The sequence below is a fragment of the Protopterus annectens genome, chromosome 11.part0 (genome assembly GCF_019279795.1).
Source record: "Protopterus annectens isolate FY-2018-M chromosome 11.part0, PAN1.0, whole genome shotgun sequence".
NCBI lineage: Eukaryota > Metazoa > Chordata > Ceratodontiformes > Protopteridae > Protopterus > Protopterus annectens.
In genome coordinates, this window is record NC_056745.1 from 1,240,829,020 (window position 1) to 1,240,901,108 (window position 72,089).

Genomic DNA, 72,089 nt, shown 5'->3' on the forward strand with positions numbered 1-72,089 from the left:
TTGGTGGGACATTTGAAACCTTCCACCCCTGAGAGAGGTGTCAGGACAACATTAATATTTGTTGTAAAGTCAATTGTAATTAACAGTTTCAATGTCTAGCGGACATGTGTGCGACATGGACAGCTATGTATGGGGCGTAATTTTTTTGTGGGTACAGAGTGCCCTTTTTTTTTTCAGGTGAGAGTGGTATGTCAGGTGAAGGAAGTCAGTATAGCTGGGGAGGTAGGCTGGGTAGGTTAACAGACAAGACAGACAAGACGCATACAGGGGCGGTGTATGACACAAGTGGGGGGGGTTACACAATTGACGGGGACGGAGGTTGGGATATCCAAGGCGCATGAGCCCACAGATGGCAACAGTGGAACTGATATCCCCACCCATAGGCAGTTGCCACTGTTCCTTCACAGCCCAGGATGGGGCTGTGCAGGCGGGACAATGGCTGTGGCCATAAGCTGTGCCACCTGAGCCTCGAGCTGGGGTAGGGGCCCAAGAACAGAGTCTTGGATTTCCCTTCGCACCACAGACCGGACACCTTGGAGGGTGAGTGGATGTACTCCTCCGGCCACGCTTGCAGAGGGGGGACGGGCCCCATCCCCTGCAGTGCTTCCACCCAAAGATGGCACAGGGCCACCGGAGAGGGTCCAGCCTGGGCACTAGTGCCAGGTGCAGTCGCCAGCTGAGGTGGGAGAGGTGGGTCCGCTGGGACCTGCCTTCCCAAGCGTTCTATGTTTGTGGGTATGTTATGTTAGTTTGGGTTAGTGGCATATTATTCCATTCCAATTAGTTGCAACAGCATGCATTGGTATTCCCATTAAACAAACACCCAGATATTAACACCATTGAACAACGGGCATATCAATATCACATGCATTATTTGAATGGAAATACACAATCAAACAACATGCAGGGTTGATTAATGGCAACAGGCCATCAGGTTTGCAGGTATGAACAGGGCACATGCACAAACAGACATGCATATATTTGTGAAAAGGACAAATGTCCATGGTTAATGAAATGTTCACATACCAATATGTAGTGCGTGTTTTAATATGCAATTATAGGGTCGGGTGGAGAAAGAAAATGGTGACACATTCATAAGTTACACATTGATATACATTTGTAATAGGTACACAATTAACTTGAGGCTGATGTTTCAAAATGAGTTTTATTTGACTGTCATGCTAGACCTGTTACAGTTACATCACTATCCTAGTTATTGTGAATTTGATCAGATACATCATCCTGCTACACTTCGATGACAGGACAGGGGACAACTATGGCTGTTTAGTTTGTCAGACAATCATTCATTCTATCTGCAAATTGTTTACTGTCATCACCATATACAGATTTTGGCTTAAACATTCAAGATTCAGACACACTGAAATCAGTTTGGGATGTTAATTTGTAATTCCCACATGCATTTAGTTCTGTGGAGACACACTCAGGCTTATATATTTGGGGGTTATTACTACTTTATTTATTGATACATGACCCTTTCTGTCACTCTCAGACATCCTGCAATTTCACAGTTCAGGTTGGTACTTCTAGGCTTTGTTCACATATTAGACCTGTGGTGATTCAAACACTTTCCAGCAGCCTCACTTCTGTCATGATTCAGCATTTCAACAGCGGATAAACCTCACATGTGATTACCTCAGATTCTGAAGCTGTACTCTTGAGACTACTGCAGGTTATACTATATTTAATTAATGGTGGGACATCTGTATTACAGCACTATTTATTTATATCAATTATATTTCAAGTTACACTTGCATACTGCTGAACTTGTTGCAGCCATACCTGCAGACTTTCACTTCTTGCTTGCACATTATATTTCTTTTGATCAATACAGTGCAGTGTTCTGATACATGCTACACTATAATATTTATTTACAAGTACTATGTGGGGTTACTAACCTGCATGGTGGCACAGCCGCACTAGCCTGTGGTCATGCGCCCTTCGGTTCGCAGAGCGGACACCTGCAGCTGTAATACAAAACAAGTAATATTGGAATACACATCTCCATAGTATCAGCTAGTTTAATTCCTGACATACATAAGTAAAATGTAACTTACTCAGTAGTGGGGCGTTGGGCGTATCCCGGGCCTCCTGGATCCATTGGGTCAACTGGTCTTGCTTATGCCGCTTTAGGTCCACATGGTGGTGACGGACCTGCTCACCAGTGCGTGGAATGCCAGTAGCACTGGTCAGATCATGAGCCAACTGGTCCCATGCCTCCGCCCTGTACTCTCCCCATGAGATCTGGCCCTGCATGAGTTGGGCCTCATGATGGTGAACTAGGAGCCAGACCATGTATCTGGACTCCTCAACGCCCCACCGCTGTGCTCGAAAGCAACGTCCCTCCCCTACTCCACTCATTCTGCCTGCAGGTCTGTTCTACAATCGGTTCTGCTGTGTATTCCCGCCTATGGGGCTTATATATGCCGATTTTCCTGCACATTTCTATGATTGGCCGTTTTGGAATTGTATCTACTTCACAGAAACTGCTTTATCATGCTCCATTCTGGATTATATCCTATATGTATGCTATTTCTGCATTTCTAAGTACTGCTGTCATGGTTTAGTACCTTGACTCTAGTGCATGGTATCCTGGGTTCGAATCTGACCACTGATTTTTAATTTTCAAGACTGCCTAGAAAGGAATTGAGGACCTGTCAATCAAACATGCCAAAAGCACTTTTAAGCACTTAAAACCAGGTCTGCGCTCGTTTGCGCGGAGCTAACGCATGCGCACTGGCAGTTAGCTTGTGGGAGCGGAGCGCAAACGGTGTGCGCTGGGATAAACCTTAATTGGCTCGTGACACACATGTTAAGCTAAGCACAGCTAGTTGCACACAGTTTGAGCCTGTTAAACCAGTGCTTAGCTACGGGCAAGCAATTTGCAGCTTTTTAAACACTACTCAGCTACAAGCACTCTGTCTCACTGCAGCTTAGCTATCAGTACATTTCTAATTATTTTCATTATTGTGTTACTTCAAAATATATGCTCCATTTCATTCCATTTTACAAAAGGGTATACTTTTACATTTGTACAATATTGTCAGGGGCCTTTTTAGTGCTTATTTACAAAAAAAAAAAAAGGTTGTTGTGTGGGCTCGAAGCCTGCCTGCCTACTTTTAAGCCGGCAGCTCTACCACTAAACTATTTCTTCTTGACTTACTTTGCATATTTAGTTCTCATATCCTTCTCCAATGCCTGCTAACTGCAATTGCGCTAGTAGCACACCCAGCACCGAGCACACAGTAGCACACATTTACGGGGTTTAAAAAAAATAAAACAGTTTTTATTTTCATTTTATAGCCTCTGTTCACTTTGTACACTGATGGTCTGTGGGGGAATGTGTTGTGTAGTGTGTTTATTTACATTTCCATGGCCTCTCTCGTGGCTGTCTACTTTCAGCCATTCTACACTTCCGGGGGCGTGTCCGCATGCAGGGCTTAGCCTATGGACACGCCCCCTACTCTCTTACACGGACCGTGTAAGAGTTACAGTGTGATTCAGCATGCCTCATGCACCTCATGCATATGCATGACATGCTGACATCACACCGTTTAACTGCAGCCTCCGTGTAAGAGTTATAACTCTTACACGGAGGCTTCCTGAATCTGGCCCAGTATGTTTTCCCACTAATTGCACTTACTGAGAGTGTGCACTATATACATCTTGATACATTTAAAAAAGGTGCACTCCTCTTAGCATTATGCACACATGGTAAAACAAGTGCATTACTTTGCATGATGCTAAGTGATGCACATGTTTTTTAAATGAATCCAAAAATAACTTACAACCAATGCTATTCCATGGTGATTCCTTGCACTAACACTTTATTTGTATAAGCTGCAATGTCTCAACAGTATAAATAAAGTTTGCATACCCTGGATTAGGACCCCTGACCATCTGCATTACAGTCTAATGCTCTACACATCACCAGAAGTTATGTCACTGGCAGTGTGGATTTTACCATACAGAGTTAATTAGAAGGCATGCATGTAGTGCAGCTCCACTTACCTGGTTTGCTCTATGTACAACAGCACCGAGCAATAGCAATTGAAAGCATCCGATTTCTAGTTTTGGCTGCTAAGCAACATGTTCAAATATTGCAAAGTCCAATAGTGTGATTTCTCAGTATCTGTCATAACTGGAATTGGTGGGAAACATCATACATTGGTGTTCATCTGCATCAGACATGTCTGATGTTCAGAGAGAGGTTCTGCGATTTTGGTCTCAAAGGTGGGGTATGGAGGAGTCCAAAGTGTTTGTTGGACTCCTAGTGAATGATTATGGTTCCTGGCTGTTGCAGGAGCACTATCATGGATCACATTAGAAATCAGATAAATTGGAATAATCTAGCTCGGAATCTGTCCAGTGTTACAAGTATCCCCCATACTGGAGAACAGTGTAGGAATCACTACTGATACTGTCAGGTCATCTGTAATACACAAGGCTTCATCCACAATATCTGTGTTGACAACCCAGGCAGTTTTCACAACTCACATATATGACACACTTGTCAGCTGTAAACAAAGTTTGCTAGGGGTGACTTTCCACAAGGGCATATAGTGGGAGATGCAGGCTATGCACTTGGAATCCTGGCTCATGACACCCATGAGAAACCTACACAACCACACTGAGCAAGGATACAACAATTCCCATGCCCACACTCAATCAAGAAATTTCATAGAGCATGTATCTGGCATACTCATGTCAAGGTTCCATTGTACAGGCACTTCAAGAAGTGCCTTGTAGTCTGACCCGGGTACCTGTGCTGAAATACTCATAGTCTGTGGCATGTTGCCCAATATAATTATCAGGAAACAGCTTTAACAAGGACAGCAAGGGCCATGACCACAGTTTCCAGGACCACAGGTAGGGCCATCAGCTCCACCACATGCAGAAGAGGACACTGAAAGAGAGCCAACAGCTGCTGATAGAGTTTGCAGACCTAGGCATGTACAATATGCCCTGGCTCTGGATAAGAAACAAATACTGACTACCTAAGGGAAAACCTAAGAACCTAAGCACATACAAATATTAAAACCGATGCCTGACAAAGTCCACAACCATTACTTCGCCACGTAATCATTGTGTACTGATAGCATCAGGCAATGACAACCCCCCCAAGGACACAATGTGTACTTGCAGTAATGACAGGGTAGGTGTGTAACCTGTATCATAAAAAAAAAAAAAAAGACATTATCTAAGGTGTACAGTAATGTCAGTAATAGGCTCCCTATTAAAATGTCAGCACTCAAAATACTGAGTGCTGACAAGCCAGAAAAAAGACTGAGCAAGACCCCTGCACCCACCCAACCCCCAAACTTATATATACCAACTCTGAGATTGCCATACCTTGGAGAAAAGAGGATATTCTGAGAAATGGCATCTCAGACTTAGTATATATAAGTCCAATCTTTCAATTATCTAGTATCCATATTTTGACACTCGCTCTAGTGGGTCTTGACATTTCAAAATGTTACCTCAGTAATAGCTTCTATGACAGATGCTTGCAATATACAGCTATGGATCTTACCTCATAATGCACATCAAGCTTTTCAGTTGGCCACTGTGTATAAACCAATGAACAGGTCAATGGTACCACCATCTGTACAAGCATAGCAATAAGTATGACTGAAATACTACTTTGACTGCATTACTTACAATGCTAACTGAAATACAATGAGGGCTAGCAATAACAAGCAATAATTATGAAGTGACTATGAAGCAGTAATTAAACATTTCTTCTCCAATACATATTCAGAAAAGCAAGCTTGTCAGTAAGCAAGATTTAGCTATCCAGTCTGTGCATCAGACAAATATGCAACCCTAAGGCGCAAAGAAGTGTGCAAAGGGCAGGGCACAGTCATCATCATTTGTATGGCTGGGGGCAGGAGGGCATGGTTGACACTAAAGAAGTGAGTATGTGTGAATAAGAAACACCTGTATTTATTAAAGTATAACAGTTATCAGGGCCAGTAACAAGAGGTGTATAGCAGTCAACACTATTGTTTAGATAGCTTCCATGTGTGTGAGGCATTATTGGCAATTATTTTTAGTGTGTGTGTGTGTGTGTGTGTGTGTGTGTGTGTGTGTGTGTGTGTGTGTGTGTGAACACAATCAAGCACTGTGCTAGCACTACTTCATGGCATCTCAGGCAGGTGTGAACCATGCATGGTAGAGTAGTCAGTCCAGCATTATCACCCCAACCATGAGAACTACCTCTGCCAGGAGTTGCACTGCTATTTCCATGGAAACCAGGTTGCTGCCTGAATGTGAGTGATGTCTGCTGGACAAGCTCTCTTCATGACTATGTCCAGGACCATGAAGGCTTGGCTTACCATGTCTTTGTGTGCACACCACAATCACTGATGAAGCCATTGAAGTAGTACCACTACAAGAGTGGGATTTGGCACAGCCACATCGGCTAACAACAGATGATGTAGCGGCTCTTACAGCCATGTGAATGCAGACCCTCCCCAAGCAGACATTCCATCAAAGACACTGCCCAGTCTAGTGTGTCATTCATTCTGTCCAAGGGATCATCCACATGGTTCAGGCAGTCATGCATGTCAGAATGCATGACATTTAGTACTCACAGTATCTTTTCTGAGGCTCTGGTGTAGCATAGTTGTGCCTCCATGACAGTCCTATACATACATCTGGTGGCATCTAATGACACGCCAGTGGACAGCAGACCTCCTTTGAGCACCTCTAACAACCCCTCCTGTGTGGCACCTCATCCTCATGATAGGTACAAACAGAATCTATCAGCTCTGCAACTGGAGTAACCACACTCTCCTGATCAACTGTACCACCCTCAACCTGTCCTGTATTTGAGGGCTGTGTGTCATGGGTATGTGTAGGAATACTGGCTGTATCCAAGATATAGGGATGGGATGTGGGAGCCACAACTCAGTATCAGACTGAATTTCTGCAACTCCAAACTGTGTCTCTGTATCACAACCATCATCATCAGAGGTGCCTAATACTCTGACATCAGGTAGTAGGAGTTCTACAGTGCTACTATCAGGATTGCCCAAGATAACAAACAATAAACAAAAAGAGATAAATAGGGAATAAAACTGCTAAAATATTGTTTATACAAAATGTATGTAAAGCAATAATAGATGATAAAGCAATACAAATATTACTGTGCATGAGATAGATATAGGTCTAAGCAAAATTAATAACAAAAAAAGGTGTGCTTACCATGTGCAGGTGGTCTTATAGACTGTAACCCATATGTACCTGCATGTAAGGAAGGGTAAGGAAACAAGGTTAATAAGCATCACAATGCAAATGACACAAGAAACAGAACAATCACCTGTACATCTGCAGGTTAAGAAACATTAAAAAAAAATCAGTGTCCATTTGTCCCCATCCTCTTCTACCTCTGTCATACTGTGTCTTCTAACCCACACTTATTACTGTCTCTAGATATATGAGACATACAAGTATATGCATATAAAGATAACTGGAATATCAGTTTATTATTTACATATTTGCATACCTGGCAGTTGTTCTTGAATCAGTCCTGGCCTGTCATCCACATCAACACCAACAATCAGTGATTCTGTGTGAATCATCTAATGAACTGTCTGGATCTCTGATGTGGACAAGACCTTCTCTTCAATCAGTGGTGCTTCAGTAGCAAGACCACTCCCCATAGACATCTGTTCCCAGACAACTGCAGCTTCCTTATGGAATGCTGATGAAATCATGTCACTTGCTTTATGACATATTTGGGAGTAAATACCCGTTTACCCTCCAATGGCTTTGATGTCATCCATCACCTGTTGCCAAATCCTATCTCAGGTAACCTTTTCACCTCTGCCTTCCTAAAGCAGGAAAGAGCTATAATGATGGAATGTCTGGATAATGACCTCATTCTTTGTATCACTGTATGGTGGCTTGCATGGTATAGATGTCCTGGCCACCATGTCCCTGTATGACATGAAAAAGAGAACAGACACAAAACAAACTTTATAAGATACAAGTGATTGTTGTCAACTCAAATATGCATGAATGTATGCATCCATCAAGCAAACAACAATTAAAAGATAATGCTTCTTATGAGTGCACATAAGTTGTTATTAAAATTAATAACAATTAGCTAAGAGCTCTGTAATGAGGACAACAGTTGTATAACTGTATAATACATCACAGCATTATCAATAATAATTCACAAAGTACAAGTATAAATGGAGAGCACTTTTTCATTGAGATCTCTACTGGTGGGGAGGGCAGGCATGTAGCTATCACACATTTTTGGCTACACTTGTGAACCCCCCTAACTTTGCTAAGAATTGATACTGCACTGTTCTGCAAAATCTGGTCAAATTCACAGAAAAAAAATCATCATAATGTCAGATAGTATTCTTTACAAAAATGTGTAATGCAGAAAAATAAATGGTATACATGGTCTATGCCTTCAGTAAATGAGAAAAAATGATAACAGATAAACCAATGAATGCATTGGGCATTGCTATCCATGCTGGATGTTAAATTAAAAACATTTTTTGAAAAGCAGCAACATGCCTTTACAAGAAATCAGTTAGTAAATAAATGTCCTCAAAACAAATTTAGTAGTGAGCTGTTTGTATCCAGTCTCCCCCACTGCAATGCAAGTTCATTAGCTACATGAATACCTTTATATACTGTAAATTCAGCTCTCTAAGTACTGTGGTTTTGCAAATTAGGTGTTTTACTCATTAGCATTCTGGAATACTACAATCTGCACCATGTACATAGAAGTTAAACATGGTGTAAGGAATTACACAATTGCATGCATATGCCATAGCACTACAGGGAACAGCACTGAGAACTGTTTACCTGCTGAGGGCTTGCAAGTGTGAATGATTAGTCTAACTGCAGGAACCAATCAGTGTTTCACATTCTCTCCTCTTTGGTGTTGGTGTATCAGGGAGAAAAGACATTGACAGTGTGGGAGTACATTAAATGACTTAGGAAAGTAACATTCCTAAAATGTATATGACTGTTATAAAAAACACACTTTTCTGCCACTGAGTAAAAAATGTTCTGCAATTGTAAGGAATTACATCATTTATTGAGACAGAGATCAAAAACACTACGCATGAGATTGCATTTTTGTTAGAAAAGAAGACATAAGGAAATCATGCTAAAAAAGAAAAGAGCTGTAGTGCTAAATAATCTCCTTCATCTACACACATACTGGCAAATGAGAAAGGATAATTTCTGAACTTGTTGCAACTGTAATGTGAATTGCTATAATGTCACATCTAATTATATGCTCTATGTGTTTTTAATTGCTAGTGTAAGAATGTCTATGGCAAATAGGGGATATTAATTTGAAAATGTATATTATTAGCTCCCTTGTTTGAGGGTTCATATCTTGACAAAGTGTTGTTTGTATGAGACTGGGGTCTTTAAGAAGCTCATGTTCATGTTGCAAGAAAGAAGAGTTGAAGAAATATCACAAAAGTACATTTTAATTACTTGTATCAGTATGTTTCTTTTAAATCTTCATTCTTTGTGCACTGTTTAGCATAGTGCCCTCTAGACTAGCAGCAGTCCCTAGCAGTGAACAAGAGTTCACTCTCTAAGGTAAAAAACTGACAAAGGAATGCCTTCAGCAGTGCAGTATAGACTGCTATTGGTGCCCATCTGTCAGCACTCTGGACAGTACTAAGTGAAGAAATTCAACCTGTTTCCTAAGTATCACTATGGCAAAATATGTAAATCTATTTAGCTAAAGAAAGGAGAGGTAATGCAGAGTTCAAATCCAGTTTGCAGATATATATTTCTAAACTGGATATAGAATTAAATATTGGCACTCAGTGTTGTATGGGAAATGACTAGGCTAACGTCTGTGATGGATGTTAAAAAAAAATCTTACCTGTAGTCCGTGTGAATTGGTGTTACAAATGTGTTGCTGTTGTAAAGTCACCTGTTCTCATTAGTAATAGCAATAGTTGCTATGGATGTTGTGACATATAACATCTGGTAAAGTGTGATAACACAAAATCATTTACATGAGTAATGTGAACATATGTGTCATATATGCTGGAAAACTTATCCATATCTCACAACTATTCATCTTAAAAGTAATACATTTTAGTATAAACATTTATGTCATGAATTATCATATATACTGTGCTCAGCATAACCTTCTGTCATTATCTGTTATGTCCCCTTTTTGAAAAATTCCAGTGCATGAAATCCTAATGATTTATAAAGTAAATGCTACATGTGGTGCTGTAAGCAGGTGTGAAAAGGATGAATGTTTCTTGTTAATGCTGTAAGTGATGTGTTCCTTGCTGCATGTATCCTTTAACTGTGTTCTTTTTAAATACAAGCTATTTGCTTAATTTTAACTCTTTTTTTCCTTTTTCTTTTGCATACTGCTTGCAGAGCACAAACATGGTTCTTGGCAGAGGGAAATAAGTGAACATTTTAATTTAGGTAGCCTTTAGTAGTAAGAAACAAACTTGGCACTAGTATATGGCCACCAGCACTCTGGATAGTACTGAGTGTAGACATTTAACCTGCTGCTTAACTTTGTCTGTCTCATATGAGGTAGGACCAGTGAGTTTAAAGAAAGGGCCCAGGTGATGCAGTGCTGAAGTCCAGATTCTAGATATTTTTATTGAGGGGCTCAGACTGAATATTGGCACACATTTTATATTTTATATAAATGTGCTTTGGTTGGAAATTCAACTTTTCCCAGTATTAATACCAGCATGTAATGTGTATGAGCTGAAACATGAAGCATTCTACATTTTGATTAAAGAAAAGCATTAACATGACATGTTGACAAATGAAATATGATGGAGTAGCTCAAACTATTTTCCAAGTAGTATTCCTGACAGACAGTTTAATTTCACTGGAAATTATGTCACTATTGATTATGTCTGTTGTTTTGATGTTATGTCAGCTGACGTCTGTCCCCTTTGCCATTAGCTGGCATTACATACAGTCCTGATAATGTGTCACAGCTGTTAAAGTTCTGATGTGGCAAGGAAATATGAAAAGGATGAATGTGTCATAGTAATGCTCTACTTGCTCGGATAATTGCTAGATATACATTTTCATTAATTTGCTTATTATTTAAATTGTTTTAAATTTATTTATGTATTCATTTATTGATTTTCTTTATATTGCCTTTTGCATTTGTGTGCTGTTCTGCTGCATACAAGTAAGATTCACTATGAAAAAAGTGAAAATTTTAATTTAGGTAGCCCTCATAGGTTCATAGGTAGGTACTAGGCTATTGGCCCAAGTGCCTAAGTAAGCCTAGCCAGCAAGGTTCCCTGGCTTATACCACCCAAGAAAGTTAATTTCCTGTGCCCCTGTTGAGTAGAACCACAGAAGTGATCCCCGGGGTGTATTTCCTATATCCCATCCACTCATCAAGATTTTTCTTGAAGAGTGCTAATGAGGAACTTTGCTTGACATAGATGGGTAGCTTGTTCCAGAGTATAGGAAGTCCCTGGGACAAGAATATATCCCTCCAGCATGTCCTGTTTATTGTGGTGACAAGGTTTAGGTCCCTAGAGCATGTAGCTCGGAGGGATTGGGATTTCTTAAGGTATAGCATGTCCAACAGCTCTGGGTTTAACATAGCTTTATATGTTAGGCAGAGATCTCCTCGGAGTAGGCGATATGCTACAGAGTAAAGCTGGAGTTTTTTGAGACGGTCGGTGTAGGGCATCTGTTTGAGGCCAGTAATCCACTTTGTGAGGTACTTCTGTGGCCTTTCCAGCTGCTGCAGATGTCTTGTGAGGTACATTCCACAAGGGGTATTGTACTCTATAATGGGTCTAATGAGTGCTGAGTAGAGGGGAATAATGACCTCTTTTTCCTGGATGAGAACCCTTTTGTGATGAGGTGTGCCACATAGAAGGATTTCTATGTGGCGCAGACTAGTATTGTGCCAGTACAGCCATCAGCACTCTGGACATTACCAAGTGAAGAACTTCCACCTGTCAGCTACTACTCTCTCTGCCACAAGGTGTAAGTGCAATGAGTTTAGGTAGGGAGGACAGGGGATGCAGGGTTTGCCAGTTTACAGAAACTTCTACAGAGCATGTCAGAATGCCACTTGTCACAACATTTTGCTTAAGAATGTCACACTACATACAAATAAGTATCATAAATATGTTTCTTGCAAAACATGTATCATTGATGCTTACTATACAAGTCCAATATAATGTCTGTAAATTATGTTAAACATGACAATGATGATGTTTAATTTAAAAGACACTTCCATATGTAAAAATTACAGCCATACATAGCATTTGCATCAGGAAACATGATGTAATGTATTCAGATACCCGCATACCTCACAACTGCAGGAGCAATTCTACTGTGGCACATTCATTATCCACAATATCATGAAGATTCTGTTGTCACATAGTCAGTTGTTCAAAACCCACACTGAGTGACCATAAGCATTTGTATCCTTATACCATTATGCATTAATGACAACCATCTCAGTTATAATGTGTACAGTGACAGTGGGAGAGGCCTTCCCCATCCCTTTTATGTCATACCAGTTTGAGAAACACAATCATATTATATAATGACTTCACATTAGTGGAGTCTCACAGCTGTATTAAGGCTTCACTGTGGCACATGTGATTCATACACATATTGTTACTTGGTGGACTAATTTAGCTTCCAGCAATGGGCAACATTATCAAAAAGTACTGATATTACATGAACACCATTACATGAAGTAAGTATTATCCATTTTTATGTTGGCCAAACACATATACCCATATTTTCTGATTTCAGGGTAGTAAAACAGTTGTTCTGGAAATGTCATGGTGTAAGTGCTCCTCCTGCACATGCATTCAGTAATGACATGTATAGCATACCTACACAGATAGAGTCTGGTTCACGTCTGGGACAGTGTGTGCACAGAACAACAGAAAACGCTTCCTTGGCCAAGCAACATTGATATTGGACTGCTCACAGTTGTGTGAACATTAACACAGGTATCTCCTTTTCATCATTCTAACAAATTAATGTAAAAATTGTAGTCAGAAATCCTATCTTACTTCACACATTAATTTCAGTTGTTTGTGATAAGATCCATTGTCATCTCTTGTGGCAGATGGAGGAAACACACAGCTCTGTGGAATACCTAGCATCATAGTCTGGAGTTTGAACCTGCTATTATCTGTTTGTCAGATAACTGTGTCAGGCAGAAGTGCCTTAGGCAAGAGAATTACTTATGACACAGTTTGTGGCCACATTTATAAGGACAAATGCTACTAGGTAGGGAATCCATACCCATTACAATAAGAAAGTGCTGTCATACCTTCAAGGGTGTTCTTTATGACACAGGTGGCATCATTGTAAATATGCAACTATCTGATATCTGCTGTAGTATGGGTTCAAGTCTGGTAAGAAGCAAATATAGAATATGTCACTGCTTCATCATAGGCATTACTTATTTTTGAATACATCATATTCAATAACTGATGTCTATGCAAATATCCCCCAGTGTATCAGCTATCCTTGCTAACTGTTATCTCAGCTCAGCGTGTTATTAACATTTATATCACATTTTCTCCCCTTTGTTACACTATTCTTTTGGGTCCCTCTCTCATCCTTTGTTAGCATGTCTGTTTTTATTTATGTGTGTTGGTCAAGAATTCTGCACAGTATTAATTATTAAGACATTCATATGGATGTACTTATTGATTAAAAAGTTTATTTGTGACATGAACACATTTGACTTCATTATATCTGAGTAAAAATTCCTTGTTTACCCTATGTATTCTGTATTCTGTATACATTTTCTGCATTTAACTTCCCCTGCATCTTAATTCTTTCTCTGCAGTTTCCATTGCTTACTTTCATTACTATCCGTGCATGCTCACGTAACAGATTTGCCTACAGGCAAGCTGTTTTGTTTACTATGTATATCATGCTTTCTAGCACTTTTTCATGGCTGCAAGCATTGTTATTGGCCACAAAAAGATGTTTTTGTTCATGTAGGCATGATGGGTAGCATGCATATGCAATTAGTGCTGATGCTCATCTCGGTAACATGAAAACATCAGGTAGGCTTCAGGAAAAGCCAACTCAATGATTAATGAATCCCAGGGATGATATATCATAAATATACAACTGAAAAAAGAGCAACCACCAAGTCAGCAAACACCAAAGAGTGACTACATAATGAACCGACTACAACTAATACCAAAGCACAGAACACTGACTACCAGTAATAATACATCATTGCTACTTTATAACATATATAAAGAAATCCATTTCCAGCATTTATCAGGAGAAAGGACACCCCCATGCTGCCCACATCCCTTCAATGTTATATATACCATCCCTGAGACTAGGATTGAGACTAGGACATATTCCCAATCTCTGCTTTACAACAATCTTGCACAATTCCCGGTATATCAATGTCTCCCTGTTTGCTTCATTCATTCCAGTAATACTTGACCTCTTTCATCTGGTTCCTTAGCACTCTGGAGTCAGTTGCATAGTCACCCCTTTGACACTCACACATTTGTGTGGGCACTCTAATATGTATTTACTCTCTCACTTCACAAGTTTCCAGTTGACCAAATGTTCATAGGTTCATAGGTTCATAGGTTCATACTAGGCTATCTGCCCTAGGGCATTTATAAGCCTAGCCAGAGTGTGTGTGGCTTTCACCACCCCTTAGGATGAGAATACTATACCCATTAGTTTGCTGTGCCTCTGTCCAGCAGTGACACAGAGATGATTCCCGGGTTAAACGTACGATCTCCCATCCACTCGTCAAGATTTCTCTTGAACAGAGTCAGTGAGGGGCTCTGCCTCACATGGACTGGGATTCTGTTCCATAGTGTAGGGAGTCTCTGGGTGATGAATCTGTCCCTCCAGCACGTCCTATTTATATCCGTGTTGAGGTTTAAGTCTCTTGCTCTCGTGGCTCTGGTGGATTTGGATTTTTTGAGGTGGAGCATGTCCATTAATTCCGGGTTGGACATGGCCTTGTATGTCAGGCACAGATCACCTCTGAGCAGACGGTATGCGACTGAATAGAGCTGGAGTTTCTTCAGTTGGGCATCGTATGACATATGTTTGAGCCCCTTTATCCTTTTGGTGAGGAACTTTTGGGATCTTTCCAACTGCTGCAGGTGTCGGGCAAGGTACATTCTGAATGGGGCATTGTACTCAATCATTGGTCTGATAAGTGAAGAGTACAGGGGTACAATGACCTCTCCTGATCTGGATGTGAATCCTTCATGATCAGGTGGGCAATGTAGAAGGTCTTCCTAACCACTTTGGCAATGTGAGTGTCAAAAGAGAGGTTACTGTCAACTTGGGTCCCCAGGTCCCTGATAACTTCTTCCGTGTTTAATGGATTACCACCTATGTGGTAATTAGGGGTTACCTTGTTTTTCCCAAAGGTTATGACTATACATTTTTTGGCATTTAGCTTAAGGCCATGGCTCTGGCACCAGTTATCCATTTCTATGAGACCTCTCTGGAGGATGTCTGTGTCTGATGGAGTGTCAATTATGGTGCCCAGTTTGCAGTCATCTACAAATTTTGTCAGCCACAATCCCCCTATGTTTGCCTGCACTTCAGAAAAATAAATGCCGAACAAGAGGGGGCCCAGGACTGAGCCCTGTGGGACACCGACCGCTTAGAGTCTAACATGGCACCAGCAACTCTAACCCTGTGTGTTCTGTCCTTGAGCCAGTTTGCAACCCATCTTGTGACATATGGGTTTACATCTAAGCTGGTGAGCTTTTCTATGATGCCCGAGTGGGGTATTGTGTTGAACGCTTTTGCTAGGTCAAGGTAGGCTGTGTGAACTGCCTTACCCTCATCAATGGCCTTAATGACTGCTTCGAAAAAGTTGACCAAGTTCAAGAGGCAGGATCTGACCTTGACAAACCAAATTGGGTAGGATCCAGTGTCTGTAGGTCCCCAATGTCTTTATTTATGAGTTCCATTATGATCCTCTCCATAGCTTTTCAGACAAGGCTCGTCAAGCTTATGAGGCGGTAATGTCCAGGGTCCATAGAAGCACCGCCTTTGTGGAGTGGGACCACAGTTGCCATACGCCATTCTTTGGGTATGTATCCTGTAGTAAGGCTAAGATTAAACAGCAGCCTTATGTGTGGGTTTAGTTCCTCATTGAGTTCGTGTAGCATACAGCCGGGGACACCGTCCAGTCCCACTGATGCTGTGTTTTTTGCTTTAGAGAGAGCAGCTCTCACCTGGGCATCTGAGATGTTTGGGAGGCTAGACTCTGGTGGGATAGATATTTCTCCTTTTGGGGAGGGAGGGAGAAATTTGCACTGAACCTGTCTGCCAGTATGTTGGCAATGTCTGTGGGTTCAGTGATTTTTTTATCATTTTGGACTAATTCTGAGCATATCTGGGAGATTCCACCCAGGTTTTTAACATAGCTAAAGAAGGCCTTATGATTGTCTTTTGTGTCATTAGCGATTTTTCTCTCAAAGTTGGCCTTGGATGATTTTATGAGTGATCGTAGCTTTTTGCTAGTATTGATCAGAGATGCCTTCCCTTTTAGGGATTTTGCTCTGTCATGTAGTAGCTTTCTCCTCTTGTTGTAGAGTTTGTTTATGGCTGGGGTCCACCAGACCGGGCGCCTGCCTTTGTTGGAAAGGGTCTTGATTTTATTAGGGATTGCTTGATCCATACATTCCTGGAGGTGCTCGTAGAAGGCATTTGTAAGGGTTTCAGCAGCGTGGGTTGTGGTTTCCACTGGCTGGGGGCCTTGAAGGATACCACTCCAGTCTTAAGAAGTGTGAAGTTTGCTTTTGAGAAGTTCTTCACTGTGGTCTTTTTTGCTGGGGGTGGGGGCGGGATGTGGATCTCCAGTGAGATTAATTTATGGTCTGATCTCACCAATGAGGGATATTCTTCTGGTGTGGAGCATTTTGTCCCCATGTTTGTGATGATCAGGTCTAGTATATTTTCTCCTCTTGTGGGAATGGTGACTAGTTGTTCCATAGCATTTGAGTTTATGAACTCCAGGAACCTTTGGGCTAGGGTGTTGGGGCTTGAGTAATGTTCCCAGTCTATGTTTGGGTAGTTGAAGTCACCCAATATGGTGGTGTTTGGAGAGACATTCATACTCTCCAGTGTCTTCAGGAAGGCTGTGTGGGTTTCCTGAGTTTGAGAAGGTGGTCTGTAGCATGCTACAAACTGTAGGGCAGTTTTACCTATGGTTAATTGCACCTGGATGGTCTCCGATGCTTCGTGCGTTGCCACTAACCTGGAGGTGTGGGTATCCTTTATGAATATGGATACTCCCCCTCCTTTTGTGGTTCGATCCGGATTTTGGGGCTGGAATGCATGATATGAGGTATAACCTGATAGTGCTGGGGTGCTCTCAGGAGCCTTGAACCAGGTTTCAGTCACAGCACAGACATCGATGTTCTCCATACTGAGGAGGGCTTCGAGGGCATGCATCTTGAGGTTTAGACTTCTGGCATTGAGCAGTATTACCCTTAGTTTTTCTCCATTTTTGTTTTCTAGGGCGGTAGGTTTATCATTTGAGCCTTGCCTAAAAAGGCACTATGGGGTGGCAAGAGCCTTTGCCAATATCCGAAGCCCAGGGTGACAGGTGCAAGCCGTCCCTTGCGAAGCAGCGTGGCTTGTCGAGCATGTCATCCCAGGCAGACAGACATTGGATCCCCTTAGAATGACACCAGTAATTAAGCCAATTATTAAAGCTGATCATTTTGTCTCTGTATTGTGGCATCATTCTTGGTGAGGGTAGGATACTGCTCAGGGTCAGGGTCATACCGGCCTGGGCTACATAATCTGAGAGCTCCACTATGTCTCTTTTCATGTAGTCCAGGGAGGTACATCTCAGGTCATTCACACCGGCATGGACAATGACTGAGTCATACTTGTACTTGCTGTGGAGTGACCTGAGTGCTTGTGTTATGTGGCGAATTCTAGCGCCTGACAAGCAGCTTACTGTGATCTTTTCCTTGTTCAGTCTGGTGAGTGGGACATCAGTGTGTCTGACTATGGAGTCACCTATAACAAGTGTGTCTGGCATTGTGTTTGGCCTTAAGGGCTGTGACTCAGTTGCTGTTCTGCTGATATAGCCACTGCTTAAATGAATGTTTTGAGATGTTAGCAAATTCAGCAGGGAATTAGAATGACCTGCTTTCTAATTATTATTTTATTTATTTATGTATTTATTTATTGTCAGCTTACAGGAGGATTTTTTTTCTTTTATTTTGTATTGAAGAAGGTTCCAGAGTTGTAACTGTCCAGGGTGTCACATAACCCAAGTATGGACTGTACTACAAAGACTCCATTTAGCCAAAGAAATAGCCACACATAACAGCTGTTGTTAGCGATGTTTAATAAATAATCATTCCCTGTTTTTTTTTTTGTTTTGTTCTGCTTTGTACTCCCTGTTCACTACAATGAAAAGGACTGAGTGTTGCCAGGAAATGTTGGACACATATTGCATAAATTAAAATTATACGTATACATACTGTGAGAATTGATACAGTATAACATAAAATTGTATATACATATACTATGTTAAAAATATTAATAAATAAATGTACTATGTTATCTTTTATGCCACATTGCCATGTTTTATTTTATGGAGCTTTTCTCCCAGGTCATTACTGAAAATGTGTCAGGTCCAGATGGAATTTCTTGGAATACATGCAAATAATGTGAATTCTGTTTATGCCTACTAGCAGAATACAGCCCATTGACAACCAAGGTAATTCAAGATTGCGCAGCCATGCAGCAGTTTGTGTTGTTATCTCACAGCAAGATGTTTTCTGGTTCAATTCTTGGCTGGGGTGTCCTCTGTGCAGAGTCTGCATGTCCTCCCTGCATTCATGTGGGTTTGCTCTGGTTTCCTCCCACATTACAAAGACATGCATCTGGAGTGTTTCTCCCTGGGCCACTGCTGAAAATTGGCTCATTCCAAGTCAGACTTTCCCAGTAAACAAATGTTAAATAAATAATTTATCATGCAGGTCAGAGTTACAATGTTTTTAAAGAAAAAGAAACTGTAGGGGGAAAATTTTTAACTGGTAGCTAACAGACTATGTATTGAAAAAAAATGGGAATTCAATAAACTCTGTGTAGATGCAGCAGCGCTAATCGCATATTCATGCTACTCATTGCACTTACATGAATACAAGCAAGGTTTTGTGGCCAGCAACAGTGCTGCCACTATGAAACCATGCAGAGCACCACAGAAACATGAAACATTCAAGTTTGCCCTACGATCAAACCTGCACCGCGTGATTGTACAGACAGCCAGAAGGACTACCAGGGTGAAAATACTGCAATAACAGCAGTAATAACATAGTAAAAAAGTGTACTGAATGCAGTGTACACCACAAATTTGTCCCAAGGGGTTCCGCCTGTGTCCCTCATTGACAGGGGTTACAGGTGCTGATCAAGGTTTCATTTTGGGGATAAACTCTTGGCTAGGCTTGTAAGGGCCCCAGAGCTATTAGCCTAGTAACCTCCTATGATTCTATGAACAGTTATTTGCAGAATTAAATAATGGATGGGGGTAAACAGCAAGAGCAAATGCAAGGAAACATATACTGGGCAGAGAAAGTGTACTGATGAAAATGGGCACAGACATGAATGGTAGGAATGAAAAAAGAGGAAGAGGACATGGTAAATATGGCAATGTCCTCAAGATATGTAAATGTATGTACACTTCAAAGAGAAGTCAGTAGCATAGCATTAAGCACATATGTAGATAGCTCAGTACATACTGCTGTTTACACCTCCTGAGTGAGTACATTATATCATCACACATGATAGCATATATGTGACAGTCACATAAGGTTATGTGTCAATGGAAGTGAATGATTTTGATATACACTGACATGCTCACTAGAGAGGACATTTAGCAAGGACTGTATTTTCAACAGGGGATATGTGCATACTCTGAAGATCTGCAAAATGACTTGCTTGAATATGACTGACATGCCACCATAGCTCTTAACCAATCAGGGACACATAACATTGGACTACTGGACAAATGTAGACAGAAACAGGCACAATCATGGACACTTTTAAAATATTACGACCATTAATCTGCAGCACTGACAGGATATGTGAGTGCAACTTATTATTCATGTTCTACAGGAACAGACATGTACAACTGTAATGACTGTCAGTATTCTGTAAGGGGAATTCTCTACCCCTTCTCCAAAAATGACCACTTTTGTGAGAGGTTAAAAGGGACAGTGTTAAACCTGGAGTTGAAATCAGGGATGATCTTAGCTGAAAGGTTTGAATGACACATAAGCCACAATCCCCACCTGCAAGAATCAAACCCATGCCATCAATGTTGTCACTGAGCTGTGCATTTTCTGGATGCAATGCAGAAAGACTTATCACACAAGCATCTAGCAGAACACCTTGAAGGGAACTCTGTACTGTTAAATCTTAATGGGCATGCATCCCAAAGAATAGTTCTGTATGGCTGACCAGATGTGTGGGAGCTCACTGTGCCAAATGTGATCCACTTGGCTAAAGCATCCCTGGCTAACATAGGTATCAGCCATATGGATAACAAAATATACAAATAACACACTTTTATGAGCGGATTCCCTATACACAGCTGGGCATTGCATGCATTTGCGACATGTAATAGCAATGGATATTTTCTGAAGCATCTGCAATTGATGAGTGAATTAAAAAGTAATCCATTATAATGAATGGTACAGCAATGTGTGAGACTTAAGGTAATGCATCAATTACACCCATATGCACAGAAAGTACAGCAGTGCAACGTCAAGTGTCAGTGATCAAGGAAGCAGTTACTGGGATATTGTACACATATCAAACAATACATGGAGCACCCTCTATAAGTACATGTCAAACTCAACACATGTGCCACATGATCACTGTCCCCCTGACACTGCCAGTTAAAATGTTATACTGTCATGAAATCCTGTCATACATCCATATGTGTTCATGCAAACTATCAAGTAGTAATAATCATGCGATGTAGCGGTACATCCATGACGTAATACAGTCACACTATAGCTGTACCTATGCTACAATTGGACATCAGGCTGTACATCACCTCTAAATAAAATGTTGGGTCTGAATCACATGTGACACAGTGGAACTGTTAACACAGTCATGCAACTCTACCTATTTCATGTTATTACATCAGTTGTACTTCATATGCCTATATATTTATCAGTGGAAATGTGTGGGTGACGGCACTGACACCATACATGGACACATTACAGCTGAGGTGGATGCAGTTCATCCAGAGCAGTTAATGACATTAATGCTGGCAGTCACACAACAATGCTGGGGAGCACCTATGTAATCCTTGTGAATAGCAGCACAGTAGTGCATACAATAAATTTATCAAGGTTGCAAATGAGTCTTAACATGTCACATGTTTGAGTATATAACAACATTGCAACATGTGGATGAACCCAGGCATATGTGCCCATGTAATCAGTATGATACAATATTGCTGTATGTGACATATCATTTCTAGATGTTAGTTATACACATGCACACCTGTGTCATATTACATCTGTCATGATGGGTGAATGAAAACTGTGAAGAATGTTGATATACTCCACTACAAGAACACATACCTTAGTAAGTCAACAGTCCTCTGGAGGCATATTACTACAGCTGTTATGGAAGGAACATGTAACCAAATGGCAGCAGCAGACACCAATAGCTTAATTATAGACTGGGATACACTGTTGTAGGGCTACCTTACATCCACACCTCAACATAGTACATGTGGATAACAACAGCATTGGCATGTGCAATGTTCAGAGGGTCATAGGACATTACTAGGCTAATGGCCAAGAACACATAAAATTCTAGCTATTTTTATCCTATTTAAATGCAAATCACTATGTCTATGTGATGGAAGATAGTAGGGGTCTGTGCATATGTGTGTATGTGTTTGATTTAATAAAGACTGCCTCTGTCCATGTGTGACATGTGCTACACTCCATGACAGAATTAGCAATCACACATCCAGAGGTTTGGAGATAGCTTGCAGAGGGTCACGAAGGGGGCTTTGCTTCACAATGCGCATAATGCATCTTTGAGCTAATGACATCCTCAGTGTTCCACAGAAAGGATGTTATGTGGACAGAGGGAAAAGGGATGTTGGAGTCAGGGGGGTTATTTAAAAGGTTCTCTTGAGTGGGAGTTAAATGAAAAGAGATTCAAAACATTATACAATGACAATAATATACTACCAACCACCCACCAGTTGACTGAGGTAAGATGTGAATACCACACCTGTGTAAGTATAGAAACTGTATTCCATACAACATAAGACTAGCACCACCACATATGTCTCACTTGAACAGTGTCAGAGTGCACTTTATAGGGGATGACATCATCAGTGTATGTTAAGAAGAAGATGTTTGGATAGGAGTGTTTGTCATAGCTGTGGACTCACATCCTGGTGTAAAATTGTCTCCAGACTAATAGATGAATGAAAATATACACAGTCAAGTTGACTGCTGTAAGATCAGAACCCCTACCTATCTAGTTACACAAGCAGCAGAACACACAACTAAATCCTAGCACCACCACAGAAGGCTGCTTGTCATAATATCAGAGTGCATTTTATAAAGGACGACATCATAAGTATATGCAGAGAACAAGTTGGGTGGAGTGTCTGACACAGATGTGGACTCACATGCCAGTTAATTGTTGAGATTCAATCCCCTACTTATTTAATGACATAAGCTAGAGAACATAGAACTTAATGTTTGTGCCATAACAAAAGTGCAACACTGTCAGAGTGCACTTTATAAAGGATGACATCATGAGTGTACGTTGAGAAGAGGATGATGGGAGAGCTGTATGAAATGCTGTGGAGTCATGTAGTAGTATAAAAGTATCTTCTGAATGCTACTTGAGTGATGGCAACAGGAGATGGAGTCATGCTCTTCTGACTACACACATCCCACTCAGACACAGACACACATACACAAGTTGACAAATGAGATATTAAAACTCCTACCTAATGAATTCCACAACCTAGAGAATATAGTAGTTAATGCTCATGCCACCACAAAAGTCTGATTTTAAGAGTGTCATAGTGCACTTTATAGAGGATGACATCATCTTAGTACCGCAGGTAACATATGCTGTTGTGAGACTTATTTGCAAAGCCAGGATTTGTGATATGATTGTATGAGCGCAATTTGCAAAAGGACATATAAATACATCCTGGCAACCTAGGTGAAAAAAGCTGTCATGAATACATGTTGCAGAAGTGAGACAGACATGTACCTGTTTCTCAGAATGCTGTGTAGATGTCACATGCACACAAACACACACTTTGGAAACAGCAGTAGTGCAATGATGGAGTTATGTATCTTCACATTCAGGTGAAGGTATGTCCACATTAATACAAGTTACTGACAATATCAATGAGATGACTAATGTCCAGTGTCACTATAAACCCATGCTAAATGTGATGATACAGTTATGCTCTGTAATTCTGGAGTCTGTTTGACAATGGCCAAGTGCGGCTATATCATTTGCAAATGCATTGCTGCCGGGCACACAGGAATATCAAAAAGTATGTGTTCAGTGAAGCACATAGATCACTGCCCTTCTCTTGTGTTTATAAATGCATTTCCATGTATTGGAAGATTACAGCCTAGTAGCCAGTGTTAGACATGCTAAACACAAGAAGCTGATTTGGGTGGATGCTAGCAAAGTATCAGGGTATGCATGATTCAGATTTTAGGAATTCAACTTGTACTTGTGAAGTAGCAGTGTCCATGGGTTTTTGTTGCCAAACTGTGAGCGAATAGGGGCATACAGTAACTGACCTGATTAACTGCAAAATACATCTGTTTTTTGCTAATGTTTCATATGTCAGGCTTGCAAGATATGCTATGGGAGAAATTGGTGGCAGCTAGTATGATGTGCATGCTATATATATGAAATGTTGGGGCCAAAGTTTTATTATAAAATAACTGTTGGCATTGCCTTCCTTTTGCACAATGTTAATTGCTAAGCAAACGTGGTTCTATGCTTAAAAAAAACAGTGAAGAATTTAATGTAGTATGCCTTCCTTCATGTAAACAGGCTGAGCAGTGATGCATGGCCATCAGCACTCTGGACAGTGCTGAGTTTGGAAAATACATTTGCTGTCTTGCTTTCTCAGTGACACAGGGTGTAGGAGCAGTGAGCTCCTGATCAGAATATAGATGAGCCAGGGTTGAAATCCAGATGATTCTTTTTTGGTGTCAGGATGTCATTAGCTAAGTAAATGTGATCAGGACTGCAAATGTGACTATCAAAGACTACAGTGAAGTCTGTGTTTTCCCCAAACTGTATCAGTAATGCCTTCCTCAAAACACTTCTACTACATATAGTAGCTGTTTTGCATGCCTCACAGCTTGCTATGAATGACAAGGGGTGATACATATTTTCAAATGATTAGTATGACTGAGCAGATATGCTATTTGTGTAGGGCCAGATAACTCAAAAAGTGTGTGCAGTATGCTTCTTCACAGTAAGGACAGTTTCCTCATAATATTAGATGAACATTTCATCCATCATCATATGAACATGACACAAACAGCATCCAACAGCAGATTTTGGAACCTTGCACACTACAGGAGCAATGATCCCTTACTGAATCAAGGTAATGTTTGTATTATCCATCAGCAGAGTCATGTCAGTGTGCAGAAACCATGACATGATCTGTACATCCATCAGCATAATAGATACACACCCATAAAGAGGGGTGGGTGTGAAGGGGTGCATACAAGGAGAGATGGACATACACATAACAATGTTCGGTGGGTGTCATCTAACATTCCTGGACATGTTTTTGACTGTTCTCATTATTAAGCTGCCATGCTCTGCAGCATGAAGTGACTGACAGGGGTAAAGAAAGATTAGTAAGGGGACAACAGGCTTATGACAAGCAGAACAAGGTTGGATAAATATGTCATAGTTGTGGGGATGGATGTCAATGCAAATTTTTTTTTTGGCCAGTATCCAATATATCTCCAGGAGAAATCATAACTGTGGCAAATGTTAACATGTGTACAGAACTGTCATAGTAACTGTTTCAAAGTAGTGGCTTTACTCTGCTTTAATCCTGTATTCCTATAGCACAGCATGTTTAAGCACTATTGTGTGGTGATAACTAGAGTAGTGTGGCCGATGGCAAAAACTCACCAGGTTTTGTCATAAGACATGAACAGCCATTCACTGCTGCTTGGCAATGATGTGTGATGCAAAACTCCATGCAAATGCAGAGGACAAAAAGTGACTGCTTTTTATGGGCCTTTTCTGGCCATGTGTGCTGGATGTGATTTTATTTTTTGACCAGATTAAATGTGTGAAAATGGGGTTGATAGGAAAGTGGTGAGATTGGGTGGCAAGCAGAGGGAGGAACAAAGGAGAGGCAATATAGGAATTTGCAGGAAGGAATTAGGAAAGAACCATATATATATTCACTTCTTTAACACAATAATGTGCACATGTAGACAAAATTTGATGAACTTGGACTGTCACCACAACATGGATGGGTGACAACAATGCAATCATGTTGTTTAGCCAATTGGACCAAATCAAGTGTGTTGAGAAGACACATATGCAAAGTGAAGAGCTGTGTATTGAACATGTTATTGCATTTCAAAAAGAGAGGAATGTTAGGGAAGGGACTTGGGAATGTGAGGGTCAGGCAGGTAGGGTAGGTGAGAAAGCAAGTGCAGACAAACAGGACATACAAGACAGAAACAGGGATGGTGAAGGACACAAAAGGTTGGGGGACTCCATGATTGTGTATAGGTAGGGTATATCAGAGGCACATGCCCGTCAAATATGGGAACAGTGAGAATCTAGTTCTAACCCTCAGAACTGTCATCAGCATCCCCTTTCTCAGTTCCCATTGATACCACTTGAAGTGGGAGTCTCTTTTCTATTTTAATGAGTAGCCTCTCCAGGTGGTTGATGTGGACACCAAGGCCAGACTCTGTTAGATCATGCACCATCCCTGGCAACTCCTGATGGGGGAAATAATCACCACCTCCAGCAGTTCTCCCAGAGGGTGCCACTGCACCACCAGCTGGGGCAGTCTACCTGATGTGGATGGAACACGTAGGGCAGGGGCTGTGGAGGCAGTACTGCGAGGCTGCATCCCAGTGGTGCTTGGTGTTGGTACAGCAGCCATTCGAGAGTTGGCAGACTGAGCCACAGCAGTTGGTCCACCTCCCTATGCTGAAATGCATTTGTTTTGTCAGCAGGAAAGTATAACATAGGAATAGTGTGATTCTAGGTAACCAACAAAAAAAAGAGAGAGAGATAGAGGGCTAGGTGAGACAAAAAAGGAAAGAGATGATTAGAACTATGAAATGTCATATTCATGCTTTATTACAGTAAATAACATTTTCATATTATAGTAGTTATAGAGCTTTCAGAATCCCAAGAATAATTGTAAATTGTTGCAAGTAGTAGTCCTTGGAATATGAACATATTCCATATAGGTTGTAAAAATACTAGAGATTAACTTAACCACACTGCATTAAAGCCAGTATTGCTGCATTTCACATTTAAAAATGATACTAGTTGAATGTGAATCTATAGATTACTTGTGGGATTTGAACCCACAAAATCTAAATACACCATCATACTTGCCTAATACAATTACCAAGAACTATAGATGAAGGCATGCATGCTTGCTCTCAGAGTAAAGATATGCTTGCTGAAGCTGATACTGATCTATGGAATCACAATGTATTTACTACAATCAGTGTCAGTTGTGCTGTAGACATACCCCATGAGTCTCTGAGTCACACCAGTCTCTCAGCATGTGTCTTCTTGCTCACTGTGATTTCCCCTGCAGCTGTAAAATAAAGAATGAGAGAAAAAGAGACATGAAAGCATTATGTATAGCAGTCTTAGGTATCTACACCACTGCATATCATTTCACATTGCTTGATCTGTATACTTACACAACTCGGTGTGTTAGCAGTTTGAAATGTATCCAGCCACTGGTCAAGTTGTGCATACTTGTGCCTCTTAAGGTCATTCTAAGGGTACCTATTCTGCTGCCCAGTGTATGGTATGCAAGACGCACTAGAGACAGCCTTGGCTAGGCAATTCCAAGGCTCAGCCTTGTACTGAGACCTGGTATAGTTCCCCATGCAGCAACCTATGGCTGCAGCACTTCACAAGGAGTGCAACAAAGATTTATGACTACTCAACACCCCACTTCTGTGCCCTGAATTTGGCACCATCCTTCCCATCTCCTGCCATGTCTGCAAAGGTCTTCCAACAATAGTTGCCATAGTTTCCTGACAATTTTGATATTGCACTTTACGACCAGCATGTAAACATGCACAGCAATGACAACCACATTTATGCCATAGTAAGCAAAGAGAAACACTGCCAAACAAAGAGGAAGGGGTTTGTGAAACAGAAATGATGTTGTGAGATTTGGCATTGATTTATGGCATGTGTACTACAATCCCTGGTCATACTTTGAGCAATGGTCACCACTGAAATGTTTAATGACTTGGCTTTTAAGCCATGAGTTTGGAGGGATCAATGGTATGGCTTGACACATACTTTGAGGGGACCTACACACTGCTAGCAGTAATTTATACAAGGTGGGATTCAAACCTATATAAATGGGAATGCATGCATTTCCATATAGGTGATTATTCCTCATTGCCACTTAAGAAGTGTTTGCCAACCATGGTCATTACAGATAGGCAGTTTAAAGAGTGACTGGTGCTATAATTCAATTAAGCTTGTGTGTGTGTGTGTGTGTGTGTGTGTGTGTGTGTGTGTGTGTGTGTGTGTGTGTGTGTGTGTGTGTGTGTGTGTGTGTGTGCCATTAAAAGGTACTGGTTTATGCATTCTCAGGTGTGATGCAGGACTAATGTCTGACAATATACTGCAGCTGTTTGACTCCCTTGGCGTGGTGTGCCCCAAAATGTTTCACATCTCCTCTGAGCCGACTAGGTTTTTATACCCTCCCCATCTTTTCAAACTCGGCATTAAAATTTTACTGTATCTCAGGACACAAGAATCCTTGGTCACTGACCACAGGCTTCTGAAACAACCAAACTAACATAGGTGACTGCCTTCTGTACTACAAACCAGAAGAAACTTGGCTAATGTTCTACCCTGTTCATATTTTGTAACACTGAACCAGAGAGCATTTTCCACTAGGGCAATGGCTGCTTACTATCTCCATCCCCAAATTCGTACCCCTCCCCCCTACACAGTCTTGGCTGCTGCCACTATCACCCATCTCCCATGCAACTAAAATAATACAGAAACATTAGACTCTACAGCATTTTCCTTATATAATTATAGTTGGCTCACAAGATTCTATTTACTGGCAAAATTATACCTACAGTCAGCCATATAACAGAAATTTCTCTTGCAAATAAGCATACCTTTCCCCAGAGGTTCTGATTGCATTTTTTAGCTGTGAGCACATCTAGACCTAGGTTTCCGATTCTCTAAGGTGCTGGACATCCACACCTACTGGTTAAAACCACTCCCTCACATACCTCTCAACTGCACAGATTTTCACAGAATGTCCAGATTTTTGCCTTATAGTTTGGTCCGTTTTTCTGGCAAATTAGTGGAAAATCTTTAAAGACTGAAGTTAAAAAATAATGATTCAAGGCTCCAGAGAGCACCCCTGCAATACCAGGCTACAACTCTTACCACAGTTTTCGGCCACCAAACCAGGATCAAAACACTAAAGGTGGAGGAGTGTCCATATTCACCAAGGATATTCACACCACCAGGCTAGTTGCCCAACACAATGTGTCTGAAATTCTCCAGGTGCAACTAAAACTAGGTAAGACTGCAATCCAAATTGTAGCTTGCTACAGATCCCCCGCCATGCCCCAAGATTCTCACTACACCTTTCTAAACATACTGGAAAATATTAAGATACAACAAAACACCCTAATACTGGGTGATTTCAACTACCCTGCCATTAACTTGGAAAACTACTTGTGTACCAACACCTTTACCCAACGGTTCTTGGAATTCATAAATTCTAATGCCCTGGATCAATTAATCCATAGTCCCACCAGGGGCTCCAATATCCTAGACCTTGTAATTACCAACATGGGAAATCAATGCTCCACACCTATGGTCACCCCCTCGTCGGTCAGGTCAGACCATAAGCTAATCACCCTAAACATCCACATCCCACACCCACTCCCCAGTAAGGAAACCTCCATAAAAACTTCTCCAAAGCCAACTTCATGCTACTCAAGTCAGAAGTGACAAACTTCATGGCACCCATGCAGACGGGAACTGAAAGTTCGACTGCTGAGTCTTACACTAAGGCACTGTACGAGCACATCCACTCATGCATGAATCATGCCATCCTAAATAGAACCAAGATGCTCTCCTCCAAAAAAAAAGGAAGCCAATCTGGTGATCCCCTGCTATAAACAAACTTTACAACAAAAGGAAGAAACTGTTGCAGGAAAGAGGATCCCATGATGCAAAAAATTCCCTTACCAGCCTCAGTAATAAGGTGAGACCCCTCGTAAAATCCTCCAAAGCTAGTTATTAAAATAAAATTACCAAAGATTCCAAAGACAACCACAATGCATTCTATAACTATGTCAAGAATATAAATGGCAATGCTCAGATCTGCTCTGAGCTACAACAGAATGGCATTAAATATACTGATCCCAAGGATATTGCCAATATCCTGGCAGATCAATTCAGTGCCAACTTCACCTCCCTCTCACCCCCTAAATGACCAATCTCAATACCGGAAGATTGCCACATTCTGGTAATAATGGCCACACAGGTAAAAAACACACTCTCCAAAGCTAAGAATACAGCATCCATGGGACCAGATGACATCCCAGGCTGTGTACTACATGAACTACAAAATGAACTGGCACCTCACCTAAGTGTCATGTTTAATCATACCCTCACCTCAGTCTTCATGCCCACTGAGTGGTGCACAGCTACAGTTATCCCACTCCACAAAGGGGGATCCACCTTGGATCCCGAGAACTACCGCCCCAGCAGTCTGACAAGCCTGATCTGCAAGGCCATGGAACGTATAATCATGGAACTTATAAACAAAGATACTGGCAACCTTCAAACACTAGACCCCATACAGTTTGGGTTCGTGAAGGGCCAATCTTGTCTCCTGAACCTGATTGACTTCTTTGAATCAGTCTTCAGAGCTGTGGATGAGGGTAAGGCAGTCCACACAGCCTATCTGGACCTCGCCAAGGCCTTTGACACCATCCCCCACTCTGGAATCATAGATAAACTTACTAAGCTGGGCATTAATCCCTACATCACTCGATGGGTTGCCAGTTGGCTTACTGACAGAACCCACACTGTAAAAGTAGCTGACTCCAAATCCAGCTCCAGACAAGTGACAAGTGGTGTACCTCAGGGTTCAGTCCTGGGACCGCTCTTGTTTTGCATCTACTTCTCTGAAGTACAGGCCAACACTAAGGGACTCTGGCTAACAAAGTTCGCAGATGACTGAAAATTGGGAGCCATTATTGAACCCCCAAATGATGTGGATACTCTACAAAAGGGCTCAAGCTTAATGCCAAGAAATGTATAATTATCCCCTTTGGGAAAAAACATGTACCTGTAAATTACCACATAGGTGGCAGTACACTAAACACTGAAAGTGTGATAAGAGACTTAGGGACACAGGTGAACAGTGGTCTCACCTTCAATAACCACATCACCACAACAGTCAGGAAATCCTTCTATGTGGCACACTTCATCGCTAAGGGCTTTTCATCCAGAAAAAAGGAAGTAATTGTCCCACTGTACTCATCCCTCATTAGACCCATTATAGAATACAATGCCCCATTTGGTATGTACCTCTCAAGACATCTGCAACAACTGGAAAGGCCGCAGAAATACCTCACTAAAAGAATCACAGGCCTAAAGCAGATGTCCTATGCTGACCGTCTTAAAAAACTCCAGCTGTATTCTGTCGCATATTGTCTACTCAGAGGCCATCTCTGCTTAACATACAAGGCCATGTCAAACCCAGAGCTTTTGGACATGCTACATTGAAAGAAATCCCAATCCCTGAGAGCCACACACTCCAGGGATCTAAACCTTGTTATCACAAAAAACAATATATGCTGGAGGGATAGGTTCCTGACCCAGAGATTTCCCAGACTCTGGAATAGACTGCCCATACATGTCAAGCAGAGCACCTCCTTAGCTCTCTTCAAAAGGAACCTTGACAATTGGATGGGAGAAAGGAAATTCACCCCGGGGATGATGTCAGTCACCCTGTTAGACAGGGGTCAGGGGAAGTAAATAGTGTGGGAAGAAATAGCCAGGGAATTGTTATGGCTAGGCTTGTATAGGCCCTAGGGCCGATAGCCTAGTACCAACCTATGAACCTATGAAACTATGACAGACATTTGAGTTTCAGACTTCATACCCTTCAGAAAAGTCATGCTAATACAAAACCTGTTATTCTATCAAATTTCTAAGTTTCTAAAAGCAATATTTAAAAATTGTCCCTATTTTGGGCCTTTGTCCACTTTTATTTATGGCTTTGTCCAGATTTCTTGCTCTATGAGGTTGAGAGGTATGCTCCCTCACCAGCCTGCAACCAGTAGTGACTAAACCAAACACTTAAAAATCAGGGACGCCATATCTGAAAACCATTGCAGCTCTTTGACTCCCTCAGAGTGGTGTGCCCCAAAGTAAGTGCAATTCAGCTCAGCAGTTTATGTGCATAGTACATGTACAAATGTTTAACTGATTTTATCATTTTCTAAGTCTTCATTACTGCTTATATCAATTAGAACTGTACGGAATTCTCCTAAGTGCTAGCAGCAAGTAGCTTTAGTTTATTACTCTCTATTTACTGACATGAGTGGACTGTAACTCGTCCTCAAGTGTAATAGTTATTTCTTTTTTCCCTGCATACTATTTCTGTGTGTATAAGTACATTAGTTCAAGACTGTTAACAGACCTGGTACATTTCAGTGCATGAGTATATCATGTGTAAGTGCTGTTTTATGGCACTAGCATTTTTTTCTCCGGCACACATGTTCTCTGTGTAATACCATAACAAATGTACTTTATTTCAGTCCTAACTGGTGAAGTGATAGCAAAATCACGAAGGTCATAACGTGCTAACACAAATGTTTTAGCTTACATTGTAGGTGTTGTCAAAAATAAATGTTTAGTTTGTTTTGTGTACTCTAACCTGTCTAACTTATGGTTGGCTGCTAAAACTAAGCTTGTCCATCTTAGAGTTTACTGCTAAAATCAACCAGTAAGGGAATCTTAATATGTATAGTTACTTAATGTTGTTGTTGTCTTTCGGCTTTTCCTGGTTAGGGGTTGCCACAGTGGAACTCTGGTCCGCTAATGATTGGCAGTAGATTTTCACGGTGCCAAGTTGCCAGCTCGATGCCCAACCTTCAACGAAGGCGCGCCCATTCACACATGTCTTTCAGAACGCCACTCGACCCGCGAGGAAGACATGCATACTCCACACAGAAAGCACTCCCTGCACACTAGCTGAGAATCGAAAGGGGGAGAACCTCTTGCTGTGAGGCAACAATGCTACCGCTGCACCACCGTGGATGTCATTTATAGTTACTTAATGCATCATTGAAATATAAGCATTGTGGAAGTTTTAATACTGTGGTGGTTTAAATGTGCTATCACTGCAGTCATGTTCTTGCTAGTGAGATCTTATGTGATTATTGAATATTGTGTTACTAAACTGGTTGCATATTTATTAATCTGTACCACAAAATTGAAAGCTATTGCATGAATAATTATTAATGATACTAGTCTAGTACGAGTGGTATTTCACTCCATCCTCTCTTGCTTTTTTATAGAAGTTTAACACCTCCTCTGAGCCAACTGTTTTTTTCCCCTCCCCACATTTTCAAACAAGGCAATAAAGTTTTACTGTATCTCAGTACACGAGAATCCTCGGTCACTGTGCGTAAGCTTCTGAAACAACCAAACTAACTTAGGTGACTTCCTTCCAGACTACAAAGCCAAAGAAACTTGGGTACCATTTAAGCAACAATTGCTTATTGTTCTATCCTGTTTGTGTTTTGTAACACTGAACTGGACAGCATTTTCTGCCAGGGGCAACAGCTGCTTACTCTCTCCGTCCCCGAATTAGTACCCCTCCTCCCTGCACAATCCTGGCTGCTACCACTATCACCCATCTGCCACGCAACTAAAATAATACAGAGACATTAAACTCTACAGCATTTTCCTTATATAATTGTAGTTGGCTCGCAAGATTGTATTTACTGGCAAAATTATACCTACAGTCAGCCATAGAACAGAAATTTCTCTTGCAAACAAGCATACCTTTCCCAGATTTTCTGATTGATTTTTTAGGCTGTGCGCACATCTAGACCTGGGTCTTCCTGCTCCATTCCCCATCACTTTGCTTAGGCTCTCTCCACTGCCTAACCGTATCCCCATTCCCACACACCACCATTTCAATTACATTTATTCTCACCTCAGCTCCTTCCACCATTACAACTCATCCAATCACACTCATCTTCAAATCACTCCCACTTTAACCCATTCCTAACCATCACCCCAGTCTACATCTCAACCAGCCCATCTCAGGTAAAGAACTATTTCTCTCAAAAACAACTTATATCTTAATAACAACAACTTTACAATACTAATACAAGCACCCCCTTTCTACAATGTCTTTTATCTCTATCACAGTACTCCTCAACCTGTTGCTATCCTTTTACCTCCTAAGACAATTAGCATCACTCCAAACAAATGTATATATACTACAAACCTACATCTATTACATCTACACAAAGACAATCTCTTAATAGTATTAGTGACATCTACCTGCCTTTATACTACGTAAAACTACCCCAACACTAAGTAAATACCAATATAAGCAAACTAGAGACTTATCCCACTTCTCCCCAACCTCCCTTAAAGAAACCTTACAAAACATCACTTGGGATGCACTAAAATTCCTTCCCCTCAATGAGGCTGCCGAGTTCTTCAACTCAACATTTCTCAGGATCCTAAACAATTTTGCCCCACTCCGTCAAAACGGAGTAAAATCTAATCATGTGAGCTGGCTTACCAAACCCACAAAGCAACTCATGACTACCAGGAACAAAGCATGGAAATCATGCCAAAATCAAAATCCCTCTGACCTCACACTATATGAACAGTTTCATAATCAAGTAAAGTGCCTGGTCATTAAAAATAAAAAAGAACACTACCTTAGTGTACAAAACCAACGTAAGCAAACCCCAAAAATTCTAGACCTCTATCAATTCCTTATTAAATCCAGGCTCAAAGAATAATCCTTGTCCAAATCCAGATGAAACACCCACTGAAATAGCCTTGCTGTTTAACTCATATTTCATTAATACTATAACTAACCTCACTGTCACCTTTCCACAAACTAACCTAGCCCCTCCAAATCCATCTACACAAAATACCTCTACTTCCTCATTACTCAGCTTTTCTCTAACACCTGTACCTTTTACCACTATAAAAAAAACTGTTTCTTAAACTAAAACCATGTACCAACGCCCCTGACAACCTACCTCCAGAATTCCTGCAAATATCAGACAGCTCTACTGCTTACCCCATCAGTATACTTCTTAACAGATCAATTCAGGAGTCTCATGTACCTTCAGTCTGGAAAAAAACATTTAGTCTATCTCTCCATAGAGGTGGCAACAGTACTGGCATTTCCAACTTTCGACCCATTGCTACCCTGTCAGCCATCTCTAAGATCTTAGAAAAATGTATTCACACTCAGCTTATTACCTGCTTCATAACCAAATCCTTTCTCCTACTCAACATGGTTTTAGGCCTGGTCATAGTACTAATGCAGCTCTTATATCTATCACTGATACAGTTAACTGGGCCCAAGATGCTGGAAAATTTGTTTCTTCATTCTTTTTAGACCTTTCTAAGGCCTTTGATATGGTGTCCCACCCCCTTCTTCTCACTAAACTCTCTAACTTAGACATCTCACCCCCAACCCTAGACTGGTTCTCAAACTACTTAACAAATAGACAACACAACACTCTACCAAGTGGCAACAGTTCTTCTCTCCATTAATCAACACAATCACGGGTGTTCCCCAAGGATCCATACTTGGCTCCCTTCTGTTCAACATTTTCATCAACAACTTCCATACCACTCTTAGTCAAGGTACAATCATCCAAAACACAGATGACTCAACCATTATCTGTACTGCCAAGTCCACTACTGAACTACAGCAACTCACCCAAAGTGTCCTTGCTTCTACTGAAACTTGGATGACCAATAATCATTTCACCTTAAACCCCTATGCCACTAGCAGTTTTTTTCTCCAACACACATGTTCTCTGTGTAATACTGTAACAAATGTACTGTATTTCAGTCCTAACTGGTGAAGTGATAGCAAAATCACGAAGGTCGTAACATGCTAACATAAATGTTTTAGCTTACACTGTAGGTGTAGTCAAAAATAAATGTTTAGTTTGTTCTGTGTACTCTAGCCTGTCTAACTTATGGTCGGCTGCTAAAACTAAGCTTGTCCATCTTAGAGTTTACTGCTAAAATTAACTAGTGAGGGAATCTTAATATGTATAGTTACTTAATGCATCATTGAAATATAAACAGTGTGGAAGTTTTAATACTGCGGTGGTTTAAATGTGCTATGACTGCAGTCATGTTCTTGCTAGTGAGATCTTATGTGATTATTGAATATTGTGTTACTAAACTGGTTGCATATTTATTAATCTGTACCACAAAATCGAAAGCTATTGCATGAATAATTATTAATGATACTAGTCTAGTAGGAGTGGTATTTCACTCCATCCTCTCTTGCTTTTTTATAGAACTTTAACACTTCCTCTGCGACAATTGTTTTTTTCCCCTCCCCACATTTTCAAACAAGGCAATAAAGTTTTATTGTATCTCAGTACACGAGAATCCTCGGTCACTGTGCGTAAGCTTCTGAAACAACCAAACTAACTTAGGTGACTACCTTCTAGACTACAAAGCAAAAGAAACTTGGGTACCATTTAAACAATAATTGCTTATTGTTCTATCCTGTTTGTATTTTTTAACACTGAACTGGACAGCATTTTCTGCCAGGGGCAACAGCTGCTTACTCTCTCCCTCCCAGAATTAGTACCCCTCCTCCCTGCACAATCCTGGCTGCTACCACTATCACCCATCTGCCATGCAGCTAAAATAATACAGAGACATTAAACTCTACAGCATTTTCTTTATATAATTGTAGTTGGCTCGCAAGATTGTATTTACTGGCAAAATTATACCTACAGTCAGCCATAGAACAGAAATTTCTCTTGCAAACAAGCATACCATTCCCAGATTTTCTGATTGCTTTTTTTAGCTGTGCACACATCTAGATCTGGTTCTTCCTGCTCCACTCCACTTCACTTTGCTCAGGCTCTCTCCACTCACTTACCGTACCCCCATTCCCACACACCACCATTTCAATTACATTTATTCTCACCTCAGCTCCTCCCACCATTACAACTCATGCAATCACACTCATCTTCAAATCACTCCCACTTTAACCCATTCCTAACCATCACCCCAGTCTGCATCTCAACCACCCCATCTCAGGTAAAGAACTATTTCTCTCAAAAACTACTTATATCTTAATAACAACAACTTTACAATACTAACACAAGCACCCCCTTTCTACAATGTCTCTTATCTCTAACACAATACTCCTTATTCTGTTGCTATCCTTTTACCTCCTAAGACAATTAGCATCACTCCAAACAAATGTATATATACTACAAACCTACATCTATAACATCTACACAAAGACAATCTCTTAATAGTATTAATGACATCTACCTGCCTTTATACTATGTAAAACTACCCCAACACTAAGTAAACACCAATATAAGCAAACTAGAGACTTATCCCACTTCTCCCCAACCTCCATTAATGAAACTTTACAAAACATCACTTGGGATGCACTAAAATTCCTTCCCCTCAATGAGTCTGCTGAGTTCTTCAACTCAACATTTCTCAGGATCCTAAACAATTTTGCCCCACTTCGTTAAAACGGAGTAAAATCTAATCATGTGAGCTGGCTTACCAAACCCACAAAGCAACAAATGACTACCAGGAACAAAGCATGGAAATCATGCCAAAATCCCTCTGACCTCACACTATATGAACAGTTTCATAATCAAGTAAAGTGCCTGGTCATTAAAAATAAAAAAGAACACTACCTTAGTGTACAAAACCAACGTAAGCAAACCCCAAAAATTCTAGACTTCTATCAATTCCTTATTAAATCCAGGCTCAAAGAATAATCCTTGTCCAAATCCAGATGAAACACCCACTGAAATAGCCTTGTTGTTTAACTCATATTTCATTAATACTATATCTAACCTCACTGCCACCTTTCCACAAACTAACCTAGCCCCTCCAAATCCATCTACACAAAATACCTCTACTTCCTCATTACCCAGCTTTTCTCTAACACCTATACCTATTGCCACTATAAAAAAACTGCTTCTTAAACTAAAACCATGTACCAACGCCCCTGACATCCTAAATAAACCTACCTCCAGAACTCATGCAAATATCAGACAGCTCTACTGCTTACCCCATCAGTATACTTCTTAACAGATCTATTCAGGAGTCTCATGTACCTTCAGTCTGGAAAAAAAACATTTATTCTATCTCTCCATAAAGGTGGCAACAGTACTGGCATTTCTAACTTTAGACCTATTGCTATCCTGTCAGCCATCTCTAAGATCTTAGAAAAATGTATTTACACTCAGCTTCTTAATTACCTGCTTCATAACCAAATCCTTTCTCCTACTCAACATGGTTTTAGGCCTGGTCCTAGTACTAATACAGCTCTTATATCTATCACTGATACAGTTAACTGGGCCCGAGATGCTGGAAAATTAGTTTCTTCACTCTTTTTAGACCTTTCTAAGGCCTTTGATATGGTGTCCCACCCCCTTCTTCTCACTAAACTCTCAAACTTAGGCATCTCACCCCCAACCCTAGACTGGTTCTCAAACTACTTAACAAATAGACAACACTCTACCAAGTGGCAACAGTGTTTCTCTCCATTACTCAACACAATCACAGGTGTTCCCGAAGGATCCATACTTGGGTCCCTTCTGTTCAACATTTTCATCAACAACTTCCACACCACTCTTAGTCAAGGTACAGTCATCCAAAACACAGATGACTCAACCATTATCTGGACTGCCAAGTCCACTACTGAACTACAGCAACTCACCCAAAGTGCCCTTGCTTCTACTAAAACTCGGATGACCAATAATCATCTCACCCTAAACCCCAATAAAACTAAACCTGTGCTATTTACCCCTAAAACACCACCCTAAACAAGGATGAATTCACTATTCATTCCCAAAATAACACTGTCATTGAAGTTGTACCAAATACAAAACTACTAGGCTTCATCATAGATGAAAACCTAACATTTGACCTCCAAATTCTCAGCAATATCAAAAAAATACATCACAAACTGGGCATCCTCTATAGACACAAATGCTTCCTCAACCACTCCGCAAAACTGTCCTTAGCCACTTCCTTTCTGCTACCATATATTTTATATGGTGCCCCTCTCCTTACCAACATCCAGTCCTCTCTGACATCCAAACTTGACATGCTATAATAAAATTGCTAAATTTGTAACCAATGCAAAATATTCATCTCACCATTGTTCCTCATTATGCCTACTAAACTGGCTAGAACTCCCACATTATCTTACATATTTGCAATTAACCACTGCACACAAATTTCTATACAAGCCATCAAATTGCCTCACCCTTTCTTCTCTACTTATGGACTAGCATCATTGCTACCATCCAAACAGACCTATCCGTTCTGAAAATCAACTAAGCCTAAACGTAGTAAAACCAAACCTTTCAGCTGGTCACCTGCCCTAGTCCTTTACTATTGCAAAACTTTGGAATACCCTCCCACCATAAATTAGGAATACCAGCAATCCAGTTTTCTTTAAAAAGTCCCTGAAACAACACCTTTCCTCTCTATGGCAGTGCATATGTGCCAAAATAGCACTTCCTAACACCTGACTCTCTCTTCTATAGAGCCCCACACCTTCATTTATTATTACTCTGATATAAATCCCTCTCTGTCTCAAATCATTTCCCTAATTGCAGTGCTAATACTATCTGCTAAATTTGCTCACCCATATTTAAGCTTATAACTTCATAATGTTAAATACGTGCTATAACCTAACTTGTCCTATTCTAATTGTGTAAACCACTTTATCCTTGGTATTGTACTGTAATACTGCACTCTGATTTTTCAGTTGTCAGCCAAGACCATTGTATTGTATGTACTGATCATGTTGATCTACTGTAGTGTATTGTATGTATGTATTGTGTATTGCTTTATTATGTATTGTTTATTTTAGTGTGGAGCTTTTCTCCCAGGCCTCCACTGAAAATGGGCCCACTATGTTCTAGTGGACCACCCTGGTAAACAAATGCAAATAAATAAACAAATAATACTGTAAATGGACAGACATGCATGATTTCAGTAATAGAGTTTGGAGTCATAATACATACAATACAGTCTATTTTACAGTTATACTTGGATTATAGGAGGGGTGTAGATGATTGTCAGTAAACTATTGTGCAAATCAGAGATATGCAACTGCATTTTTTATTACATAATCATCACTGTCATGTTAAACCAGTTACACACATAATAAATATGATACCTACAATAGTATTTGCATGCAAACAGTAATGATACCCTTCTGTCAATCAACCTGCTATACAGTTATTGGTGTGTAGCATGACCTTTATAATCAAAGTTTTGTGAAAAATAATTACAGTGGGTACCCTTACTAAAAAGTGGAGTGTGCTCGATTTGAACCCTGGCTTATCTCTGTTCTAACCATGAACTCACCATACTTATACCTGGTGCCACAGGGAAAGCTAGGCAACAGGCATATTTTCCACACTCAGCACTGTCCAGAGAGCTGATGTCCACACCTCACCACTGAGATTGTTTACATGAAGGAAGGCAAACCAGATTAAAGTTTTCACTTTTTTCCTTAAGTGGTGAACCCTGTTTGAGCATAGGTGGGCAATGTGAAAATGTAAAAGGTAACAGTGAACATATAATAATAACTTATTATGACCCTTCCTCAGTACAAATAACTACCGTGTGACTTCAAACACGCTCTACCTATGTCTTTCTTTATTAGCTCAGTGTATACAGCTAACTATGTTTATGCTATGCCATGCACCATGCACATAATAAAAAAGGATTAAAAAGGGAAACAAAGGTCAAACATACCAGTCTGGATCAGAACCATCAGATTATTGCACTTACATAACACAGTTGTAGTGGCTTATCTCTCTTTGTCAGAGACACAGCTTTGCAATACCAATCAAATCATGTGCATAGAAGTAATTCACATTTCGTAATCAGTATTAATAGCTCATACAGTTGGAAATTCTCAGTTGGCTGTACATGTGGGGCTAATACATTTAGTGCACTGAGTGACCACACAATTATTTATGAATATGTTTGCAAAAATGCACCTCTTTCTTCTTTTTGTATTCTGGTCATTATTTCCATATATCTGCTTTACTATTAGACATGCAATCTGTAGTACATTTCCTATCACTTTTCTTTCAAGGTGTGATATAAATACATAACAGTGAACAGTTTTCAGCAAAGGCAGGAGACTTGTGCTATTATGGCCAAAAAGTATACATGTGTGGTGTTTTATTTTATTTAAAAGCTCACTGCAATTAGTTCCACACTTTATAAGAGTGTCCTCACTGACACACCCACTGCAGGGAAGGGTGACTGAATTGATGTTGTGTTTTCTTTCACTCAGACTAATCATTCACAGCTCCGAGCCATTAACACATAACAATGGTGTAGAGTCTACACTATCCCCTGGATTCAGCAATGTTTCCATGCAGGAATAGCTATTTCTGCACAGAAACAACTGTGTACGTTCAGCACGGCAGCGTACCATGCATATTTATGAAGGTGCACTGCTGTGCTCTAAGACAGACATGGTTTTGTGTGCAAGCGCAGGGGGCATGTCCGTGCAGAGCACAGACACTAAATATGCCCTATGCCCCCTGTGCTCATAAAGGGCCATACAGCACTTCCAAAGCTGTACTGGCATAATATTAGAGCTTAGCTCTAATATTATGCCAGTATTTCAGTGTCCGCGGACACTGAAATGCAAAATAGAAGCATTTCAGTGTCCACGGACACTGAAAAAAAACAGCAGGGCTTTGTATTAGAACACTACCCCACCTGCATTTCTGCGCAGAAATGGGTGTGTACAAATTGATTGACAGGGCAAACCCATGTGACATGTCATGATAATCATGGCTGATTGACAAGCAATATGCACCTGTAAGTGTGTGTGTGTGTGTGTGTGTGTGTGTGTGTGTGTGTGTGTGTGTGTGTGTGTGTGTGTGTGTGTGTACATATGTTGTCTTCCTCTCACAGGTGGTGATGGGGTCTGGGTTCCCCCCTTTTAAAACAATGTCAGTATCTCTGCAGCCAATAATGATAGGAATACTGAGGTACAGGTGGGATTGTCAGGGGCTGAACCTGTGCCATTAGTTGGCATCCCACTCTTGTGCACACCATCACTGCACACAGTGACAATGCCCACACATACCCCATCACCAGTGGCCACAGATGATGTACAGTTGGCAGGTGGTGGCATTGAACAGGCTAGTGTGGTGACTATGGCAGGTGTGAGTGTAAATACTGGCCATAGCCAGAGTGCAGGCAAGGTCCCACACAGGCGGATGGACAGGGGTGCTTACAGGAGGAATGCTGCTCATCGGGCCACTGTTGCAAGTGCCACAGAAGGAGTCATCAGATGCATGTTCCAGGCTGTCATGGATGCACAGGCACATAGTAAATGCCACAACACACAAACACTCAGGATGGTGGATGCAGCTCTCCCTGATGTACATGGTGACATACATGACCTTGTTGAGTCCACACATCAAAATACTGTGGTGTGGATCCAAACACAAACTAATCACCTTGAGAATACACATCCCCCCCCCTTGCAAAGGTAACCACCATGACAAACACCTCCAAAGCTAACCTTGGCCTCCTTTAAACAGAGTTGGCTAAGTTCACGGAACCCATGCAAATGGAGAATAGTTGAAAGACCACCAGATCATACACCAATGCACTGTACGAACACATACACAAATGCATGGATCTCACCATACCCAATAAAACAAAGATGCTCTCCTCAAAAAAATGTAAGCAAATCTGGATGTCCCTTGCCATAAAGAAACAGAAGGAAGAAACTGTTGCAAAAAAGGAGTAAACTCCCATAATTGTAAGAACTCCCTTATTAGCCTCAGTAAGAAGTTGAGATTCCTTATAACATCCACCAAAGCTAGTTACAAAAACAAAATGGCAACTCAGTCTAAAGACAAATACAAAGCATTCTATAGCTCTGTCAAGAATCTCAATGGCAACACTCAGACCTGCTCTGAGTTACAGCACAATGGCAGTAAATATACAGAACCAACTGATATTGGCAACATCCTGGCAGATAGGTTCAGTGCTAACTTCCCCCCTCTCACCCACTAAAGGGCCCATCTCAATGATGGACGAATGTAAAGCCCCTGTAATCATGGCTGCACAGGTAAAAAACACACTCTCCAAAGCCAAGAATACAGCATCCATGGGAACCAGACAACATCTCAGCCTGTGTTTAGCACAGACTACAGAATGAACTGGCACCCCACCTAAGTACCATGTTCAATCATAGCCTCAATTCAGGCTTTGTACCTACTGAATGACACACAGTGATGGTTATTCCACTCCACAAGGGGGTAGACACCACAGACACTGGGCACCACTGACCCATCAGCCTGAGAAGCCAGATCTGCAAGACCATGGAGCGTATCATCATGGAACTTATAAACAATGACATAGGTAACCTTCAAACTGTTGACCCCACCCAGTTTGGGATTGTGAAAGGTACATCATGTCACCTAAACCTGATTGACTTCTTTGAAGAAGTCACCAGAGCCAAGGACAAGGCCAAGATGGTTCACACAGCCTACCTAGACCTTGCCAAAGTCCATATATTCCATATATAGATTCATATCACTCCATTAAATGACCATTTCACTGACACCCATTTCACTGAGGCCAAATGGATTCGTATCACTTCACTGAAAGACCATTTCACTGACACCCATTTCACTGAGACCAAATCACCTAAAGTTCATTTCACTGAAAGTTCATTTCACCTAAAACTCATTTCACTGACAAGTAGTACTCTTTTCCCCACTGTAGTGGGATCCTGGTGTTAGTATATATATATATATATATATATATATATATATATATATATATATATATATATATATATTGTGTGGGGGCATAGCCCCCCACCTATTTGGGTTTTACCAAATAATGTAAAACAAAACCAGACAACAGAAAACCAAATTAAATGGGGAGCTATGCCCCTCACACCTCCCATTGTGGGGGGCTGTGCCCCTCACACCCTGCCTAACTATATATACTAACACCAGGATCACACTACAGTGGGGAAAAGGACATATACCTTTGACTTGCCTTAGAGTACTACTTGTCAGTGAAATGAGTTTTAGGTGAAATTAACTTTCAGTGAAATTAACTTTAGGTGATTTGGTCTCAGTGAAATGGGTGTCAGTGAAATGGTCATTCAATGAAGTGATACGAATCCATGTGTGCATGCGTGTGTGTGTATAAATATATATATATATATATATATATATATATATATATATATATATATATATATATATATATATGTAGTCATATAACATGCAGTGCAGACATACCTCAGAATTATACATATCAACCTCTTAGTGCAAGACTAATGAACAAAGGCTGTACAAAGGGTGGAAAATGGGCCACATATACGGACATAATCAGAATATTGTCATAACTGATCAGTTGTGCAGCAACAGGGACTGTATCAGCAAAACTGTCTGAATGATATGGGGATGGGAATTGACATGTATGTCAGTTTTCACTAACATAAATCCTTGCATCATAACAGTGTTACCCAGAGAAATGTTAATAAACTGTGGAACAGAAACAAAGTATGGGCCAAACACCTGGACAGTCTTCAAACAGACTGACAGTGGAGAGGTATGCTCACAACCCTTTAATGCAATGAATCTGGAACAAGACAGACAAAGTAGGGGGACAAAGGCATGATAATAGAGACATATCCAAATGATGTGAGTAGATAAGCTGAGAAGGGTGCTGTAGTAACACTGTTCCTGCTAACATGTATTGACAGACATATCACCTTAGTGCATTTTATAGTTAATGTCCAGAAGTCAAAATAAATAATATTTCTAAGCTACTTGAAAAGTGTGTAGACCGAACTCTTACCCTACCTCATCAATAATTAGCTTCTTACCCTCACACAACATGGCTTTAGACCAGGTCATAGTACCTCCACTGCCCTCCTCTCCTTCCTAGAAACAATCAACAAAGCCCGCAACTCTGGCCACTTTGTATCCACTCTTTCCCTCGACCTCTCTAAGGCATTTGACACGATTTCCCACAACGTCCTTCTTACCAAACTCTCTAAACTTAACCTATCCCCTTCCTCTACCCAGTGGTTTTCAAGCTATCTCACAAACAGGCAACAAGCAGTTAAATGGAAAAAAGCTACCTCACCCTTCCTTAATACACCCACAGACATCCCCCAAGGTTCCATTCTAGGCCCCCTACTATTCAACATATTCATAAATGATTTCTTCCAAGCCATTCCTAACTTCAGTCTCGTCCAATATGCCGACGATTCTACTATAATCTGTTCCTCCCCTTCCATCACAAATCTTAACAATCTAACACAAGCCACCTTCTCTTCCACTGAACAGTGGACACTCGACAACCATCTAGCCCTTAATGCAACCAGAACAAAACTTTTGTTATTCAGTGCATCCAAAACATATTCCCCTAGACAAACAATCCTTCATAATTATCAGCAATAATAATACCCCCCTAGAACTAGTCTCTGACACAAAATTACTAGGAATTATTATTGACAATTAACTAAAATTTGATAAGCGTCTACAAGCAAATATAAAAAAAAAAAAAAATTAGGCATGCTTTACCGCCACAGTCGCTTTATCTCTCTCACCACCAGGATTACATTAGCTAATACATACCTCATCCCATCCCTTTTATATGGTGCATCTATCCTAACCAGCCTACAATCTTCCCTTAAAACAAAACTCTTGTCTTGTTATAACAAAATATCCAAATTTGCGGCAGGTCACAGAGCCTCTTCTTACCACTGTAATTCCCTTCACCAACTAAGTTGGCTGGAATTACCAAACTTCCTCACATATACCCAGCTCATCCAAGCACACAAACTCATTCATAACCAGTCTCTCTGTCCCTCCCTAGCAAATACCTTTAAAATGCATAAACCAGATAGATTCCTAAGATCCAATTCCCAAAATCTAATTAAATTGCATAAACCAACACATCCTGCTGGGAATCAATTGATGTCCTTCTCTCTTGCAACACCTCTGGAATGCTCTCCCCTCTCCCATCCGCACAACCAGCAGTCTCTCCTTGTTTAAAACCTGTCTGCACTCACACCATACTTCACAATGGAAATGCTCTTGCTCTCATCCAACCTAATTCTACCACACTTCCTTCCTAACTTTCCAAACTTTGTTGCCTGTCACTACCTCCTAAAGTTTTACATCCCTTGGGACATATTCGACCAATGACTAAAAAAATACCTCATTGTAATTCCCTAAAAAAAATAAATAAAAACTGCTACTTACTGAATTAACCTGATGTAATTTTCCTAACGAAAATATTTTTTATTTCTGTATTATGTAACATCTATTTGAATTGCGCAATATGGGTTTGTACTATACAAAATATGTATTTAACATTTAATTGAAATGTATATTATGGATTTGTGCTCTTTCTGTTCTATGCATTTGTATTTCTCTGGAGCTGTTCTCCCCAGGACTCCGTTGAAAATGGGCTCCTTGTAGCCCAATGGACTATCCTGGAAAACAAACTGCAAATCAAATAAATAAATAAATAAGAATAATCTTAACAGATACCAGCATACATAATTTGAGGGTTATGCTACTGTGCTGTGGAGATTCTATACATAACTACTGAAGGCCTTGTGATTGTCTTCACTATCTGCTGCAATCATGTTTTCATAGCTACCTTTACAGATGTTGATGAGAGATCTCAACCTTTGGTTGATGCTGATAAGGGAGTATTCCCAGTCTTGGGACTTCACCTTTTTCCACATGAAGTTCCGCCTTCTGTTGTAGGGTTTCTTTATGGCAGAGGACCACCAGATTTGCTTCCTTTTTTCTGAGGAGAGCAAATTGGTTGTATTCCGTATGGTGAGATCTATGCATTTGTGTGTGTGTGTGTGTGTGTGTGTGTGTGTGTGTGTGTGTGTGTGTGTGTGTGTGTGTGTGTGTGTGTTCGTACAGTGCATTGGTGTAAGATTCTGCGGTCATGCAAATAGTCTCCATCTGCATGGGTGCCATGCAGTTAACCACCTCTGTTTGTAGGTGCCCAAAGTTAGCTTTGGAGAAGATTTCATGGTGGCTACCTTTGTGGGGTGGTGGGAGGGATGTGAATTTCCAAGGTGATTAATTTGTGTTAGCAACTAACCAGGGAGGAGTTGACTATTGGTGTAGAGCAACATCTTCCCATATTAGTAATGACCAGATCAAGGATGTTGCTACTTCTAGTGGGAGTAAGAACGAGCATGTCCAGGGCATTTGAATCAATGAATCCCAGAAAGCATTGGCTAAGTGTATTGGTACATGAGTAGTTTTTCCAGTTAATGGTGGGGTAGTTGATGTCAGCCAGTATGAGAGTGTTAGGTTGAAGCCTAATATTCCCCAGGGTGCTTAGAAATGGGAAGTGTGAGTCTTGGGCCATGTTTGTGGACCTACAGCAGGCTATGACCTGTATTGCTGTCTTACCCAATGTTAGCTGCACTGAAGTATCTCAGATGCATTATGTTTTGATAACAGTCTGGAGGTGTGCATATCCATTATGAATATTGAAACACCACCACCCTTGCAGCTGCAGTCCATGTTCTGGGCCAAACAGGTGTGGAATAAGTGATAGCCTGGTAGTGCAGGGGTGCTTCCTGCTGCCTTGAACCAGTTCTGTGTTACAGCACAAATGTCAATGTTCTCCAGTTTAAGGAGTGCTTTGAGCAAGTGCATTTTGAAATATAGACCTCTAGTGTTGAGCAGCATGATCCTCAGATTACATTTGTTTGTAGCTGTGACAGTGGTAATGCGGTCTTTGGAACACTACCTAAAAAATCCACTATGTGGGTAGCAAGAGCCTTGGCCAGCATCTGGAAGCCCAGGGGTGACAGATGCAGGCCATCTGTGGCAAAGGATTATGCTCTGTCAAACTTGTCATCCCAGGCACACATATAGTGGAACCCCTTCATATGATACCAGAAATGTAGCCAGTTGTTGAAATCAATCATTTTCAGCTTGTACTGTGGTATCAGTCTGGGTGATGGTAGGATGCTGCTCAGGGCTAGGGTCATACCTGTCTTGGCTACATAGTCGGCAGGTTCCTCCATGTCTGTTTCCATATAGTCCAGGGAGGTACGTCTCAGGACATTCACACCCACATGTACAATGACAGAGTTATATGTGTACATGTTGTTGGGCGACCTCAGTATGTATGTTATGTAGTGGATCCTGGTGCCAACAGCCAAATGGCTGTCACAGTCTCCTTTTTTGACCTAGTGAGTGGAACATCATTGTTCCTCACTATCAAGTCAACTATGCCTATTGTTTTGGCCATGCTGTTTTGCCTTAGGCGCTTTGGTTGAGTGGCACACTGTTTAGGAGACATAAGTGTCTTGTGATTAGTGTTGCGTGGAGGTGGTAGAATGCATGTCCACCTTGGAGGTCTCTGCTGTTTGTGCAGCTTTTCAATGAGAGCCTCCGCAAAGGTGGGTGTGTGGTTTGTGATTTTATATGAAGGCAATGCTGGTGTGTGTTCTGAAGCGCTATGTGTTCCATGTAGTGTGGTGAAAGTGTTGACCATCTCCTCTTGACCAAATATTCTGGTCTTGGCTGGGGAGTGTGTGGCTTCCAGTTTGGATATATAGGTGCATCTCTTGCAAGGCTGAGTGTAGAGAGGTAAGAGGTGAGGGTTGTCAGTGTACATGAGGCAGTTGCGGCATTGCCTCAGGATGGCCAAGTTCAGCAGGTTAATAGGTGAAAGCACAGGGACCTGACCTGTAGACATGCCTGGAGGGGTGACCATTAATAATAATTACTGGAGCTGTTTCCTCATAGAACACTTAGTGCTGTTTCCATGTTTGTGTGGTAAAATTCTTGCTACAACACGTCTGGTAAAGTGCTAAAGTAATACGCTATTGAAAGTGTAGGAGAGGAGAGAACTAGCATATCTAAGTGACACATTGAAGAGCAGGCATGGGCAACACTCAGAAGCTAACATACAGTCCTGGATACAGCAGTTCTGTATCTGGACTAGACTAGTTACAGGAAAGGTATTTTATTAGAATTATTTTAATGGCCAAATTTCTGGTATATTATATGGGTCTCCATGTACTGTAGCTGGTGTACAATGGATGTGTGAGTGCATATCACATGTCCAACCACCCGTATATACACATGTCCCATACAGTATACTCACACCCCTTGCTACTGTAATGACAGCACATATAGGCATGTTATGTATAGAAAATAATATACACCTGGCCTGCAACAAAATATACAGCCCTTGAACCTGTAAACAATAGTCAAAGCCATCTGAGCTGTACTATTTTATGATGTTCTCAACCTTAGCATGCAGTGCAGTCAGTTTATCATAGAGAAGGAAGAGTGTGAAATCAGGAATGCTTTAGTTGTCAATAACTTGTAGCAATGACAGAGCCAAGAGCACCTTAGTACAATTCTGGACCATGCTAGATGAAGTGGGGGGACCAGTCTATGGACATACAAACATATTGGTAATGATACAAAGGAACCCATGCCACTAACATTTGCTGCCACCCCCTACACAGTACAACTAATAAGTACACAGTACACTGCTATAAAATCAGGATATGCCATACACAATGGCCAGACATACATTGACCTCTTAGCAATATAACTAAAATGACTGAGGATAGTAAAACAACAGACAACCAGCCATCAATACACACAAATGTTTTACTGTGTTTTGCCGTCAAGTATACATTACAAAACATAATTGGCTGAAATACAGGAAGCAAGTGACACTTAATTATTTATGTTCTTAAACAGCCTCCACTTACACTCCTCAGTTAACCACCTAGGGGATACAGTATCATATGATACAATGAAAATTGATTCTTCACATAACAATGGTTCTAAGTGTTTGATGAAACTGGGAAAAAGCCTTTTTCCAAAAAAGTACACTGTAACCCACTACAGTCCCCATGGTGAAATGTATGACAAGTAACAGCTATAGAACGTTTGTCCATGTAATGACTAATATCTCTCATATGTTCTAAAAGACTGATTCTAAGCCATGTCCTACTATTCTGCAAACCCACCTATTGACTGTACAGGGTTCTACATGCTGTCCAGCCTTTGCACTCATATTTATGGCCCCTACCTCCCTTAATGTGTCTTATTCCACAACATCACTGGGATGATAGTAGGAATGTCAGCACTACATACTGATAGACCATACCTATCAACCTTATACTGCATGACAACTGGACAAAGCCTGTCATATAAGTGGAGGTCAGAGGTCCAAACACAGGCCCATATTTGATATATTGCTGTTATATGCTGAGAAAGTTGCTGGTGTTACAGGGTCAATTGCAACATCTCTATTCTGAGGGATATGAAGTCAGAAGCACATATGGATGTTACCATTTACTGGCAGCAATGACCGGAGTATGCCACTGACTTGACAAGGACAACACCTGTCTGGGTAACACACAAAACATAATAGGCAAACCTCTGGCCATTATGTGGATAGTCCTACAGTTCAGAGATATGCAGACACATAACTTTGTTAGACTGACATCCATGCAGAAGGAGCATGTACACACAAAGCCCATAAAAATAACAGTATTCACACCATATAACAGCAATACTCACATTTGGTCTCTAAGTCTGTCACCTTCTCCACCATTTAGTTGGTCTGTCTCCACAAGTCTTGTTGTAAGAGTTATTCCAACCTGCTGTGTGTATCACTCAGTAGCCATAGACCTCCAGGATGTGTTCCTCATGGCCAAGCAAAGGGACAATGCCCACATTAAGTACTCAATTATTGGAGTGTATTGCCATGACATTGGCCATTGGAAGAACTACCCAGCTGCTTTGCATGCAATTAGCAAGTGGGGAACATCAATTATTGCCCCTGCCATCACCCAGTCAAGAGCATTACCTACAAAGGGCATGCAGATATCTATTCCAGACATATGTCTACCAGTACTCCACGTTGGGAAACAGAAAGACGTGGAGCAACCTGCTGATACAACCCAGTGCAGTGTCAAATAATAAAAAGGTATGTGAAACAAGTCAGCATATAAGTGAATGTAATATGTGTTTTCTAATAATGAGAAATAGTATTTTGACAGATTTATGTGTGAGCGAGACTTGCTGTAGTGATGACCTACTAAACAGCACCTATGGTCATAGCATCTGCCTCTCTCTGCTGTGACATGGAACACAGCTCAGGACCCTAACTCACCCCAGGAAAGGACAGCTCACACATGACAAACACTGGAGTCTCTGTCAAACACTACTGACTGTGCCACTGCTAGGCCAGCTACAGGGACATTGTAGATATCTATATGCTACCTGTGAATGTGAGTATGATACACGTTTGTCGTGTAAATCTATGAGAACTATATAGTGTGTATACACCTTCCATAGCCAGAGAACTGGCAGATTCCACACATGTGGATGGACAGGGGTGCTCATAGGTGGACTGCTGCCCATAATGGCCCTACCACAAGTACCATAGCAGGTGCCACCAGACACATATTTTGGACTGTCATGGAGGCACAGATGTGTCAAATCTAACACTGGACATATTCTCATGGTCACAAATGCAACTCTGCATGTTATGTGTGGCAACATCCTTGATCTTGGAGATGCCCACCATTATTATGCTGAGGTCAGAGATAGACGGTTGGGTGAGATGGTGGCAATCATCAACTGTGGGATGTCTGTGCCACAGCATGTGGTGGGAGTTAGGCATCAGCCACATGGACATAGGACAGCACATACGCTGGGAGTACAATGGTGTAAAACTGTAAACCATGGCCACATTTGTCACTCAAACACACAGTCAGAATACTAATCTCACACACAGAAACATACATACTTGAGACAACTGAGATCAGAAACACTACCAACCTAGGTCTTGCTATTCAAGTGCTCTGCATTTATTGCACACACCATGGAGAAAGTAGGGTGAAGTGTGCTCCACAGTCCCTCTAAGGCGAATGACATCCACTGGCCTTGCACAGTATGGCAATGGTTGATGACATACTTGACAATAGCCAGGAAATACTATCAGCTACAGAAATATACACAATGACCAACACAGATATAGCCATACACACATTTGCCACACCTGCGGTTAGCAGCCATGCCTATCTTGTCATTCAGTCCATACTGTTACAGAGTTTTGGCACACAGCACATGCTTTATTGGGCTGAAGGGTGTCATCAGTTTCCTGTATGGTCGATGGTGATAGTGGTTGTCATACAGTGGACCTTGGGACATGTACTGGGGGTACCATGGTGTAAACATATTAGACCCAGCACCCCACCCACATTCCATATAGTACTCACTCATACCCATGATAATGCTATGACAAACCCACAATCACACATTTACCAGGAATGAAATGCAAACCTTTGCCTGCCTATGTAATTATTGCTATTACACTGACATGCATTTATCTCACATGTCACAGTGGTAGTAGGGTGAAGACTGTCCCATGGCTCTCTTAAGGTGAGCAACATCACCATCACTTGTAATGTTTGGCACTGTGCAGTGTATTTGAAGAATGGGGCCTCAGAACGCTGTCTCCTACAAATATGCACATTCACACACACTTGCAAACACACACACACACACACACACACACACACACACACACACACACACACACACACATACTCACATATGCCAGGACTCAGAGGGTAAACCACACCTGTCTATTCATTGGTAGAACAGTGTTATGCTGGTACTGCAATCTCAAGGTAGACCATAGGGTGAAGGGTGTCACAAGGTACCTTTACTGTACAGTACAGCAGCAGCCCTTTCTAAGTATAGCACTGGGGGGTGTAGTGGGTGAGAAGGTCCTCAAAGTAGTTTCAACTACAAGTTTACAAACTCACTAACACTGTTATGCTCAGTAATGCACACAGACACATTTTTCAGTACTAAGGTCCATTGGTGCAGGTGTCCCTGGGTGTGTACCAGGCTAATGTCCATGGAGATATGAGAAGAGTAGGGCATGTGAGTACACTGGTATCATGGCACCTGGCAGGCCATCTATCGACTACTGCTACTTGAGTGATCCCAAGGGTGATAGTTATATTCACCATCCACTCATCTGGATTTCTCTTGAAGAGGGACAGTGAGGTGCTTTGATTGACATGCATGCAACATATATCACATAACGTGGCCATTTTCTGGGTTATGGACCTGTCTCCAAGCATGTTCTATTGAATGTGGTAATGCGGTTGAGGTATCCATGGCATGTGATGCATACAGATTTTGGTTTCCTAGTTGTGGCATTTGTAACACAACTGGGCAGACATGGCATTGTCAGTCAAGCAGAGATTGCCTGTAAGTAGCCAAAATGTGAACGGGAACACCCGGAGGTTTTGGGCATTTCCATATCAGACAGTTGTTTAATGCCTAGGGTCATACATGTCAGGTACACTTGCAGTCTACACAGTTGTTGAAGGTGTCTACTGAGTTACATGACAAATGGGCCACTGGACCTGCTGATTGGCCTAATGAGCAGGGAGTAGAGGGAGACATTGACCTCTTCATTCCTGGATGGCACACCCTTAGTTATGCAATGTGCCACATGGAAGGACTTTCTGTCCACAGTGGCAGTGTGGTGGTCAGAAGAGAGGTTGCTGTCAAGCTGTGTTCACAGATCTCCTGTAAGGACATGTCTCCATTGGACTACCACCAATGTAGACATTTGTGGACAACACATCAATTTAAAGGAGGATTGGGACACATTTCTTGACATTGAGACTAAGGCCAGTGTTCTGACAACAGGTGGAGGTGTCAGTGGCAACTTTATGCAGGATGTTATCATGTGGGGATGTAAACAGACCCCTCAATTAGCAATTGTCTGCAAACATTGTTAACCACAGTTAATTCCTGTTGGGCTGGATATCAGAGCCACACACAACACACAAGACTGGACACAGGACAAGAACCTGTGGTACTCCACACATGGCTGGCAGTCTGACACCACTTATAACTGTTTTGCAGTTTGACATGTAATCCACTGCCTTCACACTGTGAGGTCCATCTGTGAGCCCATTTGCAGACCACTTAGTGACATAGGGATTAATGAATAGATGAGTGTGTTTGCCTATGATTCCTGTGTGTGGAATTGTATCACAGGACTACAAGGGCCACACATCCTGTTTTTAACTCCATATTTTTCTATAGTAATATCACATGACAGATTATTGGACTGAAGAGTGTCCACAGCTACCACAGAAGTGGGCCCTGAACAGTGGACATTTGGTAGTTTCCTGGGTGGACCACACAAAAGTGTAGCACAACCCACCCCCAATGGATCACATTGTTAATGACACAACCACAGACACACCCACACTTGCCAGGACCAAGCTTTAAACCCCATCCTAACTATTTTACTACACTATAGCATTACACATTTAACAGATGTGCCACGAAGCTTACAAATTTGAAAGGTGTCCAAAGGTATCTTTAACAGTGAGTGACATCAGCAGCAGTGATAAATGATGGGAAAGGGAAGTGTAGTAAGTGCCAATGGGCTCAAAATCATATCTTTATCACTGCAATGTCACACAAACACACACACTTTTACATTTGCTAGGACTGAGATTAGAACACCTATCTAACTTGTTTACTGTACTATAGTATTACACATTTATCAGATGCACCACAAAGATTACATATTTGAGAGCAGTCCAAAGGTATCCTTAATGGTGAGTGACATCAGCAGCAGTGATAACAGAGGGCAATGTAAAAATGAGTGAGTGGGAATGGCCTCAAAATCATTTACCTATGAACACACACAGGACTGTGATTAGGATAGCTACATAAATAGTTATTGGTACTCTACTGTTACACAGTTATCAGTAGCACAACAGAGCCTATAAGGCTGAGGGCTAACAAAAGAAATTTGTACAGTGACTGACTGCAGCCCATGTTCTGATATTAGGTAATGGGATGTGTACTGGGTGGGGATGGAGTAAAACAGCAATTCCTTCATTCACACTTGCCAGGACCAAGATTCAAAACCCCTACCTGTTTACTTATTTGCTTTAGCAAGTTATGGATTTACCGCATGTGCTATTGAGCTTATCAATTTGAAACTTGTCCAAAGGTACATCTAAGGTGATATACAGCAGATAGTGTAGAGTGGAACTATGGGATGTGTACTGGGTGGGAAAGGCTTCATAATGGTACTGTCTCTCTCACTGTCTGTGTCTCTCTTCCCCATGTGTATGTGTGTGTGTATGTTTGAATTATTGTAGTATGTTGGCCTTAGATATGTGTGCGTATCACACAAAACAGATGGGGACTTACCACATATCTGCCACCTATAGCTGGCTGTAGGTGGCAGATATGTGGTAAGTCCCCATCTGCCACCTACAGCTGGCTGTGGGTTTTCCGGTCCAATGCGTGTGTGTGTGTGTGTGTGTGTGTGTGTGTGTGTGTGTGTGTGTGTGTGTGTGTGTGTGTGTGTGTGTGTGTGTGTGTGTGAAGACCAACCAGTTTACATTTTGGTGTGTGTGCACAGACATCTGCAGATAACAGATATTTATGGTCCACTGTGGTGTCAGACATAGGCTTTATTTCTGTAAGTGAAGGAGCATGCCCTGTATGACCTTCTATATTGAGTGTGGGGATCCATTCTCTATGTGTAGGGGCATGCCCAGTATGAGCATCTGTATTGCGTGTAGTGATCCATTCTCCAAGTGTGGAAGCATGCCCAGAATGATCTTCTATATTGCTTGTGGGAATCCATTCCAGGGAGAGTTGTACTCCAATCCATGGTTTTGTGTGCTGCAGCTACACCTAGCAAGCTATTTTTTCAGGATATCTGTAGATAGATTGCCAATATGGAGACACAATTGGTCCAAACATGTAGAGGATACTGTGTGTAACTACGTTTCCTATTACTGTCTGTGTTGCTTGTGTAACATGTTCATTTTTAGCATAGACTTTTGGACTTACGTACTGTTTTTACAGTGTAATATATTGCATCATCAACTACTGACAGATATTGTTTGCTCACAGTTGTTTACCAGGGAAATACAAGAGCAATGCAGCAGAGACCAATATTGTGAGGAGAAGATTAGACATTGTGAAACAATCCTGCCATTGTGGAGGGGTGGCTACAGACAATTGAGTGATGGATCTGTGTAAAGTGTCCAGCAACTTGGTGCTAGGCTGGCTGGGAATCCCCTTCTTGTACATTTCTCAACTTAAATGAATGGCCATATCCTGTTGTGGGCATACCTCTCAGCTGTACAGAATTGGTCAGGCTATTCAAATACAGGACTCCTATATCTGGTGGATTTCTCTTCACATCGTAGTTTACAAGCAGGTTTGTGGTTATGCATTCATGGGTTTGCAGTCAGGGGAGAAGTATGAGCAGACATTTGAGTTTCAGACTTCACACAGTCCATGATATCCATCCATTTATTCCCCCCTCTGTAATTCTATCCTTTTCCCAACAGTATGGTAGCAATGTCTCAGATGTATTTCTATAGTTTGATCTTTATCACAGCAGTATTTATGTCTTGGTCCACAATTCTTGCACTAGGACATGGAGAGGCATGCTGCTGGCATTTGTCAGCATGGTCATGCATTTGTTTTCTGCTTAATGTGTTATGTTTTTAGTTAGGAACCTATGATATTCCATATGATGGGACTATGGGTGAAGCATATGATGGCACTATGGGTGAGCCATGAGCATTTGCCAGAGGCCTGTAGGACACATGAGAGTGATGCAGGCCACTGCATTTTTTCACTCATACGTTACCAGGCTGCAAGCTAGTGGACTTCCCTGGGGTTACATGGGCAAGTGGGTGAGGTGTTCCTGGCAATCCATGTAGTTTATAATGATGCATCAGTCTGGATGTGTGCAGAATGCTGCCTACGGCTAGGGACACACCTGCATGGGATGCCATGTCAGCATGTTGCATCCTGTGTGTATTCCATAAAATACATGTGCTGATTCTGATATCATTCCCAACAGCAAGGATATGACTGATAAAATACCTGTGGCTGTTGTGGGGAGTGGTGGACTGAGTGCATGTGTGATATGGAAGCTTATGGTACCTGACTCACAGATATGACTGGAACCTTCTCCTGCCTTGTATGTGGACATCAGCAGTGCCATTACTTTATAACTGTGGTTTATGTGGGCTGCCAGTGATTGGGCAGACAGACAGTATTCCATATTAGACTGACAACTAATGTGATGCTAACCTCTATATTTAATTCCAAAGATGTGCGCAGTTCATAGTTACTTTCTAGGCACTGCGTAGAGTTCTTCCACCTGTGTACTGTTTCTATGTATGTACCCCTGTTCATAGCCTGTCCGGCTTTCTGACAGTAACACATATTGACATCTGGACAGTGAGTGTGTACAACTAGTAACATAGGTGAATCTGAGAAGTACATTGGTTGGCACTGCAGCTGTTGGAATATGGCCCTGTCAAACACAGTACTGTACCTAGGCCACTGAGACGCAACATCCAGGCCTACATGCTGTCCATTTCCAGACAATATTAAACACTCACAGAAGATTGGCACACTGACCCCTGCATATAGTGGATATACACCATTTATCATGTTGATTGGGACATCTCAGACAATCTGTGCTCCACTGATATTACTCTAAAAACCTACATATTGCTGCCATTTATACATGGGGTTGGGGGGGCACACCTGACAACTTTCCACATTTGCACTGACCGCTGGTATTTCAGTTATAACTCTGTTTGCTTCCATTTAGTATTGTATTGTGCCCTATCTTACTGATTGGAAGCATATCAGTGGAGTACTCAAGTTAGATTGTAATGGCATACATTTCATTTTTAGACATCTTACTCTTCATAACTATACTGCAACTGCCAGGCCTGTTGTGGTATGTCTGTGTTGGTCTGTAGTGGAGCTGTTCACCATTGTCAGCATTTGTGGAACTTTGCCCGACCTTTATTTTCGGTCATCTACACCTGTCCTGCGGTGTGAGACTGGGGGGGTGGGAATGGGAACGCTCATTGACATCCATGTGTGTGACCTGTGGACACCCACAGTTAGTTGAGCCACCACATGTACTGCAGTGGCGGTTGTCACCCTGAGTACTACTGCCTAGTATGGGGACACCAGTATTGGTTACAGACTTCATGCTGTCCCATATAGCTGTCAGCTATCTGCTGCTATCCCATTTGGCCAACCGATTCCCTTGCATGCTTGCATCAATAGCATAGATATGACTATCAGAATATAGTACTCCCATTCAGTAATTGATAGTAAGGATGACATACCTTGGGCCTGGGGTGGTATTGAGGATGATGCTGGAGGGTTGACTATGTAGGATGCATGCAGTGCACTCCTTATACATGGTAAAGTACAGGTAGTGTCATGTTTGGCATCCCTTCTACTGCATGTGTGAGTCGGAGAGAGGTATCAGTCCCTAGGTCCCTACAGTGTCAGTGTATGTGCTATGCATTGCCTCTTTGTCAAGGCATAGGCTTACTGGACATGCCTCTGTTTGCCTCTAGGGGCAGGCTGTGGAATTTCCTCCTCCAAGTCCCTCTTTGCCTGTGGTGACCTTGGCAATGGTGGTGGACTGTGTGTCCCCTTCCCATGTTGTTCCTGCTGCAGCTGTTTCCACAGGATCATACTGTGTAGCATGACATATACCATGAACATTTGTCCACATGTAGTTGGAGAGTACTGCAAGGCTCTACTGGATATGTAAAGGCAGTGGAACCATGACTTGTGCATCCCAAACACACACTCTATAATGATCCTGGTTTGTGCGTGTGTCTCATTATGGCATTCTTGTTCGGGGGGTGTGTGCATTTCTGATGGGTGTCATCAGCTACAGCTCCAGTGCATAGCCATCATCCCCCATTAGATGGCCAATTGGGATGATCCTCCCTGACAAAACCCTGATACAGCTGTGAGGAATTCCACATGTGGGAGTCATGATAGCTTCCAGGGCTGCCAACACACACTTGCATGATAATGCCCTGGGCATTGCACACAACCTGGCAGTTGATGGAAGGCAAGCACTTGCAGTTGATGTAGATCCTACCCCACTTACTGGGTGGTGCTTTGATGTGGATGTGTGTGTGGTCTATGGCAACCAGTACCTGCGGGTATTTAGCTACATGGTGGAGGAGTCACATATTGCTGGTGAATTCCTCACAGGTGTTAGGAAAGTGGATGTGTTCATGAACATGTGGTAGCATGGCATCCCGGAACTGATGCAGTACTCTGGATGCAGATGCCTGTGACATCCCCATGATAACCCCAGTAGGTGTTTGGACAGTACCTGTAGCTAGTATTGTTAAGGCTACACATACCTTAGTATTCACTGGGATGAGTTCCCCTCTGTTCATTCTGGATGTGAGGCAATGCCTGCACAGCTCCACAATTTGCTGATGTATGTCCCTGTCCACCCTGTAATGCTCTACAATCTCTAGGTCATGAAGCCCCTGATAGGTCACCCTGGGTCTGAAGACTCTCCTCCTCCTCCTGGGTCTGCAGCAGTTGGCAGCATTTTCCTCCTCACCACCGTCAATCTCCAGCACATGTTGATGTATTCAAGCAATGGCAGTCCCTAGCATTTTGTCAGTTTAAATTCCCAGGTTTACTCCAAAGGTGCAGAGTTTGTGGGGAAACACAGACTGAGGGATGTTTCCATAATTTCTAGTAGTGTGATGCTACTGATGCCTGTCAGAGTCACTGTTTCTGATTCAGTCCAAATGCCAGCTTACTGGCTCATGGCTTGAATTTAGCCACTGTGAGTGTTAGACACATTACTGGTGATTTGTGGATGGTTGCCTTTATTCTGCTGTTGCCATTTTTGTAATTGATTTTTACTTGCATTTCCTCATATTTACAGCTCTGCAGCTACCTGCCAGCTGTATTATATTTGCAGGGCCCATTCTGAGTTGCAAGACTCCCATAGTACTGATTTCTACATCAGTTCACCTATATTTTGTGCTGTTGCCCTTTAATTCTATTTTACATGTCCTCCCACCTTCAGCTCTGCAGCCACCTGTCAGCTGTATTATTCAAGTGCTTTCTTTGGCCATTTGTGGGTTGCAGACTCCCATATTGTTGGTTTGTACAGCATTTCCCGTGTTCTGATACTTCCTTTCCTTTTCCTTCTACCATTCCTCTTCCAGCCTGTTGGTAGTGTAAACAGCAAAATTTGTCCCTCTCCTGCACATGCACACTCTCTTCAGTTAATGGAGTATGAGTACACAGCCTCAGACACACCTGCTCTCCTAGCTGTGCTTAGCTAAGCAGACACCTGTCAACAGGGCTCCAATGTGCTTCCAGCAAGCATACACACCCCCTTTTCTTGTTCCTTGTGCCTCCTGTCTACACAATTGTGTTAGAGCACCTACACAGTTAGGTGCAGTCTGACACTTAGAAATTTTCCCCTCCAACCTGTGATTCAGTATAACTCCTCTCATTTGCATAGGACTGACTGCTAATTCCTAGTAACTACACTCACACTGAGCTGTCCCCCATAGCAACCACTATTCCCTAGTATTGCTTACATATGCATGCCATTGACTATAATGGCAAAATCATAAATTGTGTGATAAGTGCTTATTTCACTTTTTTTGGTATTTTCAGCCCGATCCCGTTGGCGTGCCAGTGCCCTATGCTTAAACGTCCGGAATCGGCCAAAAAAAAGTTATAATTTTACAATATTTCTTCTATTTTTCATGCCAATGGCCATATATTTGGCCATTGGCATGCATAACCCTTATAGTACATGCTTTTGTACAAGCTGTCATGCCTCTGTTTTGTAGTTTGCAGAAATGTATTCAGCTACTAGCTGAATACATTTCTGCAGTCTACACTATTCCTGCACAAACGTCTGCCTGCTTCCTGGATCACTAATTCACCTCATTTGTGTGGTTTTCACCAGCAGATGGGGTAATTAGCATACAGGAGCTGTGTTCATGCAGGAATAGTGTAGGAGTGCTCATGCAAGTGCCAGGAGCTCTATTCTGGATCATTCGGCAGCCATATTGAGTGCAGCAGCTCTTGCACTATTCCTGCACACCGTGCAGAGCTTGCTGAATCCTGGGGTATGTTTCCATCTGTTTCACAAAGTTAAAAAATTTGTATTCTGCAAAATTAGTAAGTTCACACATCATTTGCATCTTCATAGTGCTCAGAGGGCTGAATCTACACTATAAAAAGGTCACCATGTAGCTAGAAAACTTGAAGGTGAGGAGACTTATTTCAGAGAAAACAGAAGATTGGTATTTCTTTGAAGGAGATTTCTCTGCAGAGAATCACTTATTTTGCTAAGGTATGTTTCTATTATTCAAGGACATTTAGGTTATAACCTTTTAGAAATGTATTTATGTAACCAGTAGAAAAATGAAGGTTGATCTCTATGCACTTCTTAAACTTCACTATTGGCACATGCAGTTTTTGCAGGGTTTTACATTTTTGAGATACACAGGTTCTTCTTGCAGCACAAGTGTGTTCTTAGAATTCGCTTTTGCAAGTTCATGCGGGATTTAAGAGAACTGTGATTATGCTTTTCTCCCAATGCAAGGGCTTGTACATGTGGTTGACAGTGGTGTTAGGCTTTTTAGATGGCAAAGGGCATAGTATGAAATTTGAGTGCCATTCCTAATTTACATTCTTGACTATTTGGCAATGCTAACCTATCCAGTAAATTAATGGCATGACTGCATTCTTCAGTATAGGAATGTTGACAGGATGGCGGTGTTTGTCCAGACCTTTACATTTGTGTTAAAGGGTGAGGGGCTGCAAATTACCATTCTGTTGCCCTAAATGAGAAGTGTGTTTCAAGTGTTTTATGTTGACAGTGAGTGTTGGAAAACATAAAATATTTACTTATGTGCTGTTCCTGGGTGTGTCCAAATCTTTTCATTTATGTTGGAGTGTGAAAGGGGCCGCCTACTATTGTCCTAAATGAGAAGCGTGTTTCAAGTGCTTTATGGTAACAATGAATACACAGCCTCTGATTAATTTTTGGAAAACATAAAACATTACTTGGGTTTATATCACAAGAATGAAACATGAAAACATTGAATACTATAACAATGAACTGGTAACCTCGAAATCTCAAAACTCAGAAAGCTGAGAACAGCGATTTTTTCCCCTGGAAAAAAATCGCTGTTCCAGCACAAAACACGAAACACACAAACACTACAAACTATTGCTAATGTGGGGAGCTTCACCCCTCACACCCCGCAACGTGGGGGGGTGTACCTCCCACATCCCCTCTACTTAAATATACCAACTCTGAGATCACACCACAGTGGAGGAAATAGCAAAGCCGTGGAAATGGCCCACCGAATTCTTTCCCTGGGAAAGACTTCGATGTTCCATGGCTTCGCTGTTGTCAGTCTTCGAGGTTTTGGGTTCGGTATTATAACATTCGAAGTTTTGCGACTTCGATGTTATGATATAAACCTACATTACTTATGTGCTATTCCTGGGTTTGTACACACCTTTTCATTTGTGTTGGAGGGTGGGGGGCACCTAACATTCTGTTATCCTAAACTACAAGTGTTTTTCAAGTGCTTTATGTTGACAATGAGTACACAGCATGATTCATCGTCATTATCATCAACCCCCTTTTTCCCATTTACTACATGATATCAGGGCATTATGTTAATTGTCACCATCTCTCTCGATTCAGTGCCATGGTCCTGCCTTCCTTGACACTCATGCCTGACTGTCACAGACCTTCTCTCACACAATCCATCCACCTCTTTGCTAGACACACCCATTTCTTCTTGCCATCTTCTTGTCTGCCCAAAATCTTCTTCACCAGATTGTCCTTTGCTTTTCTGCATATGTGCCTGAGCCACCGTAATATTTTCTCTTTGATCTTTTCTGCAATTGAAGCTACTTTGACTTCTGCTCTTATGTCATTTCTTTATCTGTCCCACAGTGTGCATCCTGCCACTGATCTCAGGTACTTCCATTTCCATCACCTCTAGCTTCCTCATCTGCACTGCCTTTACTCCCCAGGTTTCTGTTCCTTACAGTAGTACTAATTGTACCACTATTTGTACTCATTACTTTTCAGCTTTTTTGGCTTTCTTCTGTCATACACTACATCTGACACTCTATGCCATTTGGCTGCAGCCCCTCTGATTCTAGCTTTGAGCTCTTCATTCAGACTTTTCTTCTCCTCAACCACCTCTCCCAGATACTTGAATCTGTTAACCTGTTTCACCATCTTCCTTTCTATCTCAGTTTTCAGCTTCGTCTGACTTCCAGAATTTGCTGCCATTACCACTTCTTATCTGTACTCAGTTTCATCCCATGTGTCTTCAGTTTTGCATTTAATTCCCATATCCTTTGCTGAAGTTCTTGCTCAGAGTCTGCCTGTAATGCCACATCATCTGCATGCTGCAGCTTTGTTGAGCTGTCCCCTCTGAACTGTCTGCTAATGTAATCCATGATCAGTATGAAGAGTAATGGGCTTAGAGCTTAACCCTGATGCACACCCACTACCACTGGGAACCCCTCTGTGTGACTGAACACTATTTGTACTTGAATCATTGGGTCCTTGTACATTATTTATTTATTTATTTATTTATTTATTTATTTATTTATGTACATTTGTTGACCGGGAGTGTCCAGAGGCCTGGGGAGAAAAGCTCCACAGTTAAAATAAACAGACAGTAGTTACATAGGATTACATAGCGATTAACAATTTAACATAGCAATTAATTACATATTTACAGATGAAGAACATAGTACATCAGTAGACAACTAGAATCTTTATCTGTGTAGTACATAACAGACATTAACAAATGTTACAATAAGAAGTTCCTGCTGTATAATACGTACTAGGCTTATGAGCATCTGAGCTTGCTATAATCAAGGTAGTTAGTGAGGTGGAAAGAAAGGTAGTGGTTGGATGGGGTGGGTGATATTAGAGTGGGAGTTGCAAGGGCATAGCCAGCATGTTTTTAGTTGCGCTTTTAGTAAAGTTTTGAAGTGGGTGCATGATGGTACGGAGGTAACTGTGGGTGGGAGGGAGTTCCATAATTTGGCTATGGCACAAGAAAATAGTGCTTCACCAGCAGAGTTATTGGCTTTAGTGATCTGCAAGTGATTTTTGTTGCTGGATCTTAGTGGTCTGGTGGTGTGATAGGGTTAGAGTAGATTCTGGAGGGATGGGACATTTAGTGGATAGTTTACTAGTTTGTGGGCGAGTGAGAGTTGATACCATTGAAGGAGGTGAGGGAGTTCAAGCCAGCCCAGTTCAGCAAGTGAGAGACAGTGGTGACTACGGTAGGATGCACCTGTGGAGAATTTACCGATTTTGTTGTAGCAGGTCTCTAGCTTGTTTAGATCGCATTGCCTTAGGTTGGTATATATTGTATATATTGTACACAGCTTGCACTAATTCTACCAATGTTTCCTAGACTTTGAACCACCACAGGGTTGCCCAAATCAACTTTCTTGGGACCTTATCACATGCTTTCTCCAAGTCCAGGAATGCCTAATTGAACTCTTCCCTTATCTCTAGCTTCTTCTCACCTACGTCTCACTGCAAACATTGGGTCAGTTGTGCTGCATCTTGATAAACAGAATGATTTTATTTTTAAAAAATACATTAGTTATGTACTATTAATGGGTTTTGTCCTTCTCTGTGTTATGTCACATAAGATTATAACACCCAAGCTAGCAAATCCATGAAAACCCCCTTTTAGTAAGGCTGAGAATGAGGTCATCATCCAGGCTCTGAGGCACCATGGAGCCTTCCTACTTGAGAGAGGTCAGGGGATATTACTGCCAGAAATTACATGCGGAACCAGGAAGTCACTGATGTCAATGCAGTTGGCGGTCATGTCCACAATTAAGATCAGATGTTGCATCGGGCCACTGACATAATCTCATTGACATGGAGAAGGGTGGCTGCAGTTGCCAGAGAACAGCTGACTACAGGGAAGGCAATCCTGCTACTGAGCCACCATTAACACCAAATGAGGAGTTCCTGTCCACTGTCAGAGATCCGGACAGCTCAGGGAAACCTTTGCACCATGTGATAGACATTTGTGCTGATGAAGTTGGGAGGCCAAGTGTGTCCGAGGAGTAGATTCCAGGTAGGCTTACATATGGCAACATTACATTGCCTTGTACATTAAAATATAATTTGTCTGCTTCTGCTTGTAATGCATGTTTTTTTATTGGTACCTATTGATAATTTATAGTTATACAAGAGACTGGGCCAGCAGACATGGGGGTATGGGGATGGCTGAGACAACTTTCAATTAGAGCTATTTCTTAAAGGGCATATAGTAAATTGTTTACTCGGTGTCCCTGTGCTGTCCCAGTTGTGATGCTTAATAGTCATCCTTTTATTGCTTCATTTCTTTCAGGCCCATCCTTCCTGCAAAGTGTTTTGACATCTGCATATGGTAAGCAAATGTTTATTTTCTTATTACTAAGCATTATTCAGATAGATTATCAGAATGTGTGAGGAGGGCGTAGTGAGTGTCTGTATTGCTGTACCATTTGAAACTGTGTGACCAGTGTTACTTTTTGCTTAGCTATTTTTGGTTAATATTTAGGGGAGCAAAAATGTCATTCCTGTGTTTGTTGCTTATTGTCACAGGTGATCCTGACAGTGGAAGTATAGGACTCCTACCACCTGATCTCAGAGTATTGGTAGGCTGATATGATGATGGTGGCCAAACAGAGGCACAGTAGGGGGTACAGAGGTTCAGTCTAACACTGAGGTTGGCACCCAAACATCCTGCTTAGTACAAGAAATCTGGACAAAGCCTGACAAAATGGGTGGACAAAGGCCCAAAAATAGGGACATATTTTAAATATTGCTCTTAAAAACTTAGAAAGTTGCTAGAGTAACAAGATTTGTCTTAACATACATTTTCTGAATGATGTAAAGTCTAAAACTCAAATGTATGTCATTACATAGTGACTTCAATCCTCAGATCATCCCAGTTATTTGCCAGTAAACCACAAATTGTATGAGAAATAGACTAAAAATATGAGTAAAAAAAAAATCTGTCCATTCTGTGAAAATCTGGACAGTTGAGAGATATGCCTGAATTTCCTTCAGATGCAGTCAGTATGCCTATGCATACCCATTCCACTGAGCCCTCAGATAATGGACAGGATGAGGGTGACATAGTTGATCAGAGTAGCAGGGTTACTGCAGTTTCAGTGATGGTTGACTATGGCCATAGCCAAAGTGTGGGTGAGGTGCCATGCAGGATGGGTGGTAGAGGTGCTTTGAGGAGGCCTTGTTGTCTGCCCTCCACCTGATGCTGGTGTGTCATTATGTGCTACTTGATGTATGTATAGGGTCATCATGGAAGCACAGGCATATTCCACTAGGGCCTCCGAGGACATGCTCAGGGTTCTACATGTGGCACAATCTGACTTGTGTGACTGCTTCCACAGTGTGACCGATTCAATGGAATGGATGAATGTTACACTGGAATGGGCAGAGTCTGTGATGGAACGTCTGCTGGGGAGCAGCATTCATGTAGCCATAGGGCTACAACATCATCTGGTGTTAACTTATATAGCCTTGCCTGATCCTGCTCCCATAGTAGCACTAATTCCACTGCTACATCGGTGGTTGAGGTGTCTACCCTCAGATGTGGTAGGCCATGGGGTTGTGGATCTGGGCATAGTTATGAGGAGACCACACCCAACAGACATTGCTCACATTCAGGTAGCACCAGCATATCCGACCATGGCTATGGACAAACCAGTACAACTCTTGTCAGAGCCAGTTCTCACAGCTCAGAGCAATGATGCTGAAATGATACCTCTACCATATGGCTCACACTTGTCCAACATGCCAGGACATAGTGTTAGCAGGGAGTTCATCTGTGTTCATGCAGACACTCACACACACATTTCACATACAATGCCCATACAGACCCTAACACATACCAGCTACATAAGGCCTTACTGAGGGTTGCAGGTCATCATGTCTTAGTGGCCCTTTGATATCATCTACATTCCTGTCTGGCTGTGTTTCTTATTTACATACACTCACTACTTTGGTGTAAGCCTTGGCTTTTTGCCCCCCCCCACCAACTCCCACCCTGTGTAAATGGTAATAACTGCACCATCACTTTGTTTCTATCTTTTGGAATCAGGGTTACATACGTATATGTGTGATACACAGGGTGGATAGCTAACTGAGTACTGAGGACATGCATTGGTAATTTAATTTGGATTTTTTTTAATTATTACAAAATTTCAGTGTTATGATTCCTACCTTGAAATCATTGAGATGGCATTCATGCTTATTGTTCTACTTGTGAGAATGTAGGGATAAGTAGACTTTGGACTACATTTTCTATACTGCGTATTTTAGATGCATGAGGCATGTTAGTTGATAAACTGCATAAATATATATTAGAGACGTCAGTTATGTCACATATTGATGTCATTGCTGGACAACTTACACACATTCTACTTAGATACATTTACAAGTAACAGTATGCAGGTATCTGCCATTTATTCATATTCTTACACATTTGTTTTTCTTTTACAGGTTCAACACTTACCTTGATAGTCCTGCAGTTACAACTGTTATCATTTGGGGCCGATTCTTTATGGTGCTAGCAGTACACAGCCATTACATGGGTAAGAAAAGTTTGTGAGCATTGCCTGGCATCAGATTTACTCTATGTATGTGCTTAGGATAAAGATGTACCCCTTAGGTGGTGAGCACATGTGCTCTTTCTTGCCTCTTGGATAGCACTAGGGCATATTGTGCATGCCTATATCTACCTATACCCACAGAAGCTGGTGGTTTCTCCTCTGACTCCTCGCCTGTGTGTGGATGTGGTGACCATGCCAGTGGTGATGGAACTTTTGCTCCTAGATCTTGTTGCTCCTGCTGTAGCTGTTTTCACAGAATGATTTTGTGTAGTATAACACAGACTGATAATTTCAGCACAAATACTGGGGTCATATTGCGGAGTTCCCCTGATGTATATAGGCATCAAACCCATAAATTAAACAGCCCAAATGCATGCTCTATGATATTTCTTGTTTGAGCATGTGCCTTATTAGAGCTTCCCTCTGTGGGTGTGTATGCATTTCCGATGGGTACTGTGAACCATGGTTCAAATGCATACCCTACATCCACCAGTAAATGACCTTGTGTGACATCACCCCTGGGAAACCTCTGGTAGAGCTGTGAGGTGAGCCAGATATGGGAGTCATGGTAACTGCTGGGGTTGCCAGCACACACATTCAGGATGATTCCTCTAGCATTACACATGAGCAGTCAGTTAATAGAGTGGATCCCATTTCTATTGATGTAAACCCTTCCCTGTTCCCCAGCTGGTGCTTTGATCACAATGTGCATGCAGTCTATGGCATGTACCCAAGACTTCAAGGAAGTGTGCTACGGGCCAGAACTCCTGCATACTTCTAGCTCTGCCTTTGGGGATGAGGGGGAATATATATAGTCACTGGCATGCTGTAGTATAGCATTCAGGAATTGGTGTAGGATCCTAGATGACTGTGACATCCCCAACATATCCCCTCTGGGTCACTGAAAGCTTCCATTAGATAATATTTGAAGTGCTACACAAAACTTGGTCTGCACATGTACTGGAGTTCCTGGAATGCCTCTCTATTTACCCTGTTCTACTATTTCCACCTCATGCAGACTATAAAAAATGAACTGGGGTCTAAATACCCTTCTCCTCCTTGCCCGAGGTCTATCAGCAGCAGCAGCATAGACTTGAGCCTGTTGCATACACACATGCAGAAGACCAGCAGGAGCCCCTAACATTCTTTCCCTCCAGGTAGTTTCTGTGGCTGAAATAGGTTTTGGAAGACAAGACAAAAGGCTACACTAAGTCTACATGTTTGCTTTATAGCTTGTTGAATAACTCCAACATCTCGGATTGGTTGTTAGCATATAATTCAGCTGCTTAAACAGTAATTAACATGCCATGATGTTTACTGTGTTTGTGTGGTTCTATGCATTGTGTAGAGCCACTTATTGAATATATATTGGCATGCTATTGTGTGCACATCGCAGCAAGATGCACATACTGTTTTCCGTGTAGAGTTTATTGAATCCTGCCCTTTATCTGTTTTATTTTAACTTGGGAATGTTAAGAATGTAGTTAAGAATATTTTAGATACTTCATTCACAGGGTAAGATGAAGAAATATTTTCAATAGTGTCTTGCATTTATTTTATTTGTTATACACTTTCAGGAAGATATAAAGGGGAATGAGCCCATATAGTCTAGAACCAATACACCTAAACCCAACCACAACATTCACAAGTGCAGGCTTACAAAAGATATGAGACAGCACAGAAAAAGCTCCAGATAAATGTGTCTTTGTAATGTAACAGCCTTATTTGTAATGCCACAGCCCTTAAGTCACATTAGGCTATAAGCCCATTTATTTTTGAAAATAATAGATATTTGTACCTGTTTTCTAAAAAAAAAAATAGGCTGCTGAGGTTAATTGAATCTGAACATCCATAAGTTTTATTTATTTTATGCTTTTCATAATCCTTTGGTTGTTTGGACGGCCCATTAGTTTTGTGTTAGTATTTTCTCCTGATAGAATCAAGGTTTGTATTTGAAGACTAACCTTTGGTCTTTGACAGTGTGGAGTTCTTCAAGTCCAACAAGTTTTTTTTCCTTGAAACTGCTGTTTCCTCCCACCTCCCCAAAACTCACTAGTAATATACTAAATGTTTCCATATATATATATATATATATATATATATATATATATATATATATATATATATATATATACGTACTTTTGTTTAGCCTTGTCTTGTGCCCTAGGTTGTGGCTGAAAATGTACATGGACCAGCTCTCTTACCCAGTTAAATAGTATATCTTAAACCTCACATCATAAAATGTTTTTGGAATACTCAGTTGACTTTCACCCACCATTCGAGTGATGCTTCATGAAAATATTCTACCAGTAAAAGGACCTTATAATGCAACAAAGTGATGAGTCTGTACTGTGGTGTGTGTGTGTGTGTGTGTGTGTGTGTGTGTGTGTGTGTGTGTGTGTGTGTGTGTGTGTGTGTGTGTGTGTATAGCCAGATCATGGGCAAATGAGGCCCTACATAGTATAATAAAGCAGACTCCCACCCATACCGGCATTTATTACTTGCCAGTCTTTTCCCAGTTACCATAAAATATCATTCAAAGCCTTTAGTGTATACACTTTTTCTTCTTTAGTTTCACAATGACAACAGAGATTTTTAATTTAAAACTTTTATTTCAAATTTTATAACATAACCATATTCAGCCATTTAATAAACAAAACAAATTCTCACAGTGAAAATATCCATAGCATGAGAAATGCATTTTTATTTCAAGTGCATCTGACAAGCCATCAAAGGACAACTACCCATTAAATGCAACATTTCCGTTTCCTGGGTGCATTGCCATCCCTAGAGGATGATCCCCATATTTTTATGTATTAAAAAGCATGACTTAGCAGTTTCCCCTACTCTGTGGCTTTTCTGTCCTAGTCAGTGTCTTCAGTGCACAACATGCTGTGAGTGATTGATATCTTACACTTTCTAAGCTTCTCCTTCTCTTGATTTTGCATCACACTGCCTATCACATCTGAAAGTATTTTACTGTGGAAAACAAATGCGACAAATTAAATGTAGTATTTTCCTTATTTACATCTGCTGAGACCAAAAAGACTATTGAACCTCAAAATTAACATCTCACTGACTTATATATAATACATATAAAGCTGAATTATTTCCATGTCTTGTTAAAATTTTTATATTCTGAAGGTGAATAAACCAGATAACCATTGACAGAGACTTCACTAGTTAGCTGAGATTTGCAAGCCAAGAGATATAACACTCTGGCTGACTCAGATAAGGAAGAGAGGACCTGAAACTCACATAATATCACCTTTTTAAAATGGCTACAACTTTTTATTATTTCTATATCCTTTTTTTAAAAACTTTCTTTAGATGGTGTAACACATATGTGGGAAACATATGTAAGAATTACAGGAAAAAAGGTTATTGACATTTTTACTGAGGATTTTCAAACCTGATGGTATTTCTCACTACTTTCATTCTAAGCTAATGAAATTAATATATGAGAATGCAGAGAAAGGCATTTTAATCCCCTCAGCTTCATCCTCACAGTACATTATGGTCAAGAAACAACATTCCAAAAAACATGATCAAGTCAGCATGACAGCCTCATGAGGGTATTCAGGGTTGGGAAAATTTTAAATTAGTGATAAGAAGTTACTTTGGTACTGTTAGGTTTGGATTGTGTAAAATATGGTGGTCAGATGAAAAAACAAATATATATATATATATATATATATATATATATATATATATATATATATATATATATATATATATATATATATATTGTTCACTATTGAAATTTTGTGGTGCAGGTAGTCGAAGGACATGTTGTAGAAAGTCAGTTTTCAAACAGGCACAGTGCCGAACCAGACTACTGCAAATTCACAATAGTGAATGTGCAGTATAATTCAATAGTCTGAGTTTGGTATTGTGACTGGAGATCACAGTACAGTGAGGAACAGGGAATTTACACTTCTCCTTACTATAGTGCGATCTTTGAGTTGGTATGTATAATTTGCAGGTGGTGTAGGGATACAGTCCACCACATGGGGGGTGCAGGGGGATTGCCCCCCTGGAAACAGTAAAAATCATGTACCGTTGAGTTGACAGTCTAATGGTAAGTTATGCTGCATAGCTTGGATGACTGATATCACCGCAAGCTATGTCAAATTACACCAAATGCAGACGCCGGTGAACTAATGGTCAACATTGTTTAGGCTTCGGTATTATTGGTTCAATGTTATATTTCACTTATTTAATCAAACAAGGGAAGTGCTTTCTGCATTTCAGTAGTAAACCTATATATATATATATATATATATATATATATATATATATATATATATATATATATATATATATATATATAGATAGGTCTACTTTGATTCACTGAAAACTCATTTCACTGAAATTCAATTGACCCTCGAAAATTTGCTGAAAGCTCAAATCATTGAAAACTCATTTCATTTGGGGCTTTTATATTTATGAATCTCATTTCACTGAAAGCTAACAATATAAAACCAAAAGTAGGTAGGTGGCTATGCCCCCCCACCCCCTAACTATATATACTAACTCCTGGATTGCACTACAGTGGGGAAAAGGGCATATGTTTTATTTGCCCAACAGTACTTACATTCAGTGAAATGTCAGTCATAAAGTCTCAAACCCAGGACCCCATACACCATAGTAAAACCAGTTAACCACTAAGCCATTTGAGACATAAAATAGCATGATGTTTTACCTATCACATCATGCAGTCTGGCCATTTAAATTAATGGAAAAAATGCCAGGCCCAAGTCTAGGACCCCGTACACCCTAGTCAAATCACGTAACCACTAAGCCAGTTGAGACGTAGAAGAGCATGATGTTTTACCTATGATATCATACAGTCTGGTTATT